At 35.9% G+C, this 72089-nt stretch overlaps 1 protein-coding gene across 2 annotated transcripts; it reads right to left on the bottom strand.

Annotated features, from left to right (window-relative positions):
* Positions 1-20881: 20881 nt before the first annotated feature.
* On the bottom strand, positions 20882-48877 carry MS3_00008795 (uncharacterized protein; the record flags this gene model as incomplete). Of its 2 annotated transcripts, none has more annotated exons than XM_051217142.1 (2): positions 20882-23542; positions 47114-48851. In XM_051217142.1, 2 exons carry the CDS (start codon positions 48455-48457, stop codon positions 22313-22315), a joined length of 2574 nt encoding a protein of 857 aa, XP_051065776.1. The 2 variants fall into 2 exon arrangements, with proteins under 2 accessions (XP_051065776.1, XP_035589855.1); XM_035733037.1 differs by lacking the exon at positions 20882-23542 and adding an exon at positions 44898-45632 and having other exon boundaries at positions 47114-48877.
* Between the last annotated feature and the right edge of the window lie 23212 nt (positions 48878-72089).

Here is a 72089-nt window from a genome sequence, read left to right as displayed (position 1 = left end):
GTCCTGGGCAATCCTTTCTAGCTCCGTCCAGTTGTAATTCATCGCTTTCATATCTGCTTCTATTATCCGACGCAATGTGTCCTTTGGTCTTCCTCTTTTTCGCTTCCCTTCAGGATTCCAAGTTAGGGCTTGCCTCGTGATGCAGTTTGACGATTTGCGTAATGTATGTCCTATCCATTTCCATCGTCTTTTCCTAATTTCTTCTTCAGCTGGAAGTTGGTTTGTTCTCTTCCACAGTAGGCTGTTGATGATAGTATCCAGTCAATGGATATTGAGTATTTTGCGTAGACAGCTATTAATAAATGCTTGTACCTTCGTGATGACGGTTGTTGCAGTTCTCCAAGTTTCAGCTCCTTACAGTAGAACTGCCTTCACGTTCGTATTGAAGATTCTCACTTTGATGTTTCGAGTTCCATATGTTCTTCAATTGAAGGAATGCTACCCTTGCTTTGCCAATCCTCACCTTTACGTCTGCATCTGAACCTCCTTGTTCATCGATGATGCTGCCCAGGTATGTGAAGGATTCTACATATTCTAGAGTTTCGCCATCAAGAGTGATTGGAATGCTGTTCTCCGTGTTGTATTTGAGTATCTTGGTTTTCCCCATGTGTATACTGAGGTCTACTGATAAACTGGAACAAAATAACTATGAAAAAAGATTTTTCACACTCTCATATTCAATTTTGTAGATCAAATAGAAAGATGAACTACTTATTACTATGACAAAGAACCAGAAATGTATATGATTTCTAAATAGATTAAGGGGAAAAAATTTAAGGGGGAGAGAGAGGGTATGAAGGAGATATGTAGGGAGGTAGGGAGATAGGAAAAGTTCATTTACATAAATCATTACATAACTGTAATTTATCATTCTCATTTTAATATGGATACTACTTTTTTTTTCTTTGTAACTAGTCATTTAAAATATTTACAATTTCAATAGTCCATATTTAATCGATTGATGAAAAAGAAACGTTATACTTTTTCTATATTCAATTCTGTATGGACAAAATATTTGCCATCAATTTTCCATACTTTACTTACTTACTAACGCCTGTTACCCCCCAATGGAGTATAGGCCGCCGACCAGTATTCTCCAACCCATTCTGTCGTAGACATTCTTTTCTAGTTCTATTCAATTGTCGTTCATTCTTCTCATAACTGTCTCCATTTCTCGGTGTAATGTGTTCTTTTGTCTTCCTCTTTTCCTGTGAGTATGTGACGCTTTACCATATTGCATAATATTTCAATGATCATTAATATTACTATCAACGTTAGTGTAATGATGAAGGTATTGTGATGTATGCTACTTATGTTTGTTGACACATATAAGTAGTATGTCACATTAAACAGAAGTGGAATGTTTAGCAGCAGAAGATTAAGCAGATTGAATTGGAGAGAATAGGAATGTAAATGGAGAGTAATTTTAATAAACCAATTCATAAGTCAGTTAAAGCTAGACCACCATAGAAAACCAAGAAGCACTGGACGACCGTTTCATCCAGCGGAATTCAACCGAGTCTGTTGTGAGATAGTAACTCACTAATGACAATGGTAGACGAGGGCGCAATTTCGTGGATTGGTTGAAGTTAGACATTACCATCGTTGGATGCGCACAGGCTTAGTGGTTTAAAGGTCAAGCGTTCACGCGTCCTGGGTTGAAATCTCGTGAGGCGGGATCGTGGATGGGCACTACTGAGGAGTCTCACAATTGGACGAAATGGTCGTCCAGTACTTTCAGTTGACTCGTGATCTCAACTATTGAAATTGCTATAATATCTACAAAACCCACATCTGATTATGACTTTAATAACAACAGGAATGAAGAAAAGATTAAGTTTGTACGAGATCTAAATGAAGTATTTAACATGTAAATTCACTTGGTATCGCACAAGCAAGTGGATATGAGGAGTTAGTAGCTAAGTGGATAACACGATGGCGTTTGAGGCGAACGGTACTGAGTTCGAGTCCATTTGTGTATAATCCAGTTTTATAGTTGTATTATTTCAGTTCTTCCCAACTTCATGTGAATCTTAATACTAGTAACCCACTGTTAGGTCGTTATATTTGATCGATATAAAGAACAAATGTGACTAAAAAATTTTAAAAAATCATTGAATTGTTACCCAGTATTGATTGATGTCTTCAATGGAGATGCCAGAACACTGACGTTAAATATTTATTCTTAGTTATGAAATCCCTATTCTCAGAACTGATGATCCATGAATCAACATAGATTAACGTTATACATCTTCAAGAAATGTGATAAATCCCATGTCATTCAATTACTGGACGAACATTCAATCAATTATATTTTTGAAAAACAATATCACTACTATCTATTACATAACCTGATTACTATGTGCAAGTTTATATAATCTGCTTTGAGCTACGCGGTGATCATTTTACTTCAAAATGATCTTAATTGTTTATCTCATGAGGGCACTACTGAAATCCTGGAAGTATTGAACGAACCTTTCGTCCTAGTATGGAACTCATCAGTAATGCGCATCCACGATCCCACACATGGGATTTAAACCGAGGACCTTCGGTCTCACGCGAGAACATTTAACTTCTAAACCACTAAACCGGTATACAACGATGTTAGAGTCTAACTTCAATCGATCCATGAAGATTCCCATACTAGGATGAAACAGTCATCTAGTGTTTCCAGGTCTAGCTTAGATGGGCTCAGGAATTCAATCATTAAACTTACTACAATCTTCACAAATCTTCATACGGATTAAAAATAATCAACAGATGTATAAAATTTGAAAATCATTCATGGAAAAACTAGATCATTACATTCAAATTCAGTAATAATCGAGTAACAACTTTATTCAGTCATATTTACCAAGAATGATCTGATAAAGTAACAAGGCATCGAGGACTGAATATTTGTTTTGTCGTTGTATGGGACACCTTAAAAGCACACTCATACAACTATACCAGAGATCTAATCCAGGACATATTGAGAGTGATTCTGAGTCATGTCATTTAAAGTCTCTATCAATTAGTTACAATAATCACACAGATCCTTACCAAGTAGTCTGCATCATACTACATACATCAGTTAAACGGTTGGCATTTTCACGAACTGATATCATGGGAGAACCTTTTCGAATAAGTATTGGACAAGTTACTTGCTAACTTGTCTTAATGATGCTGGTGAGTGATACTTTGACTTCCAAAGCCATATCGCGCGGACAGTTTGGTAATCGAGCGAGCGAGTTAGTGAACAGCTCTCTTCGTGGTCGCTAAAGGGTATGACCAAATCAACGCTCAGATCCGCTCCGTTATTGAAGATTCTGACTTTTATATTGACTAAAGTGTTTTGAGTCCCATGAGTTCTTACGTTGTAGGATGCTGTCCTTGCTTCGCCAGTCATCTGAATCAGATCCTCCTTGTTCATCGATAATGCTAACCAAATACGTGAAAGATTCCACATTTTCCAGAGTTTCCCCATCAAATGTGATTGGGTTGATATTCTCCGAGTTATATTTGAAAATCTTGCTTTTTCCCTCGTTTATGGTGACTCCTACTGATGCAGAAGCTGCTTCTGATGTGCATTGGATAGAAGAGCTAGGTCATTTGAGAAGTTCAAATCGTCTAGTTACATCCAACCGGTGCATTTTATTCCAAGCTTCCACTCAGATATCGAGGTCTTCATAATCCAGTGAACCACCAGATTAAAGAGCAAGGGTCAAAGTAAACAGACTTTTCTGATTCCGATCCTCACTTGGAGTGCATCTATCAGCTGTCCTCAATGCACAACATTTCAATGTAGTCCGCCGTTTGAATTCCTTATGATGCTGACAATTTTCTAAAGTAAACCATAATGTTGAAAAAGGTTCCATAAGCTTCTGCTATCCATACCGTCAAATGCCTTCTCATAATCAAGGAAGTTGACGTATATTGACGAGTTCCGTTCATCATAATAATTGTAATAAATCCTACATGTTCTAGAACTCAAAACAACTGTCAACCAACACCAAAGTCAGAATTTTAAATACAAATCTCAAGATAGTTCTACTTTATGTAGTGGAAACTTGTGAAACTACTAACAGTTGTCTACGCAAAATACTTCAGATCCAATGCCCCAGATACTATCAGTAACAACCCACTATATAAGAGAACAAACCAAATTCCAATGGAGGAAGAGATTGGGAAGAAGTGCTGGAAGTGGATAGGACACACAGATATTGAGGAAAGCATTCAACTGTGTCACAAGGCAAGCACTCACTTAGAATTCTCAATGCCAAAGCAGAAGAGGAAAACCGAAGAACATATTATACAAGAAATGTAGACAGAAATGAGAAGAATGAACAACAATTGAATAGAACTAGAAAGGAATGCCTAGTACAAAGTGAGTTGGAGAATGTTAATCGGTGGCCCATACTCCATTGGGGGGTAACAGGCATAAGTAAGTAAGTCTGTACGTGTTATGTAATACGATTGCATCAATTCAATCATACATTTATAAATTCTTTACATTGTACTTCATTTCAATATTCAGTATTATTAAATGGTGAATTATTCACTTACTTACGCCTGTTACTCCTAATGGAGCATAGGCCGCCGACCAGCATTCTCCAACCCACTCCGCCTGGAGTCCGTCTGGGGGCTACTGCCGGTCCTAAGCCCGAATAAAGGAGGAGGCTTGGGCATGGGGTTGGCAACCCTATCCCGTAGAAAACTAACTCTCTAAAAAACGCTAACCAGAAAAATTAACTAGTGAATAGTGCATACTTATTAAATGCTTGATTTCCTATACACATTTACGCACACACACACACACAAATCAGAAAAGGTCATGGTATTATTATGTAATCATACATACCCACACACATGGTCACTTATACTTCTATCAGTCTATTTATACCTTTAATAAGTTCATAATAATAATAATAATAATAATAATAATAATAATAATAATAATAACCATGTACCATCGTAAACTTTGTATATCGTTTCTGAAGAGATGAACTGAATTAAACTATATGCCAAGTTCACTTAAAGAATTCCACTCAAATAAGAAACACTGATTATACCCATATACATTATACATTATAGATGTATATGTATATATTTGTATCAGGTTATGTAAGTGATTAAACCGCTCACTTCTTTTGATGATCCATTCCAATTATCTTTATTTGATTGTTTATTTGTAGTTGTTCTACTTTAATGATGTAGTAAGAGGTATGTTTACTTTTTTTCAAATTGAATGAAATCATAAACTAGTTACAGAATATTTTGATTGAGATCATGAACCGATTGATGTTAGACCACCACCTTTGGAGACCTGGAAGCACTGGACGGCCATTTCGTTCTATTGTGGGACGCTTCAGCAGTGCGCATCCACGATCCCGCCCGCTGGATTCGAACTCAGGGCTTTTGGTCTTGCTCCAAACGCTTAATAAACTAAGCCACTGAGCCGGCATCCAATGGTGATAGTGTCTAACATCAACCAACCCACGAAACTGCACGACCAACTTCCGTTGTACTGAGGTAGATACCTGTCTCTACCCGACGTGGATCAGCTACAGATCAGTTACAGAATATATCATCTATTGAAAAGCTATATGGTTATGTAGAACTGAAGGTCTCATATGAGGCTGGAGGTTCGCCATTGTTATTGTGGATGGTTCGGCATTGATTTGGAAATTTTTGCTGGCTGTTCATGCAAAAAATTGGTTTGCTGGTTAACCGATTTCATTCATACTGGTGGTTGCTTTTCAGTGTTCCCGAGAGCCATTGTCATTGGGACATTGTAAGGCATGTCGCCATTGCTAACATTAACGAGTTTGACTGTCGTGTAAGCGGAATAGGTCAATTTTGGCTTGTTCATGATGTTCATAATTGATTTACGCGATTGTTGATCAGAATAATAATACATGTGATGTGAATGTGTATATGAATGGTGCTAATGGTCCATCAGAGTGATTGGTACCTGTGTGGTTGTGCCAGAATATTGAGCTGTACTATTCAGATTGTAGCGTTAAAGCCTATACGGTGTCTGGATCTCCTGTGAAGCGAGATTAAGCTGTACTTTTTGGGTTGTCACGTGAAAGTCTGGATGGTATCTGGTTCTCCTGTAGACCAATGTAAAATTACTCTGGCCCACAACGGTATATTATATTTCCTGGAATTCTAATGAGATTTAATGACTAATGGAGTTCAACAGGGTCTGTTGTGAGTTATTAACAACAACAGCAGTGCGCATCCACTATCCTACCTCGCAAAATTCAAACCCAAGACCTATCGGTCTCGCGTGCGAACGCTTCACCTCTAGATCACTGAGCCGGTATCAAACGTTGTTAATGTTTAACCTCAACCAATCCACGAGATTGCGCGACCATCTTCCATTGTTCTGAGTTAGATACCTTTCTCTACCCGACATGGTTTAGCTCAACTGGTCACGGCTTCTCACTAGAACTCCGAATATAAACTTATTAACTTAATGGTGATCAGTTATTTACAAATGTGTAGGCTTTGACATATAGTTACTGAATGCCAAACAGTTCATCGATCATGATCAAGGACAACCAGTGCACATTAGTTAATTGCATACCATACACTGATTCTTGTACCTACTTTTACTAATACATTTCTGTAACAACGTCCATTGTGTTATACGGTCTTCATAGCATTCATAGTACCTTGGTATGAAGAAAGGGTAATCCATGTTAGGTGCTGACCCCGAGGTGTAACTTCGAAGTTATTTGTTAGTCACACCATTCTCCTCTAACTCGAGTAGACCCCTTAATCATTCGTCATAGATTATCTACATTTGTGATTGACAGCCTATTATATTTCACCTGTTCACAAAATACACACCAGTTATCTACAATAACAACATCATGTCATCATTATGATTCATTTGAGTGAACATTAGGCATTCAAGTAGAATTCCTAAGATTCTAGAGAGAAACCGTAACTAGTAGTGTTCAAATATGTCTAATGTCAGATCATTCTATGATATTCGTTAATTATTGTATAATTATCACAAACTGATTAAAGTTGGAACTATGAACCATTACATTTCAACAAAGTTATCAATAATTTACAAGACTTGAAAACTACTAATTTCAATCCTGAATTAGAAGTGGAATCTAGGATGTGCGTTTCTTCCTATTTGAGACTCTTCAGACGGCTGTACCTACATCACAGAGTTGATGCTCACTGTGTGACTCAAACTCAGCATCATTCGCTTCAAACACCATCGCGTTACCAGCAAAGCTACTAAGTCCCGATAGTCGCTTACTTATGCAATGGGGTGCAGTTTAAATTCACTTAGTATTATTTACCTGAATCTTCCTATTGATGATTAGGAATGCAATTGGTTGGCATATGTGCATACTTTGCGTATTGCCTTCATATTTCCTGGAGTGGATGACATAATGGCGTTTTAAGCGAACGGTATTGGGTCCGAGTTTCAGAGCGAACATCAACAAATATGGGATACAGGTACATCCTACTGACGAGTCCCAAGTAGGACGAAACACTCATCCTAGATTCAACTGTTAGCAATTATCGATCTTTGCTTATGATGCTTGTGAATTAAAGTAATATCGAGGCAATCCGCACAGGATGTACATATGTCAATAAGAAAGGAATACTGATCAATTGCAGTTCTAACCATCAGTAACATGTGGAGTAAATTGAATTGTTGGTAAGATGTATTAATTAATAACTCACTAATAAAACAAATTATTTATTCAATACTAACTCCCATAATACTCGCTTTCAATATGCATATATATATATACATCATTGATATTTCTGACTGAGATCATGAACCGATTGATGTTAGACCACCTTTGGAATCTTGGAAGCACTGGACCGCCGTTTCGTCCTATTGTGGGATTTCACAACAGTGCGCATCTACAATCCCACCTCGCAAAATTCAAACCCAAGACCTATCGGTCTCTTGTTTGCGAACGCTTAACCTCTAAACCACTGAGTCGGTCAGCATCCAATGGTGTTAATGTTGAACTTCAACCATCTAAGAGATCTAGAAGTTAAGTGTTCATTCACGAAACCGAAGGCTTTAGGTTTGAATCTTGCTAAGATAAAACAGCCATCCATTACTTCCAAGTTTTTCCATGGTGATCTCACATCAACTCATTCATGATCTCAATCAAAAAAACTTAATCCTCTTCACAACTTTATTGATATGGAACTGAGACAAAAATCAATTTCCTTCTTTTTTCTTCCTCTTTCTCTCTCTCTATATATATATTGTTCCCTTTTTTTGTATTTTTTTACTTATATCAGATAAAGAAAAAATGGCCTCTTTTTCTTCTTTCCTTTTTTTCTTTTTTTTTTATCCGGTATATTCCATCCCAAGGAAATCTATATATCCAATATAATGTGAACTCATAAATTACTATGAAAGTTATTCAATGTAATATAAACTTCCTAATTTTGTTCTCTTCTTTTTGCATGGTTTCTGCATATTCGTTTCATTCATTTAGAATGTTCGTTTTTTTTTAATAATCAGACATATTATGTCTATTAATAAGAGTAAACAGATACCCTAGATACTGACCGATCTTATTCATAGATAAGTTATATAAAGTAATATAGAATAATCTTTTATTTTAGATGATACCATTTCATTGTTGTCATGAACTGAGAATATAGATTGTAGAGATTGTTAAGTTTTTGTTTTTGATTCAGATCATGAACCGAGTGATGTTAGACCATCGTTGGAAACTTGGAAGCATTGGATGGCTGTTTCGTCCTATTTGGAGACTCCTCAACAGTGTGCACCAACAACTCCGCTCACAGGATCCGAACCCAAGACTTCCAGTCTTGCGCGCGAACGCTTAACCTACTGAACCACTGCGCCGGTATCTAATGATATTAATGTCTAACCTCAAACAATCCACGAACTTGAGCGACCATCTGCCATTGTACCAAGGTAGACACCTGTTTCTACCCGACACGGATTAGCTCCACTGGTCACGGCTTTAGTAACTAAGATGTACTGGACAATTGTGTGATACATATAATTTTGATGAAGGAATTTAAAAAAATCAAGCCAAAAAAATATAACCAAAACAATGACAGGTTTATGGTCAACAAGAGGTGTACAGGACAAACTGTGAACCATATGTGGAGTAATTTAAACACTTCACTTTTACTGAGACCTATGAATGTTTAAAGAGTGACGGCTCATTAGTGACCTTGAGAATATCCATTTACTAGGGCTAAATGAAGTTTATAAACGTGTATGTGCGTGTGTGAAGAATGAGGATTATAATTTACTGTTGTAGGTTAGGGTTAGGAGTTAGAATTAGGGTTTTCATCATGAACAGATACCAGATAAAATGCTAAATTCCCCTTTAACCAAAGGGATGGATGAATTTTGCACTAAAATTCAAGACCTGTTATCTTAAATTTGATTGGTTCGCTCATAAATTATAGTTTTGCCTATAGTTGTTTTGTCCTCGTATAGAATGATAAAGATAACAAGGCAACAGGAATCGAGAACGTGACTTTCAAGATTTTGCTAAACATTCAAATATTATGCATTACGATAAGTGGAAATACCTTTGTATACTACTCAAAGAGTTTTAAATGGTCACGTGTATACAGCTACTGATAGGGAAGTCCTACTCAATGCCTTCAAGTGGCAGGGGTGTTGTTTACGAAATTGAGAGAACGAAAAGTTAATATTCGGCGCTTTAACCGGGTTGGTCGTTCTCGCGGTGGTTCATGCTCGCCGTGCGACATTCCTCGTTTCTGCAGTCTGTAATACGCTCTCCGTCAAAATGTCGAGTCTGCGGCGCTCTGACCTCCATGCCTCCGTCGACCTACAGGGGCAACAGCATCCGACATCCACGCGGCACCTGGGACGATTAACACTCGTGCTCGACCGGCCCGCTGAGCCACCTACATCCGATATCCGCCCTACAGCCTCACGTCCCACTTCTCCTCTCCGTCGACAGCACCTGCTACAACCAACACTGCCCCGCCAGAACACTCCACTCGGCGCCACCTCTCCGCACGAGACTGCCCCAACTGGCACCTCAGCTCCAGACCCTCAACGGCGTTCGCAGAACGTCATCGTTCCCCTCCTGGTCGGCAGTGACACCAGATTTAACGAACAAGAACACCAGTGGAAACAATTGAATGTATTTAACACAAAATTACAGGACTTGTTAATAAAATCTAACAATCATAAAGTGCTTAATTTGCAAAGTGTCCATCGATTGTCTCAAAATGACTCAGATTTCATCGTTCTTGCATTTTCATACGAATTGCATTTTGTTTTCATTCCATACTGTTAGATCCTCTTGTCTCTCTACTGCCAGACCTTCTGTTCACAACTAACATCATATACTACTTATGTCAATATAAGTAGCACACACCACACCGCTACACTTTCAAAATCAATCAACTAATTTCTCACTGAATGACGTGATTTCATTGATTTAAATTCATTGAACTTCAGTGACCAAAATTCTGTCTTTACAAATGAATTCAAGAAGAAGTTCCGTTTTTACTAACGGATTTTTCTTAGATTCTCTTGAAATTTAACCAACCTCCATAGTTGTTAGTTTAACAATGTTCTGAAACATAAGTCCATTTCTTTCCTCTATCTTTCCTCTTTCTTTCACAGTGTCTTTGGAAGGTTGTACTCGACGGAATGTGTCTGTTAGTGTATCTGACGGTAAGTTGCTTGTTGATTTTGTATTCTCCGATACTACAGCTCTTCGTAACTGATTGATATGATATATTCATGTGTTTTTTCTAAACACTATATCATATATTACATAATTCAGTCTTACTATCATTCACCTCTGTAACCACATGGCATATCTCAGCTTTTAATCTCGTACAAATACATGAGATCCAATTTCAAATCTTGAAACTTTCAGTTCTACCATTTTATTGAAAGTGATGTTTTAATTTAAAATTAGGTGATGATTTGTTACTAATTTACAACCTATGGAAACTCTATCCGATGATTTCTAATTCCATAGTGTATCATTTACCGTGTAGTCTGGTTCATTAGTGAAAAGTTGTTGCAATATATGTCGACGGTCATAAATATACCGACAATATTACCAACAATACCCATATGAGTTACATTATCACTTCATCATTTCGAGCTTATCGACATGTTTCCTGTTCACTTCTATTTTAATATAATCAATAAGTCATTTGGAAACTCTAAGATATCTATTTTGTAAGCAATCATGAATAGTGTCTAGTAGTGGAAACCAGGACACGCATTTCGATTGATCAATTGCAGTCTTAAACCTCATTAGGAAGATACAAACCAAACAATAAATGAATTAAAGATACCTAATTTATATTTACTGAATGTTCGAATTTTCCCAAGGATCAATCTTTTTTTTCAGCATCTCGATTAGAAGATTCAGGTAACCAAAACAAAACAAAAAAACTGAATTAGATATCATCTCATTACATAAACCATTGACTATTTGAACTCAACAGTTAAATGGATAATGTAGAAACGTTTGAAGCAAACAGCATTGGGTTCGATTCCCAAAATGAACATCAACTCTAAGATAAAGGCACATTTAACTGACGAATCTTAGATAAGACGAAGTTCGTGTTGTTGTTTTTTTTTAGTTTCCATCATTAGCCATCATCCATTTGTGTTGAAAAAAGTTTTTTATTCTTTCAATAGCTCCATGGAAAAAGGAAATTATAAATGAAATTTATCATAAAGTACTTCTCTGGAAATGTTTTTTTTTTCTTTTTTTTCTTCTAAATTTTGAATTGTATAGTTACCAAAGTGCTGTTGCACTAGTTGCTATGGTAACAATGTTTACCAGAAATATATATACTTTATAAAAAATAGTAGATTATATGATAAGATTTATAAGATTGACGTTTATACATAAACATTTTGAATAAACTACATTAGAAATTTACCTGTTGTTAATATCAGATAAGTAAAAGTGTATATCCTGTTAAGATATTTGACAATGTGTTATTTTACTTGTATCTTCCCATTGTTATTTAGGGCTACAATTGATCAGTCTCTTATGGAAAGATCTGCATCTTGTGTGGATTGCCTCGATATAGCCTTAAGTCATAAGCATTTCTAAGTGAAGATGGCTAGTAGCTAACAGTGTAATTCAGAACGTGAGTTTCGTCCCACTCGAGACCCGTCAATTGGATGTGCCTACATTCCAAACTTGTTGATGTTGACTCTTGGACTCGAACCCACTGGCAAATAGGACAAAACGCGCGTTCTAGATTCTACTGTTAGCCACTAGTCATCTTTGCTTAAATATTTAACAGTGATATACTTAAATACATAGAATTTTGTGAATTCTGTGAATAATAAAATTGTTCGAATAATCATATTTTAACTCGTCAAATATTCTTTACTAGGCCAGAACACACTGAGTTGATGTTTCATCCAAGTATGAGATTCTTCAGAAGTAAACATTAACAAAAACCGAAAACCGTTAATCTCATGCTCACACTTTTAACCTTTACACCAATTTGTCAATCAATCAGTCAGTCAGCTACAATGTAGGACCAGGCACATATGTGCATCGGCCCAAGTCGCCATACCTCATTAGCATAATAAGATGAACACCGGATTCATAGAAGGAGTTAATTCAATGGTGTTAATATATAAAAGAAAGATTGAATATAGGGATATAGTACAGGAAGAAAGAATTAGTTGGCAGCAAGAAAGGTATAAAGTAATTTTAATCTGGTGGCTTAAAGGAAGACAGAGAGTGTATACACCGACGCCATTGTGATCGATTCTGAGCCATGTCACCCAAATTCTCCAACTATTGGCTATGATAGTCACGTGGACCCCAACAGATTAGTCTGAATCTACCAACATGACTCAGACCACAAGTTAGTGAGTTTGTGAACTGATGCTACGTTTTGGTTTGGTCGCCCCTAACTTTCTTCTAACCATCCCCAATACTAGTCAGCATTACAAACCAATTTTTAGGTATCCATAATTGTATATATTTAGCTTTAAACAAGTTTATGATATTCAGTAATTGTCTTTCATTGTCTAGAGTAGATAACTGTCTTAAAACCGACATCCTTGAACTCTATCGGTCACACAGCTTCTCAATAAAACTCTAAGAATTCCATCTTGAAATTAGCCACTATTGGATAAGTAAAACTAAGTAGCGTTTAATTTCAATCAAACAACAAATTGATGTATGAACATTTCGTTTGATCTTTATTTCTTATATCTAAATACTTTAACAAGGTAATGTATGGTCGGATTCTTGTTTGAATGATAATGCATTAAGTTTTTGATTGAGATCATGAACCGATTGATGTTAGACCAACTTTGGAAAACTGGAAGTACTGGACGGCCGTTTCGTCCTATTGTGGGACGTCTCAGCAGTGAGCATCCATGATCCCGCTCGCGGGATTCTAACCTAGGGCCTTCGGTCTCGCGCGCGAACGCCTAACCTACTGAACCACTGAGCCGGCATCCAATGGTGATAGTGTTAGTTTATATTACATTACTTCTGAGATAAACTATGGATTATCTACATTTGTCTATAAAAATGACTTATATGTGAAAGTTTGTCACTTCTCATTGTTGATGTTACAAACTCTAATTGATCAACCTCTATTGTTGTTATGTGAGTCATATACTAGAACGAAACAACCGTCTAGTGCTCTCAGATTCTCAATGGATGTCCAAATTACATCGGTTCGTGATTTCAACGTAACTAGATTTTTCGATTATCCCAAACTTCCACGGCAGAGTTTAGATGGTTTTGTCTGGTTAATGTTCTTTCCAGCAAATTTGCTTTCTACAAGATGGATTTGCTAACCCCACGCTCAACACTCCCCCTTTATTTAAGATTGAGACTAGCAATAACCCTAGAAGGGCGCCAAGTGGAGTTAACAATACTAACTATGATTGTTAAGCTGATCAAACAGAATAATGATTAACAACGATTAAGGCAGAGTTTGGCATGACTATTAGACAGTTCGATATAATAAACAAATTTATTATAATTTCAATAGTTGAGATCATGAGTCGATTGAAGTTAAACAACCATAGAAAACCTGTAAACACTAGACAGTCGTTTCATCCTATCACGTGACTCTTCAACAGTGTACAACCACGATCCCGCCTCGCATGATTCAAACCCAAGATCTATCAATGTGTTCACTTATTACAGTCATACATCTTTACATACAAAAATGTAGTTGACTAGAATGTTAAAAACATCATTGTCTGTAGACAACATGTTCTTTTTTGTCATGACAAACAATGAACTGTAGATAAAATATAAGATTACTTTATGTCTTGTATGATGAATCACACCATAAATGTAATCTTTACAATTCATAATTGTCACAAATGTAGTTTGTTTAATTGAATAGTGAAAACAATTTAGAACAGAATAACAACGACTGATTCAATTGTGAAGTTTTATAAAACAGTTGTTTAAAGCTTTGTGTTTGTGCTTGTGTATATATGTATGTAGGTGTGAATGGAGTTAAGTTCATAAATAATTTCGGGCGACATTTTGTGCATACTGTGCGTATTGCTTCTATATTGCCTTCATTCACAACCATTATAAGTAAAGATGGATGGTGGCTCGCAGTGAAATCCGGCTGACGAGTCCCAAGTAGGACGAAACGTGTATCTTGGATTCCGCTACTAGTCACTATCTATCTTTACGTTTAATATGATAGTTTACACAAAACTTAAGATAATTTACGTTGAATATGAGCCAATAAGAACCAAGAAAACGAGTGACTTTCAATCGTACATTACATTAGAACTTCATAGGAAATACTTTTGTATAGTGCTAAAGAAGTTATAATATCTACAAGAAAGAGTATCTCTTTAAGCTTTCATGGAACGTAAACTACATTATGAAGCACTTCTGTAGTGAACGAGAACACTAGTGAACACAATCGAATGTATTTGAACACAAAATCACAGAAGCTCATAGCAAAACCTGAGAACCATACAGTAAATGCTTCATTCATAAAATATCAATCGCTTGTCTCAGATTTCATTGTTTCTTTTGTTTGCATACTAATCATTCTCTGTTATCATTCTCATCTCATCGATCGTCTTAACCATCTACCGCCAAGCGCTTCATTTCCGATTAATGTTATATACTACTTATATCTATCGACATCAGTAGTACATACTACACTTCCTTCTACTTAGATTCTACACAACTCATATATCAATGGAGTTTTGTTTGATTGCAAATTTGTTCAAAGGAAATTCAGTTAGACGTTGCTGTTGGCTTGTTTCTATTTGATGGTTATATTCGTTATTTGTATACGCTAAGGTACAATAAAAATTCCACCTGGAGTCCCTCCAGGGGCTACTGCCGGTCCCAAGCCCGGGTAAAAAAGGGTTGGACATGGAGTTAGCGACCCCATCCCATATAAAACTAACTCGCTAAAACAACGCTAACCAGAAAAAAATTACTCAAACCTTTTAAACTCTGCCCTGGGGGTTAGAAGGTCTTCATTTAGAAGAGTTAAGACATCTCATGATGAAAACCGAGTTCCTTCTGAAGTCACGAGGCTGATGCTCCTTCTGACAACCAGAGCAACCGATAATTTAGGTACATGGAATGCTCGTACAGTGTGGGAGACCGAGAGAGTCTTCTAAATTTCTGCTGCTGCAAGGTACAATAAAATAATTTTTTTAGTTTCATGTGTGCGCTGTCATGAAGTCATCAAAAATTCATTCGTACATATAAGAAGAAGTGATTGAAAGGGATGAGGTGTATTCCGGTCAAACAAAATCTTATACAAGTTAGCTTCTAAAGTGTTGAAATAGCTACTAAAACTGATCTTAGATTAAGGGTTCCATTGAAAAGAACTTATCCATTAATCGAATTAGCTTCACTATAACAAATAAACTATTATCAGTCAAAAAAACGTAACAATCTCCACAACCGCTCAAACTGATAATTATCATGTGTTCACTGGTAACTAGCTTCGTGAGAGAATTCTCGGAGTCCTAGTGACAAGCCGTAACCAGTGGAGCTAATCAGTGTCCGGTAGAAACAGGTGTCTACCTCAGTACAATGGAAGATGGTCACGCAACTTCGTGGATTGGTTGAAGTTAGACTATAACACCATTAGATGCCGGCTCAGTGGTCCAGTAGGTTAAGCGTTCGCACGCAAGACTGAAGGCTCTGAGTTCTAATCCCACGAGCGGGATCGTGGATGCGTACTGTCAAGTAGGAGTCTCCAGATAGGACGAAACGTCCGTCCAGTGTTTCCAGGTTTTCAATGATGGTCTGACATCAATCGGTTCATGATCTCAATCAAAAAAAAAATAAACTGTTCATTGAAACAATCAAAAGTGCACAAATGCTCATTTCATCTTATCTCTAACTTCACTAAACAGTTTATATGCATGTACTAAAGAATCGTTAATAAATGAGTATAATCTGAATGTCCGTTGATTTCTCCGAGAAGATTCTCGAAAAATCGAGACTAAAAGATCAATGTGTTTTCCCCAGTACAACTGTTCGTCATTCTTGATGGAGATCATGAACCGATTGATGTTAGACCACCATTGAAAACCTGGAAGTACTGGACGGCCGTTTCGTCCTATTGTGGTAGTTGAAAGTTATTCAAATACTTTTAAAACCACTCTTGGAATACTGCTGGTCCCATGTTCAGATGAACAAGAAAGGTTGTGTTTGAAGTGATCATCCCACTTTCTTAAAATTTGCGTCGCTAAAAATACGCCAAATTGGAAATACAACATTAAGGTCATTTCATCCTTGTCGCATACTGGGGTACTATTTATTGAAATAGTTCGAAATAGTGTTTTTCAAACTATACAGTACTTCTAAAAATTAAATTAATGTATTCATTTTCTCCTCATGAACAGAACAATATGCAAAATTGCATCAGCATGGAGCTTAACAAAGTAGTGTAGTGATGCTAAAAATGGCAGCTGGATCTTAACACAGCTAATTGTAGATGGATATGCTTCGGCGACACATCACTCTTATCATAAAGGGAGAAGTGTTATCTAGGTTACATACAATAGTAAACTTAGGACTTAGGTACTCCTACGACTTGTCGTCTACAGAATAGGTATGGAAACAAACCTCCAAGTCTTAACATCTTATAGATTGCATAACTTCAAACCTTTATAACAACAAGTCACATATTTTGATGTATAAAGTTTGTGTTTGACCAGTCCTAGAATACGGCACATTTATCCTTAGTTGTGTGTGAATAAAGAATAAATTAAGGTTGGAATCAGTACAGAGACGATTTACACTTTGGATTCTTGGAACTGATTGTACCTTAACTTATAATTCTAGATATAATGAACTTGGGCTAGACCCTTTATAGAAAAGGAAACTCAAAATAAATCAATTCTTTGCTCCTCTGAAAATGCATTAAATGTCCTAGTCACCTGTGAATGCGTCTCATTCCACAAGTTAGGTTATAAGAACTTTAAATACTTAACCATTCTTAGCAGTGAATTCCCTAAGTAAAGTCACCTACCTGCTGATACTTTACATTAACACCGTCTCTGGCAACCTTAAGTAATCTGAGTAATATCTGACATGAACAGTATATCACTGAGTCATATGACATATACATTATGGTAGAGTTGATTGACGTATTTTAGTAAGTATTGCTTTGTTGTTCCATACTCTCTGTTTCCATTTTACTTTCTCTAGTTGTAGATGATTATCATTCATTTGATCTGGCACAGGAAATGATCTTAATTACATCGTTCATAAATCAACAGGCTGTCCATTTAAGAAGAATTGAAAGTTCCCGACTGATACATTGGATTGCTGTAATATACATGTACTACCTAAACAATTACTGAACTAGTATACTTAAAACCTTCTTCCATCACATGTTTGTTCTGTACATCTAATGTTACTATTTATATCAAACTGATCAGGATATACACTTGAGAAGAATTAAAAGTTTCCGACTGATACATTACATTGCTGCAAAATACATGTTATAAATGGATTAGTTGAAGTTAGACATTAACACCGTTGAATGCCGGCTCAGTGATCTAGAGATTAAACGTTCTCACGCAATACTGATAGATCTTAGGTTCGAATCTCACGAGGCGGGATTGTGGAAGTGAATTGCCAAGGAGGAATCCCGTAATAAAACGAAACAGCCATCTAATGCTTCCAGGTTGTCTAGCCTTAATTTAATCATGATCTCAACCATTAAACTTACTATAATATCCACAAAACCCCTTCTGATAAATGTACTACTCAAATAAGTTTTAAACTAGTTAACTTAAGACATTCTTATATTACATGCTTGTTCTTCATAATTATTGTTCGTTTTATATCGAATATTACTGATGAATGCACTACTGACATGTTGTCCACTTAATTAATTTGATAAGTCGAATAAAATGAATTCAAAACTTTTGATCGGCTATATTATGTTCGTTAACTTGAATGCTACTACTGATTCATCTTACTCGGAACGGAACGAAGAATCAAGGATTCAGAGACTCGATAGGCTATACTGATCCGTTTTCCCCGACTCAGCTAACTTGATCCAGAAGTTTTGGTAAGATGTAGAAAGTGTATTCTACTGACAACCAGAAGATACCAGGTCCATCAAGCCTACAAATCAAGCGTATTTATACAAAATACATATAATCGATATTGCCATGGAAGTTTTTAAACATTTAATCAATAAGTTCGTCGATCGACTATGTGCGTGGATGGTAAGAAATGCCCAAGCATACATCTACATACAAGCTCCACAAAGATAAAATTACAAAATATGAGTTTTGGGGATCTAAAGTCCCCAACACTCCTCCCCTTTTTAGTAGCGCGAGTTCCTGGGGTCGACCTGCATCTTGACTGTTGCTCGCCGCTGTCGGAGAGGACACCGTCTGGAACGTGTTTCAGCTTGTTGTTGAGGTTTTTCTTGTGGTGGAGATACCTGTAGATTAAATGTGTCTCGCAGGATGTCAAGGGGAATATTTGCTTCGGTTGATGGGTGGTCTGGCGCTAGACATTTGCGCAACTGATTCCGATGACGTTGCCACCTGTCGCTGCATACCTCAACTTCGTACATGCCTTGGCCAACTCTTCTGACCACTCGCGCTTCCGTCCATGGACCATGGGTTGGTCTGTAGTCACAGGCAAACACAGGACATCCCACTTCGTACGTGGGGATCTAACGTCCCCAACAGGCTACTTTTAAAAATTGAGTCTATTTGCATATGATAAAAAACTTTCAAATAGAATGGTCAGATTTCTGCTAACACAATATAAGGTATATGTTTTCAAAAGGAGATTTTGTGGAGATTGTAGCAACTTTAATGGTTGAACTCATGAGCCAATCGAAGCTAGACAACCATGGAAAACTTGGAATTATTGGACGGCCGTTTCGTCCTATTGTGGGACTCCTCAGCAGTGGGCATCCATGATCCCGCTCGCGGAATCCGAACTCAGAGTCTTCAGTTTTGTATTAGTATAAGATATCTCAGCAATACTGATCTATCATCCAACTATATGGTTTCGAACTTAGGATCTTCGTAATCACAACCACTTCACATTATACTACTTAGCTGAAATTCAACGTTGTATATGTTTGAATTAAATCGATTCACAATATTGCGCAACCAACTATCTCACACCCGAACTGATTGGAGTCCGATGGTTAAAATTTTATTATGTTTAACCATTAACCTTTAGAATGACCTCGGTTTTTAATAATTTGTCTGTTTAACCAAATTTTACCAAAGTTTCTGTATTTCATTTCAACGATATGAATAACAATCCTGGTTGTGAGTATTTTTATCAGTCTAACTAACTTACCCAATATACTTTATATATGTACATAATGGTAGGTAATAAAGAAACTGATACATTGGATCTGGCAAATAACAAATGCGCATGACTGATCAGGAAATGGTATGCATATCTAATGGATGGCACATACTTTAGTGATGGCTTGATTATATGTAGATATATGTTTTTTCATTCGGTTGGTCAATAAGCATTCTTTCTCACTTGAATATCCGATTGCACTCGTCAGTCAGTCAGTAACAACATGGAACTTCGTACGTTCGAATTGTCATATCACATTAGCACAGAGTTACAAATATCGATTCAAATCCCATAGTGGTAGAGATAGTAAGAGTATAAGCAGTAATCAGAAAAATTTGGGTTTGAAGATGTTATTCAACGAGTATAATCCAGTGAAATAAATTTAGAAAGAGACAAAAAGAAAGGGACATGAAGAGTTCTCAAGATTAGAATTTGTGAGAACACAAAGAGTGGATGCACCTTCATCATTATAAACAATTTTGAGCCATGTCGTCCAAGGTCTCTAACCATCAGTTGCCATAGTCTCGCCGATCCCAACCAGGTAGTATACACCTACCAACATGGCTTAGTCCACTTCTCAGTGACTTCATAGATCTGTGCCATGTTTTGATATGGTCGCCCCTAGCTTTCTTCCAACCTACTCTTTCTCCATAAAACATCGCACGTCGGGGCAGTCGATGGTTGAGCATACGTAACATGTGCCCCGGTCATCTCAACTGACGACGTTTCACTACATCATCGATTGATTTACCATCCTTAGCTAATACCCGTTTCCTAACAACTGGATTACTTACTCGATGGTCCCTAGGATATATGAGCAATGTTTCGAAGACACCTATGGTCGGATACTAGTAACCTATGAATCTCCTCTACTCTTACCAACCATGCCTCACTGCCATAAAGCAGGACGGAACAATGTACTGCACAATAAACTTGTAAAGAGTATCAATGAGTATCAGTATTGTCACTTAGTTACCATGTGTCACAAAAAGAAATAAATGATCAGTATCATCACAAAAATATACATAATTATATAAATTCTTAGTTATTTTTTAGGGGTGGGGTGGGGCGCAAATTCACTTTGAAAATTATGTGGTTAATTTAAAAATTTGCTCAAATCAATTTTCATATTACACTTTTACTCAATTTCTTTCCTCTCTCTTTTTTTCTTTCTTCCTTTCTTTTCTTTTCTTTTCGTAACAAGTTGAACATAACCATAAACAGAACAGTAAATAAAACATTATCAATCAACTAATCAATGTATTTTGACTTTAATAAAGAAATGTGAAAAAGAAAAGAAAAAGAAAAACAAAAGAGAGAAAAGTGACAAAAAGGAAAAAAATCGACATGACCTTTTCATTTATATTCAACAATATATACCTCAGTGTCTATTCTCTGGCTTGTAATAACAGTAATAGTAATAATAAGAATGATATATGTAACTTTAGAAATTGTACTATATTGTGAAATTTCGCAGTATAATGACTAGTTACAAACGTGTGTTTATGGGTGTGTGTGTGTGTGTGTGTGTGTGAAAGAGGGAGAGGGACGGGTTGATGAAAGAGACAAAGAAGATATTATAAAGAATGAATTAGTTGATAATAGATAATGATAGATGTTTACATATATTTATGAATCAGTTAATCAGTTAGTAACAATGTAGAACTTTGTATGTACGTACATCGGTTTGAGTTGTCATACCATATTAATACAGAGATACAATTGTCAATTCAAATCTCATAATGATAGAGATAGTAAAAGTATAAACAGTCATCGGAAAGATTAAGGTGTGAAGATATTATTCAGAGAGTATAATCTAATGAAATAAATATAGAAAAAAGAAAAACAACTTTCTGTCAACCAATATCAAAGTCACAATCTTCAATACCAACGTCATGGCAGTTCTACTGTAAAGAGCTGAAACCTGGAGAACTACAACAACCATCATCAAGAAGGTGAAAGTATTCATAACTAGTTTTCTACGCAAGATACTCAACATCCATTGACCGGATACCATCAGTAACAGCCTTCTCTGGGAGAGAACAAACCAACTTCCAGCTGAAGAAGAAATTAGGAAAAGACGATGGAAATGGATAAGACATACATTACACAAATCACTAAACTGCATCACGATACAAACACTAATTTGGAATCCTGAAATGGAAGAGGAAAAAAGGAATGCCAAAGAACACATTACATCGAGAAATAGAATCAGATATGAAAAAGATGAATAACAATTGAAAAGAGCTAGGAAGGATTTCTCAGAATAGATTTAGATGAAGAATATTGATGAGAGGCTTATGCTCCTTCACGAGAAAAAAAAAACCAGGCGTTATGTAATCAATCAAGACAGGATTGAATGACAAGTGCTAGTAGGCGACCTATTCAAACATCTTTATGAATAATATTTTTTTCTTTATAAAATAGAATAAACAATAGAAAAGATCAATATGTAATCATTTCCTTAATGATTACATAATCAATTTTTATTGATTAATACAACATTTATATAAGGCACAATGTGTATATAAATGTTTAATATATAATCGATAAATACGATTACCCCAAAATCCATATAGAATTGTATCTAATATTGCACTAGAATAAGAAAATATACTTGTATATTGTAACCATGTATATAAATAAGATTGATATTGATTTTTATAATAAGTATAATATTGTAACCATTGTATAATTAATATAAATGATCTTGGTCCACGACATATAATAAATAATAATAATAATATAATTAATATACGTAATGTACGTTTATGTTGTCGTCTTAATACTTGTATTAATATAGATTCATCAGTAGTAGATTTTGTATTCATCATATCTGTTGTACGTGATTGAAATAATAAATTCAATATATCATTACTACTTTTACGACGTTTTTGTATTGTATACATTGTAGATAATTTAATATTTGATTCATTGAATCGATAGGATGATGATGATGATGTTGTTGTTGTTGTTGTTGTTGTGGATGATGAGGATGATGATGATGATGGTGGTGGTGGTGGTGGTGGTGAAGTTGCTGTTGATGTTGTCAGTTGACAATTATTATGAGTAGTATTATTAGTAGTATTAGTAGTAGTAGTAGTCAGTAATCGTTTAGATGTTAATGTTATATTAGAATTATTCTCATACAATTGATTATAGGATTGAATAACTGAAATACTATTTCTTCGTTCATTAAATAAATATTTTTGATTATTATCAATACTACTATTATTTCTATGATATAATGATGAATTAGTTGTCATGGTAGTAGTAGGAGGAGGAGGAGGAGGAAGAGGGGGAGGAGGACTATTCGATAAATTTTTAATCGATGAATATTGAAAACTATTCTCATTTAAATCAATAAAAGGAACTAAAAGTGTATTTTGTTTTTGATTTTTTAAATTCGATATTGATTGTTTAGTTTCTAAGTGATCATTTAAAGGTTTATTGATTATTGTACTATACTCTTCAGATGTATTATCATTATTATTAGTAGTAGTAGTAGTATTGTTGTCGTCGTCAAAATTAATTCGAATATCTTGATTACTACTTTCAAGTACACGTAATAATGGTATTGGAAAATTAATAGTTGTTGTAGTTAATTTTCTTTGACTTGGTGAATTAATTGATGAAATCGATGTACCAGATATAAATGATGATTTACTAGTATTACTTGATTGTCTAGAGAAAAATCGTTTATCTCTTGATGATACCTATAGATGAAAAAAAAACCTCAAGTGAAATCCTTTGAAAATATTGATAGTAACGATTGAATCAGTTAGTTAATTACTTAGTTAGTCAGTTAGCTAGTTGCTTAGTTACTTAGTTAGTTAGTTACTTAGTTACTTACTTGGTTACTTTCTTACTTAGTTACTTACTTACTTAGTTACTTACTTACTTAGTCATTTACTTAGTTACTTGGTTACTTAGTTAGTTAGTTATTTAGTTTAACGAGGACAAACCTAAAGTAACAGGACGAAAAACAAATGTCTGGCGCTTTAACCAGGTTAGTGGATACGGAAAGTCTACCTAGGTGAGTTAGAAAACCGTCATTCCAAAACAATGGTATACATGACCTCCAGTATCCTGAAGGGACAAATGGCGTATGAACGAATCGTTAGTCATCGGTTACTATGGGACTCGATATGTGGCCCTCTAAAAAAACCCACCTGTTTTGGTTTAGTTATATTTTATACTCATTGGTAATAGAATGAAATGAACTATTATGCAATATCAGTATAGGGTTTTTTATTGAGATCATGAACGGATTAATGTTAGATCACTGTTGGAAACTTGGAAGTATTGGACAGCCGTTTCGTCCTATTGTGAAACTCCTCAACAGTATGTATCCATGATCCCATTCACGGGATTCGAACCCAGAGCTTTCAGTCTCGCACATGTAAATACTTAATCAATTAATTCTTTTAGTTGGCAAATAGTTATTTCACTTATATTTTTTTTGATTATTTACATTATAAATGAATTAATTAAATAAATAAAGAGGAATAATAAAATACCGAATACAAAATGTACTTTATAAAGTTCATAATGAAAAATAATAAGATAAGATAAATGTGTACATCCCCATATTGACTTATAATAAAGAAAAAGACGAAGAAGGAGAATAGGAGGAGGAAGAAGAAGAAGAAGAAGAAGAATAGAACAATTTATATGTATATCAGATTATTCGTGTTATTTTCATTTTGGATGATAGAAGATTGTTGTTTTTCATTTGATTATAATATGACCTTATTAGAAATAAGTACTTATATTTATCAAGTTATTATTATTATCATTATTATTGCAAGCAAGTGGCTATCAGGACTCAGTAGTTAAGTGGATAGTGCGATGATATTTGAAGTGAAGGGTACAAGGTTCAAGTTTTAGAGTGAACATCAACTGTGAGATGCAGGCCTGTGCAGTTGACCAGTGCCAAATAGGTGAAAACGCGCCTCCTGCATTCCACTGTTAACCACTATCTATGTTTGCTTCGAATGCTTGTGAATTATTGTGATCTTGAGGCAATACGCACAGTATACACATATGTCAATAAGCGACTGATCAATTGCAGTGCAAATATCAATGGAAAGATTCAAAGGAACAATGCCAAGTGAATTTCAACTTCGTCCCACTGCACAAACAAGTGGCTATGAGGACTCAGTAATTAAGTGGATAACGTGATGACGTTTGAAGTGAAGGGTACAGGGTTCAAGTCTTAGAGTGAACATCAATAAGTCTGGAATAAAGGTATATCCAACTGACGAGTCCTAAATAAGGCGAAATGCACTTCCTAGATTTTACTACCAACCACTATCCATCTTTACATATAATGCTAGTGAGTTAAGGCGAAATCAAGGCAATATAAACAGTATGTACGTATTATTAGAAGGGGTTTTATGTAGATTTTAGAAATTTCACTGATTGAAATCATGAGTCAATTGAAGCTAGACAACCATGGAAAACTTGGAAGCAGTGGACGGCCGTTTCATCCTAGTATGATTTCAATCAGTACGTACATATTTCAACAAGAGATTAATCAATTGCAGTCCAACAAATCAATAGGAAGATTCAGGTAAGCAACAATACCGAGTGGATTACTGTTATTGATTGAAGTGTAATTTAAAATTGTTATATATAGAGCTTCAGTCAGTTAATCAGTCAGCCAGCTACAAGGTAGGATCAGGCAGCTCATACATTATACTCATAACAAAAGAGTCAAAGATCCTATTACTCTATACGTACTCTTATTTTGTTTTATGACCTATTATGCAATCTGTAACCTTTGCGAAAAATTGGTTAATTTTGAGTTGTAATCAAATATTTTTTTTTAATTTTAAAACAAATAAACACAAGTCTCTATGAAATCATGAACTAATCAATGTTAGACCACGATTCTGTACGTGGATGGGATTTGAACTCAGCACCCTAGGTCTCATCTATGAACACTTAATATCTAGACAGATGAACCGGTGTCAATGTCAAACTTCAACCAATCCACGATGTCACACAACTGAGGTATCCCATACTAAAACAAACTGGTTGTCCAGTGCCTTCAAGTCTTCAATGGTGGTCTAACATTGATCGGTTCATGATTTTCATGAAATTCAACAATCTTTACAACACAAAACTGTTATCTCTTAATTGATAGATATTATTTCACGAGTAACAATATAACTTCTATATTTATCCCAATTATTATTTTCGCAAATTAATGTAACACACATTTCTAATTTTAGCAGTGATTTTCAGTGATTGTAGACAGTTGACAAGGAACCCTGTTCTCCCTAAGCATTGGACTAGTTGGCTTTAATTAGCAAGGCATAATTATAATATTGAAGGAACAATCAGTCCCCATAGGTTTGGAGATCATTTCACTTAGTTCTACAGTCTGGTACATTATAATTGAGCTACTCGGGTATATAACTAATATTCTCTAAGATAGAGATACCTATGTTAACTGGTCGTTAAGTAATGGACAATGTCGTGTCCGTCTAGCCACTAGTGATGTGCGTTCAAATTCTACTGAAAGCTGCAATCGCCCTAAGAATGTCGACAAAACTTTGTATGAAGCTTAGATTCAGCGGGATTTCCTGAAAACTACCTTCAACCGTCTAACATAGAAGCATAGTGCTTGTGATATCGAATCATTTTGAATCATCAAACAAAATAGAAATATTCCAGTACAGATAATCTTCTTTTCGAAGTTATCATTAACGAGAATTATACAATCGTTGAGATGAGATGATGGTTGAAAGTAGTCAACAAGAAACCCTGGACATTTAATCTTGAGGGAACTGACCGTCCATGACGGACTCGATTCCATGTCACAATCAGAGATGTTCACACTGGGCTATCAGGGCCGCGACCAACCTTCTGTAGGACTGAGATGTATTCACAATTGGTTGGTCACTGGATGGCGATCAATGTCATGCTGAACAGATCCTTCATAGTGCGGATCGAATACTATCGACCAAGTTGTGATATGGCTACCAGTTTAGGTGACTTGGTTGATAGTAGTCGATCTGCACTAAGAAGGACCCGACAGATATGACATTGATCACCACTCAGTGATCAATCAGTTGTGTTATACAATCGTATTTATAGTTATCTTTTAACATAGAGTGGTCGATAATAAAAATAGAGAACTATTGAGTCATTAACAGAGGTGCTAAAGGTCAAACAGAACTGAGAGTTACGTAATCGCTAGAGAGTAATTAGTATGAAATAAGATATAACAATAAGATAAGAGTATTTTCCATTTAATGGTTATAAAGAAGATAAATATGTATGAACATGTGTCGAAATAGGGTATAGAATGGAGATATGAAAGATAAGTGTATTTTTTATTAATATAGGAGACAATAAACATGTATTAAATAACCACTAACAAAATAAGAAGGGGTGTTAGGACATTAGTAGACTAAGTGACTGAATATAACGCTACTGAACAGGAAATTGAAGCTCTAATAGATGAATCATGAAAAACTTCTCTATGTACGATTTCCTTTACTGAAGTTTGATACTTCTTATTTACAATTTTTATGATTTTAATCATCATCAACAAGGACAGAGTGGGTTGGAGAATTCTGGCCGGTGGTCTATACTCCACTGGGAGTAGCAGGCATAAGTAAGTAACCATAATCAAGGTGAGTGGATCGATTTCTTTGAGTCTATCAGTATAGGGGTTGTGGAGATTATTGAGTTTTTAATTGAGATCATGAACCGACTGAAGTTAGACCACCATTGATAACTTGAAAGCACTGGACGGCCGTTTCGTCCTATTGTGGGACTCCTCAGAAATGCTCATCCACAAACCCGCTCTCTTGATTCGAACTCAGGGCCTTCAGTCTTGCGTGCGAACGCTTAACCTACTGGACCACTGATCAGGCATCCAATGGTGTTAATATCTAATTTCAACTCATCCACGAAATTGAGCGACACGTTCAGCAGTGTCTTTTGTGAGTTACTATCTCACAACGGACTCGGTTGAACTCTACTGTTCACTACTTCTCACTAGAACTCCAGGATATACCTCTTGAAGCCAGTCACTAGTAAGCATATGTTGATTAATATCAGATGGGTTTTGTGGATATTATAGTAATTTCAATGGTCGTGGATGCGCACAGCTGAGGAGTCCGGCAATAGGATGAAACGGCCGTCTTGTGCTTCCAGGTTTTCCACTGTGGTCTAGCTTCAACTGACTCATGATCTTAACCATTGAAATTACCATAATATCTAGAAAACGTATCTGATATTTTAAATGTTTCAAATAGTGTAAAGAGGCATTTCTACTGCTTGTAACATATATTGTTTGAATTTCACTCAAAAGCCTCAAGGTCATGTTTCAGATTTTGATTGGCTCAGAAGTACATAAACCTTGTGAAGGAACAACACTCGAACACTACCATTCGAGTCAGAGCTTGTGGAGAACTGTCATCTGATTCGGCAACTCCAAGTGGTGTCCGTCAAGGATGTCAACTATCTCCATTTTCGTTCAACTTCATCATAGACATACTGATGGAAATAACGCTCTCATCGACTGAATTTTCTTGCATTGATCTCATTCCAGGAACTACACTTATCGACTTAGAATACACAGATAACATAGTCCTGTTTGGTGAAGACGCCGATAAAATACACAGACTTTTGATGGCATGGAGCAACAATGCTAGGATGTTTGAAATGCGTTTCTCCCCCTCTAAATGTAAGATGCCACTTCAGGAATGGCCTGCATCAACATCTAAATTAAGGAAAGGGGATGAAGTAGTCGAATGCGTCGATGACTTCACATATCTTTGAAGTCTGATCAGCCTCAATGTGTTGGTGTCTGATGAAATCTCTACACGGATTCGGTAACCTCGTCTGGATTTTGCCAATTTACGTCACCTATGGCGAACGTGAGCTATTCGTCTATCAATTAAAGAACGAGTATACTGCACACCAGTTCATTCTGTTCTACTTTACGGCAGCGAAACGTGACCATTGAGAGTAGAAGATACTCGTAAGTAACTCGTATTTGATGACGGATGTCTTAGAAATATTGCTCGCATATGCTAGGATCATCGGATAAGTAATAGTGAGGTTTGACGCAAGGTATTAAAGAATGATGGTAAATCAGTTTATGAAGTTGTGAATCTTCATCGACTGAGATGGTTGGACCATGTTTTACATATGCTTGAACACAGATTATTACGACGCGCAATGCTGACTAACGTTGGGCATGGTTGGATGAAAGTTAAGAACATCCAAACCAAAACTTAGCATCAACACATAAGGTCCCTAACTTCTAGTCTAAGCCATGTTGATAGATATATATTATTTGGTTGGGGTCCGCATGACTATCGTAACCAATGGTTGAAGACTTTGTGTGATATGGCTCATAATCGATCACAATGGTATCGATGTATACACTCTTTACGTTCCTTAAACCGTGAGATTAAAATTCCTTTATATCTTTCTAATTCTTTCTTCCTGTATTATCCTCATATACAATTGTTCTTTTATGCATTACTATCATTGAAGTAATTCCTTCTATAAATTCGGTATTCATCTTGCTGTTCTAATGAGTTATGCCAGCTTGGACCGATGCACATATATGCCTGATCCTAAGTTGTAGCTAACTGACTGGCTGACTGACTGACTGACTAATTGACTCTTCTCTATACTCTACTTTGACCATGTTTAAATTTACATTACTATGTAATTCATATAAATAAAATTTATGTTGCCCTTTTTTTTGCTCTCCATAAAATCTGTCTGTTATCCAACTTCCTTAGTATTATTACCATAGTTTTTTTTCTTTTATTACTATCATCCATGATCACAATTTACTGGAATGATCATCCCAATTAGATTGTCAATTAACTTTTATAAATTTCTCCCCACCACCACCACCACCAAAAAAAAAAAGTAAATAAATAAACTTGTCATGCAGTCATCGTTTTTTTTCTTTTCCTAATCTTTTCTATCACTTTAAACATTTACCAAAAAAACTGAAAAAAAAAGATAAAGAAAAAGAAAAAACTTATTTCATTGGTCAGTATCCTAGGTGGTTAAATGATAAAGGTATTTCATGAACTAATTGCAGACAATTTACTGTAAAAAAACGTGCGCACGCGAGAGCGAGAGAGTGAGTGAATGAGAGGGGAGGGAGGGAGGTAGGGTGGTAACAATCTCCATGTGCTTTAATTCATTCATAAATTTAATAAAAAAAAATTTCTAATTTGTGAATGACATAATTTATTGATGGGGAAATTAAAAGAAGTAATCATGGGTATAAATCATTTTATTCATAATCTCTAAATAATAAAGTAAGATATTGTAGTAATTTTAATAGTTGAATTCATGAGGTGATCTAAGCTAGATCATCATTGAAAACCTGGAAGTATTCCATGGATGTTTCGTTCTATTATGGAACTGATTAGTAGTACGCATCCATAATTCTGTATACGGGACTTAAAACAAAGACCTGTAGTTTCGCTTGTGAACACTTAACCTTAAGATTACTGAGCTGGTATTCAACCGTGTTAATGTGTAACATTAATCGATCTGTGATCTTGCGCAACCATTCATCTATTGTTTGAGGTAGATAGTTGTATCTATCCGAAATGGATTGAACTTCACTAGTCATGGCTAACTGAATTAACTTTCAATTATCCAAAAGTTTACTTCATTTTATCAATTATAAATTATAATCTTGGATATTAATTACTAGAGGATGATCAACTATTTCATTGATACTCTTAAGTGATAAGGCTTCCAAATGAACACTTGGATCTGTTTTCTATGTTCTTCTAATAACCTCTAGGTTAAATCTACTACACAACAACGTGAACGCGAAAGAAAAGGCGCGAGGTGTGAAAAGAACGCTTTACCTCAAGGTTGGTTTATGTACACGACCTTGGGCTTCTGGAGGGTTCTGGAACCATACTAAACAGTAATAGGATGTGTAATCATCCAGTCAGAAGTGTAGCAAATGACTCTTCACTTTCTAAATGTTTCTGAGAAACTCATGTTCGATGTTGATTGGATAAGATATTTCCCAGTGTTTTCAAGGATTCTCTGGACGTTTTCGAGGAATACATTGCATCTGCTCAACATCAAGCCTGTTGAATAAATGAATGGTTATTTTGATTCAGTAGTGTAGTTGTCAGTATGTTAGCGTTTGAAGTGATATTTACTAAGTTTAAATTTCAATTTAAGTATCAAAAGTGAAGTGCAGTCACATCCGGCTGAAGAGTCCCAAATAGGATGAAACATACAATCTGGATTCCATTACTAGGATACTAGCCAGTTTTGCTAAAAACTTATCACTAAATAGCGATATTGAATTAATCATCTTATGATGCGCGTATGACAATAAAGATTGACTAAGGATTCTTAACATCAGCGACAGGAAATTACAAACGTTTACTGATGAAAGTTTTTATGAAACTACGTTAATTACTACTGCATAATTAGCCACAGAGAAGAATTCTCAGAACAAAGTACACAGTCATATAATTTGTTTCCTAACGGTTTGAATCTTTCTTTTGTTGATAGTGAGACTTAGAGTTGATCAGTCTGGTCATGAGCAGATTGCCTCAATATTGCCATCAGTCACAAGCATTGTTAAGAATAAGTGCCTGGTGGTAAACAGGGGAATCCAGGACAGGTGTTTTGTCTTAGTAGGGACTCATGAGCTGGATGTACCAGTATTTTAGTGTTGATGTTCACTGCGCGACTCTAATTCAATGCCTTTCGCTCCTAATGCCGAATGCCTTAGCCATTCTAGTTCCCCACTTCCAAAAGACACCACAGTAATGAGAATCTCGAACTACTGAAGGACAAACAGTAGTTTACAAATATGTGTAAAAATTCGGTTTGGTGTTCTGTTTATATATATGTTAAAATGCTTCAACTCAGGAATAACTCAAACATTAACCAAATGAATACATTACATGACACAAACTTATATTATTAATAAGCTTCATTTTAGTCACTTCAGAATACCCCCAAAACATTTCCAAGAAAATACAAGAAGGTAATGAACTTTGACTGAGGAACTGGATAATTAAAAGTCATGGTAATAATAAAAATAATACTTGCTGTATTCAGTAGAATATGTTTGATTGAAATAAGGGGTTTTAGCACGAAACATGCCAAATTACAACCAAATCCTTATTTCATAAGTATTTAACTGATGAATACTTCAAAGAATCAATAAACATCACACTATTGCAAAAGCCATTGACTGTCTGGACTCAGTAGCTAGGTAGATAGCGTGATGAGGTTTAAGGTGAACGGCGCTAGTTCCGCCTCCTGGAATGAACACCAACTCTGAGATTAAGGCATATCCTCCTGACAAGTCCCAAATAAGATAAAACGCTGTCTTAGAATTCACTGTTAATTACTATCTTACTCCGCTTATAATCCTTATGACTTAATGGCACTACGGAGACAATTCACACAGAATGCACATGTAACAACAAAAAGATACTGATAAGTGTATTCCTAAATACTAATGTGAAGATTCAAAGAACCAATACAAGATGAATTTCAAGCAACATGATTATAAAGCATTCTAAACCTTCATATTCGTTCATATATATCTACAATCAGTCATAAAACCGTGATATGTCATTTTATTATTGAAAACATATTTCATTTATAAATTTTGGAGTGATCATTCCTATACTTTTCCAAAAAAAATGGAAGACGAAAAGATATGAACCATAATGGTAGTGTGGTGTGAGCTACTTAAGGGGAAGGAAATAAGTAGTATGTGTCATGATTGGTAGTAAAATGCTTACCAGCAAAAGAGTGAAATAAAAAGATGAAGAAAAAAGGAGAACAATCGGATCAACAGGATCCAAAGAATCGAACCGCATACACGTATTTTACATGGTTTAAAAACTTGTCAAAGTTAGAAAGAGGTTCAAAGGTTCTAAAATCATAATGCATACTGTAGAGGAAATCATTCATATGGCTCCATAATAGTCGGCCTCTGGAGCCATGATCAGTTCGCAAAAACTCTTTCAGCCTCAACCACACGGCTGCAATATTGTTTGTGTGCACTCCAGTTGTCGGATCCACAAAATGCCACTAGCGGATAACGATACGATGCATATAACCAAGTCTATGTAGGCATCTGTATGCTCACTAGTGTTACTGGTGTTTTTATTATCCAATTCCCAACAATTGTCACAATTTGGCTTAGTCTGTACAAGGTCCACAAGTCATTTGGTTACCACAATCACAAATAAAGGAACTTCTTATTAGTCCGCTCAATTATCACGTTTTCTCTAAAATCTGCTGTGGACCGATCTTACGTTAGCATCGGATACTGTAATTAGCGTCATGACCTTGAGACCCCTCAAATGCTTCTGATTGGCTCATCCATAAGTTATAGTCTCGCTACTTACTACTTTAAAGCTTAAAGTTTTAAGTGTTAGGCTCCTGACCCATCTGATGGGAAACATATTATCAAGGCATATACGTATAGTACATAAAAGATGTGTAACCTTAAATGTATGTCGCAAATTAATTGACCTGTACTCAACTAGTTCCTAGCTCATTAGTTTAAAGATTAGGCATCCACGAGAAAGACTGAACGTCTTATATTCGATCTACAGAATCAAGGTTATAGATATACATTGATGAAGAGCCTCATAATAAAGCAAAACATCAGTTCAAGGTTTCCATGTTTTCAATGGTTATTTTCTTAATAAAATGTTATTTTCAATAGTTGAGATCATGAGTCAATTGTAGCTAGACCAGCATGGAAAACTTGGAAGCACTGGATGGTCATTTCGTGCCTATTGTGAGACTCATCAGCAATGCGCATTCACGATCCCATCTAGCAAGATTCACACCCAAGACCTATTAGTCGTTTAAACTTTAGACCACTGAGCCGGCCGACATCCAACGGTGTTAATGTCTAACATTAACCAATCTAATTCTATAACTTGATTACTTACATTACATTAGTTACACACTTAATTCTAATTTATAAAAAGAACTTAAGTGAAGAATAGCTTTTTATTTGTTACAAAATCAATTAGTTTCAGACAATTAGTCTTTTGCTTCTATCAATATTCCAATGTATTCTTTCATATATAATAAATAAATGTAACATTCTATTCAATTATTTCTTTAGAAATTACATTTAAATCTTTCCTATATATTATGTAGTGGTTGGGTTTACCTATTGTGATAAACCAATCGAGCTATACTGGCTGTAATAATCGTTCTTCAAGGTTTTAACATGCCAGACAGATCGGTTGAAGAACGGTAAGACTAAAATCAGCGAACTCAAGGTCCGAAGGTGAAGTCGAACTACTGACTGTAAAGAGCTGTGATAGCAGTAGGGTGATTCCTTCAGACAACTAGCATAACAGCGATGCTCCCTTCTCACAAGAAGGAGTTAAGTTAGAAAAGGTTGACCCTAGAAATGCACATCTCGCCTTATCCCATAGATATCCGTCTCCGGCGGTAAGGTCTCAACAAGTAAGGAGCTAACACGAAAATTACTCACAAAAAATGTCATATGTAACCGACCATAAGCAGTTGCTCTTTGGGCACTGACGTCACGCTCTCAGATCACTAAGACTATCTCTAATCCAATATACTTTTCAGATACCTCCAGAAGAACCCTTCCATGGTGTGGGCAACTGAAAAGTGATAACCATCATCATACCTCTAACAGCACTCAAGACTGTATATTACTTTTGAACCAAATTCATTGTTTTGAAATTGCAAAAGTTTTCAATTTATCCCGTTTCTGATATTCATGTAATTCAGGACGTAAGTTTCATGAAGCTAATTATATCGAGACAATCCATGTAAGGTGAATATATATCAACTAAAAGATTGATTAAAATTTAATCAAAAATATCTACAAATGGGATAACTCAAAAATCCTCACAAACTAAGTTAAGTTCATAACGACTACACAAGTGAGTCACTACTTGAATTCAGTAATCAAATGAACATCAACTCTAGGAGTTACGTAAAATCGGCTGATGAGTCCTGACTAGAGTGAAACGCGAATCCTGGACTTAACAGTCAGTTATGATCCATCTCTCTTATTTCAGTTTAAGGAGTTGGAAATATTTTTTCTCTTTTTATAGTTTAACATCATGGAGTGACATTAGTTACACAACTATTGAAAACAAGAAAACACTAGATTGTTGTTGTTTCATCTCTTTTTCTCACAAAAACTTGAGCATTACTTCTTAAAGTGTTGATCAAGTAAAAATGCAGTTCAAGACAGTCAAACATAAGAAGAAATATCATAAATGTCACTCAAAAATTCCGACTCTACGCATATCATCCAGAGGTATTCCATGATCCCTACTCTATAAACCAAATATTTTAAACGTGACAATGTAAATCATTGGATAGAAATGCAATGATCCGCAGGCTGTGTTCACCGCAAAGCCCTAGCGTCCTAAGTGCCCCCAAACACCCTGGTACGGCTAAGAGTGGAAAGAGTCAGCTATCCCTTTTCAAATGCTCTCACATGGCCACGCGTATATAGCCTCTACCAGGGAAGTCCTACTCACTGCCTTCTAGTGGCGGGGGTGTTGTTTACAAAAATGGGAGGAAGAAAAGCGAATATCCGGCGCTTTAACCGGATTCCAAACCAATGGTGTACATGGGATCCAGTATCCTGAATGAACAAATGACGTATGAACCAATTGTTGGTCACCGGTTTCCATGGGACTGCATCTCCTAACGATGCTCCACTGCCTTGTGGATCAGACCTTCATGTCGAAGGCTCCATTTGTGGCCCCCTAAGAAACCACCTGCTTCGGTTTGGGCACCCGGGCAGTATCACAGCCCTCACACATATCGAATGAGATTTGTGTGGCGCATATGTATTTGGTGCCTCCTTGTACCAATATCTATGTGTTAATATAAATAAATAAACAGACGTCCTAAGTTTGATCACTGGTTAGTTTTATGCAAAATATTTTGTTTACAAATACCGAATCACATATAGATTGTTTCAAAATATTTGGAATACCACATCATTGACTAACATGTAGTTAGACAAACATTGAACAGGTTTTCTTCTTAGTTTAGAGTTCCTCAGCGGTATTGATCCAAAACCTCATCACGAATCGAACCCAATGCGTTCGTACCACTAGTTTGATATTCAATGGTTATGATTTGCAACTCTAATTAGTTGGCAGAATTATACAATCAAAATCGGACATCATTAGTTTATAATAGTTTAACATTAACAACAGACCTAATAAGCTACTAATTGGAATGATTAAATTCAGTAAGCAATAAATACCGAAACACAGCATGGTACTTGTTACTAATTATAAAATCTGAATAAATCATACAAGGTTTTAATCAATCATCGGTAACTATTTTATCTGTTACAGTTTATGTAAAGTCCATTATAACTGGGAACCAAAAATAAAAGAGTCGTATGTGAGATGGAATATTGTTTGGGTATTAAATTGTTGCAGATAGTTTCCATAAAGAGCCATTCCCAAAACGTTTAATCTAATGATATAATCTATATTGGAAAAAGGATCAGGGTCAGAAGTTTCCATCTTATAGTATATCATTTGTCTCATCGAGGTATTTGGGCCCATGTACATTAGTAGTTTGAAACTAGAGTTTTCCAACTCCTGTAAGTGAACCCTCCATACGCACTAAACCGGTTTAATAGAAAAGCATTTCCTTCTAGTGTTTTGTAAAAACGCACGCCAATGCATGATGTTACTGAGTTGGAATTGCTTGACAAAGGCTGTAAAGGCGTGACCGTATGAAAGTGATGTGAGAAGGAGAGTAGACTCTTCTCAAATTCGACTGTACCAGTTCATTTGAGGAGGGGGGGGCTATTAAATGAAAGTAATGGTTCATTTATTTAAAATTTTCTAACGAAAACTATTCGGCAATCGAAATTTCACCTGCTTATCAACTAATTCTTCAGTAATGTGTACATTCATCAATGAGTGAATAGTAATTGTTCTAACAATGTTATCTGAAACATTCCGTTCATTGAAACGAACTCTCTTAATAATACATGGATAGCAATCATTACAAATTGGTGCTAGTAAATGTATCATTGAAAACCAGATGGTGCTAGACAACTGTTCCAATCTGAGGTAGAACTCCGAAGAAATGCGCATCTACAACCTCGTCAGGGATCACACCCAAGATCAAGTTTAGCGATGACCCTTTAACCACTGAGTTAATATTCAGTATTACACATTGATTAGTAATTATTATTATTGTACCACTGTTGATATTGAGGGCCGAGTTTTCATTATTTCTCGTTGGAGTATTTGAATACTGTGCGGAACGCCTTAATACAACCATTTTCGTTACAAATTTTTTAAGACAGGTCGACTGTAGCTAACAGCGGAGGCCAAGGCATGTGTTTAGTCCTATTTGGGACTCGTTAGTTAGTTCTCCCTTAATCCTACCTCCAATCTTTACCTATACAAATAGCTGTTCAACTATTGATGTGTCTGATTGTAAAATATCGGAAACAAAAGAGTGTGGCATAAATTTAGCACCGATATCCAACGTCTTGTTTAACGAATACCCTATTTATGATGATTCAAGATAATTTATCTATTTCAATAACTTAACAGATCAAGCACTAACTCTTGAAGAGATTAGTATAAATTTTCATGTGAAGTCCAAGTCTAGGAATCTATCCATTCAGTTATCAGTACATAAAAAGATATATTGAAACGTGTAAATGAAAAAATAGGTGACAAAGTGCTTCCCCAAAACAATCATTTACTCCATAAACCATATGTTTCTAACAAAACTAACAGTGGTAATAATACCTGAAACGAAAGTATAATTAATTATTGTAAGTGCCCTGATACGGCCGAGAGTGAGAACAGTCAGCTCCATCCCTCTAAATGCTCGAACATGGCCACGTGCATACAACCACTGACAGGGGACTCCTACTCACATTCATCTTGCGGCGGGAGTGTCTTCAACGAAAATGAGAGGACGAAGAGCGAACATCTGACTCTTTAACCATGTTGGTGGACACGAAGGACCCACCTAGGGAAGTTGGAAAACCCTCATTCCAAAACAATAGTCACATGGGATCCAGTATTCTGAAGGAATAAATAGCGTATGAAGCAATTATTGGTCACCGGCTACCATGGGACTGCATCTCCAGACGTTTTTCCACTACCTTGTGGATTAGACTTTTAGGTCAAAGGCCCTGAGTGTGGACCCCTGAGAAAACCACCTATTTCAGTTTAGGCACCCGAATAGTATCCCAGACCTCACACAAATCGAATGATTTATGTGTCGCATATCTATTTGGTGCCTCTTTGTACCAATATTTTATGTGTTTAAATGAATAGAAATAAAATTTAAGTGAAATTTTCCCATTTAATTGTCTCCTTCTCTAATCTATTTTCCCCATATTTTTTATATACAAACATAAAATTGGTGTTATACAGAGAGAGAGATAGAGATTTTCCTTACTATGATTTACTGTTCATACTGTCTACTATGTTTATTACACAATTTATTTATATGACTAATTATAAGTGTCAGTTTTATTCCTAATTCATACATATATATGTCTAGATTATATAAGGTATAATTAAATAATTATCTTGAAACGATACTTAAATGACTCTAAAAGATTAGATAGATTAGGAGGCGAAACCCGACTCACACGTCCACGTCTTACCTCCTGGATAGTGGGACGATAATCCGGATGGTAGAGATCAGGCTAATCACCCACTTGATCGATACTCTCAAACCGATTACGAGATCCACAAAGAATAACAGCACAATTACTCTTGGATCAAAAAACGACAAAAATTCAAAAAAGTGATGCATGTAATGTGCGGGGTTGCTCATTACGGGGCAAGTTCCAACCGGTTGCAAAAACCGCTATTCTAGTTGTGTCGTACTTCGATGTCGCCTGTTTCTCTCGAGAAGGGCCTACTAAGCTTCACCAACTTGTTTGGTTGGAAGGGGCAAGCAATAGATTTTGACCCTGTCCTATTCATTTCAGTGCAAGCAAGTGAGTAAGTAATTGTGGATAGGACACACATTAAGGAAAGCATTCAACTTCATCAAAAAGCAAGCCCCCACATGGAATCCTCGAGGCCATAGGAGAAGAGGAAGACCAAAGAACACATTATGCCAAGAAATGGAGACAGACATGAGAAAAATGACCAAAAATGGGATAGAATTGGAAAGGAAGGCCCAGGACAGAGTGGGTTGGAGAATGCTGGTCGGCGGCCTATTCTCCACTGGGAGTGACAGGCGTAAGTAAGTGAGTAAGTAAGTAAGCGAATGACTGTATCATAAGCTATCATATAAAATAGTATAACTCAAACATGAGTATATAAACCTAAGTTTGATAAGTGAACTATCAAACTGGGATGTAGTATCAATTCATGAAGTCATCAATTGCTGATGTGATTCATGTTGTTTGTTCAAATTGTCTGATTACAGTCCTTGTGATTATCTTGTTCAATAGTTAAAGATCAGAATTGGTTGTAATGATACTTGCAATGAATTTACTTCCATATACTATAAGATCCTATTTCTTTCTTCTTGAATCACATTCTTTATGTCTAATCATCTTCACTGTCACTAATAATACTTCTTTTAAGGTTGAATGATTGCTAGCAGTAGAATCTAGAACGTGTAGTTCGTCTTATTTGGGACTCGTCAGCTAAGAGTACCTACATCCCAAAGGTGATATTCACTCTGGGATTTAAGCCTAGTACTTATTGCTTCAAACTCCTTCACATTATCCAATTAGCTATTGAGTCTACGTAGTCATTAACTCTTGCAAAAAGGTGAAAACACTTTGTTTAATTAGAATCCAGTGGAGACTATCCAGAAATTCCAGGAAAAACAATCGACTACACATTGTAACCTGAATGGAATAATTACCTACTTTGTTGTTAATTTCTTCCATATTTTGAGATGTTAAACTATCAAGGTTAATCATGACCTTGAGAAGTAAAAGTTTAGGTTATCTAACTATTCTATGTAAATACTAGTATCGGGGTTGTGGAGATTATTAAGTTTTTGATTAAGATCATGAACCGATTGATGTTAGACCGCCTTTGGAAACCTGAAAGCACTGGACGGCCGTTTCGTCCTATTGTGGGACTCCTCCTTGGCAGTGCGCATCCACGATCCCGCTCGCAAGATTCGAACCCAGGACCTTCAGTCTCGCGCGTGAACGCTTAAGCTACTGGATCACTGAGCCGGTATCCAATGGTGATAGTGTCTAACATCAACCTATGTAAACTTGTTACATAATGGCTTCATTGAGACAATCTGCATAAGGTGCATATATTGCAACTAAGAAACTAATAAATACTCAGTTGAGAATATTAACAATGAAATAATTCAAAAATCCTTATCAAATCAAATGAAAATTCATATACTTTAAACAAATGAGAGGCTTTTTGTAATCAATGATAGATAGTGGCTAGCAGTGGAATCCAGGACGCGCGTTTCGTCCTGTTTGTAACTCGTCGGCTGGATGTACCTGAATCTCAGAGTTGATGTTCGCCCTGGGACTCGAACCCAGTACGATTCGCGATGACGTTTGAAGCGAGGCATACGTACAGTATTCACATATGCCAATAACAGACTGATCAATTGCAGTCTTAAACCTCAATGGGAGGATACAAGCCAAACAATACCAAGTGAAATGAGAGGCTATCTCAACTAAATAATTAAATAAATAACATGTTTAGAGTTTGAAGCTAAAGGGACTTAGTTCGAATCCCAGAGTAGATATGAACATTATGATGAAAATATATTCTGATGACGAGTTCAAAACATGATATAAGAGATATTTTTGAGAACTAGAAAATGATTGAAAGTCATTGTCAAGTGTTCAAGTAAGAGACATATCACTAAAATCACAAAATTCTACTTCAATAGATATCTTTTAGTAGAACTTGACAATTGCCAAGCTAAATTGTAAAATCAATTAAATCTGGACATATAAACGTCATTATGCTATGATCCAGTGGTTTAGGGATTAAATGTTCGTGCACGAGATTGAAGGTCATGGGTTCGATTCTTCTTGGTATAGTCATGGATGCATATCTCAGTGGAGTCTCAAGCTAGGGTGAAACGGCCATTCAGTGCTTCTTGATTTACAGAGATTATCTAATTATAATCTATTATCAGAAGGGGTTTTGTGCAGATTGTAGTAATTTCAACAGTTGAGATCATGAGTCAACTGAAGCTAGATCACCATAGAAAACCTGGAAGCACTGGACAGCCGTTTCGTCCTATTGTGAAACTTCTCAGCAGTGCGCATCCACGACCCCGCCTCACGGGATTCGAACCCAGGACCTATCAGTCTCGCGCAACAACAGAGGAGTCCCACAATAGGACGAAACAGCCGTTCAATGCTTCTAGGTTTTCCATAGTGATCTAGCTCCAACTGATCCATGATCTCAACTGTTTAAATTACTAAAATCTTCACAAAACCCCTTCTGATACTAATAAAGGTCAATTAAATGAAAGTTCAAGTAAAGAAGTAACAAACGGGAGAGAAAGAATAAGAAATTGTCGCGTTATCTTAGGCCATAGAATGACTTAAGGATTACCAAGGTAAATTCAAGGTTATGACAAATTGTTTTTGTACACATAAGTGAGGAGGGGTTTCAATTTACGAATAGCCAAGGCTTCAATAAACTTAAGGATTCGTCCCTAACAATTTCTATGCACGTTGACCGGATCATCTGACACACATTGATTTTGAAGCCATCTAGGCACATGTTCAATGACCCTTGATTGCATTGTTCAATTACTACTCCCTATGTATGTGTGTCCATACAAACATGTAAATTGATAAATACAATCGGATGTGATGTAATCATTAGTGCACTGTCTGGGTCTATTTGGAACCATGGGCTTAGACTTTTCAACCACAACCAATTTAGCAGCATAATAGGTTTTCTCGATAACTGCTTTCAATCTCTTTCTTAAAACTATACTGTTGAATTCACCTCTATATGGAACTGAATAAACAAGAGGTCTTGTCACTAACTGACTTTTACACCTATTAATAAACTTTAGTGGATAACCATTTGCTATTAATGTGTCACTCAGTAACTTTTCATCTTTTACCACCGTGTCAGAAGTACAAATTCTTTGAGTCCTCTTAAAGAGACACTTAACTGACTATAAGATCTGATGATGTTTGGTTGGATTCCTGATAAAGTTGTGGATAAACACTACTATTAAGGTATTGAGGTATAGCAACTTGAACCGATGCACATATATGCCTGGTCCAACCTTGTAGCTGACTGACTGACGGACTAATAACCACGAATATACACCGAATATTGTAAGATAAACATTGTTGGTTATGTACTGAATGATATTTCAAAAATGGATAATCATCAAACAGTCTTGTGATTGCCTAATTTGATTGAATCAAGTACTAAATCAAAATTACAAAGTACTTTTAACTTTTCTACATCTTTATTCAAGGACAATCTTTCATAGTGTACAAGACACATGAAAACAATATTAACACAGATGAATTATCTATTGCCTTTTTTTATGAAAAGAAACATCTTAATATCACTAATTGATCAGGTTGTAAATTATTTTGGTGAATAGCAGTACACCTAAATGCTCTGGTACGGCCTACAGTGGGGAAAGACAGCTCTCACTCTCGAAATGCTTTCATATGGCCACGCGTATACAACTACTGCCTTCTCACACCACGGGTGTTGTTTACGAAATTGAGAGGATGAAAAGCGAATGTCCGGTGCTTTAACCGGGTTGGTGGACACGGAGATTTCACCTAGGGGAGTTGTAAAACCCTCATTCCAAAACAATAGTCACATGGGATCCAGTATTCTGAAGGAATAAATAGCGTATGAAGCAATTATTGGTCACCGGCTACCATGGGACTGCATCTCCAGACGTTTTTCCACTACCTTGTGGATTAGACTTTTAGGTCAAAGGCCCTGAGTGTGGACCCCTGAGAAAACCACCTATTTCAGTTTAGGCACCCGAATAGTATCCCAGACCTCACACAAATCGAATGATTTATGTGTCGCATATCTATTTGGTGCCTCTTTGTACCAATATTTTATGTGTTTAAGTAAATAAATAAATAGAGATAGAAACAGTACGTGGAGTACAATAAGAGGAAACTACCTGAAGTAATTAATAATAAACTTTTCAAGAAATTGTCTAGCTTTGATTCAATTATAGACATGCCTAATGGAGTTATGATAGCTTATTGTTGTACACTAAACTTTGACAGCCTGCAGGCTACATATTCCTGACATCTAAATATTTCAACAAGATATCTGTTTCTATTGTTAATTTTAACACATCATTATATCACAGATTGAAATCATGAGTCAATTGACGGTAGACCACCATGGGAAACGTGAATGCATTGGACGGCCGTTTCATCCTATTGTGGAACTCCTCAGCAGTACAGAGCCACGATCCCACCTCTCTGAACCCAAACACAGGACCCACCGGTCTCGCGCGCGAGCAATTAACCACTAGACTACTGAGCCGGCTGGTATCCAACGGTTTTAATGTCTAATTTCAACTCATCCAAGAAATTGAGCGACACATCCACCATTTTCATCAGCTAGTTATTATCTCACAACAGACCCATTTGAACTCCACTGGTCATTACTTCTCACTAGAACTCCAAGATATACATCTTGAAGAATGTACATCTGCTGAGGAGTCCCACAATAGCACGAAACGGCCGTTCAGTGCTTCCAGGTTTTTCATGGTGATCTAGTTTCAATTGACTCATGATCTCAACAACTGAAATTACTACAATCTCCATAAAATCCCTTCTGATATTAAGTCATATTACTATAAAATGATTTTAGTGATTACATTGTGTATTGATTTTTCGATAGACAATCAAATAGATAATCAATATTCAACAGGTTAAAAGCTAACACGCAATACTTAAATGTATCAGATTCAATTATTGATAAAGGTAGGGGATACACTCGATTAAAGTCTCCTATGATAGAAAAAAAAAACAATTGTCTAGTGATTCCAGGGTTTCAACAGTTATTTGAATACTTTCAATGCGTGTTATAATCTAGAACAAAAAAAACGGGAATAATAGTTCAGTTTATTCTCTTACAATGTTTAAAAGAAGAGAACAAAATTGACCAAAAAAGATAGAAGTTTACATCTACCCAACTGAGAGTTAATATGGATGATGGATTAATTTATTACGTAAAATAGAGATTATGAGAATACAATCAGTCGGATACAACGTAAGACCAGGTTCAAGTTACCATACCACATTAACACAATAAGATGAACACCAAATTCATAGGAGAAGTTAATTCAATGGTAGTAATATATAAAAGAAAGATTGCATATAAGGATATAGTACAGGAAGAAAGAATTAGTTTGTAGAAACAAAGATATGAAGCGACTTTAATCGCACAGTTTTAAGGTAGACAGAGAGTGTATAAACCGACGCCACTGTGATCGATTCTGAGCCATGTCACCCATAGTCTCCAATCACTACTGGTTACGATGGTCGCATGGACCCCAATCAAGTAGTCTGCATCTACCAACATGACTAAGACCAGAATTTGATGGCTTCAAGGACTGATGAGATATTTTAGTTTGTCTGCCCCTAACTTTCTTCCAACCGTCTCCAACACTAGTCAACATTGCGCGCCGTAGTATTCGGTAGTTGAACATGCGTTATACGCGGCCCAACCATCTCAGTCGATGAAGATTCACAACTTCATAAACTGATTTACCATCATTCTTTAATACCTTGCGTCAAACCTCACTATTACTTATCCGATGATCCTAGCATATGCGAGCAATATTTCTAAGACATCCGTCATCAAATACGAGTTACTTACGAGTATTTTGTACTCTTAATGGTCACGTTTCGCTGCCGTAAAGTAGAACAGAATGAACTGGTGTGCAGTATACTCGTTCTTTAATTGATAGACGAATAGCTCACGTTCGCCATAGGTGACGTAAATTGGCAAAATCCAGACGAGGTTACCGAATCCGTGTAGAGATTTCATCAGACACCAACACATTGAGGCTGATCAGACTTCAAAGATATGTGAAGTCATCGACGCATTCGACTACTTCATCCCCTTTCCTTAATTTAGATGTTGATGCAGGCCATTCCTGAAGTGGCATCTTACATTTAGAGGGGGAGAAACGCATTTCAAACATCCTAGCATTGTTGCTCCATGCCATCAAAAGTCTGTGTATTTTATCGGCGTCTTCACCAAACAGGACTATGTTATCTGTGTATTCTAAGTCGATAAGTGTAGTTCCTGGAATGAGATCAATGCAAGAAAATTCAGTCGATGAGAGCGTTATTTCCATCAGTATGTCTATGATGAAGTTGAACGAAAATGGAGATAGTTGACATCCTTGACGGACACCACTTGGAGTTGCCGAATCAGATGACAGTTCTCCACAAGCTCTGACTCGAATGGTAGTGTTCGAGTGTTGTTCCTTCACAAGGTTTATGTACTTCTGAGGTACACCTTTCAATGACAGACTTTGCCACAGAACCTCTCGGTCCACAGAGTTAAATGCCACTTTTAATTCGAGAAAAACTATCATTATCGGATGCCGATACACATAACTGTATTCTAGAACCTGACGAATGGTGAACATGTGGTCGATGCAGCCACGACTAGGTTTGATCTCATCCTGGTTTTCTCGTGTCTTCAGTCCATGAGTCTTTGTTAAGCGTCCGATAATTATTGAGGCTAGTAATTTAGATGCTAAACCACAATGGAAAATCTGGAAGCTTCGAGCGGCTGTTTCGTCCTATTATAGGACTCTTCACCAGTTCTCATTCACGATCCTACACATTGGACTGGAACCCAGGACATTTAGTATTGTGTGTGTGAACTCTTAACCTCTAGACCACCAACGGTGTAAACGTCTAACTTCAACTAATCCACGAAATTTCACCACCGTCTATCATTGTCTTCAGTGAGTCACTGCCTCACAAAAGACACGGTTGAACTCCACTGGTTAAGGGTTAGCGCGCGAGACCGGAGGTTCTGGGTTTGAATCCCGTGAGCCGGATCGTGGATGTGCACTACTGAGGAGTCCTATAATAGGACGAGACCGTCTTCCAGTACTTCCAGATTTTCCATGGTGGTCTAACTTTAATCAGCCCACGAATTTAACTTTTCTATCACTATAATCTTCACAAACCCTCCATTCTGATAAAAAATATGTAAATTTAGTTTTAATTAGTCATTAACAAGACCCGGTTCATTTGTACATCGACTAGAGTTGTTACTTATTATCAGTCACCTAAATAAAGTGAAATTATCAAGACAAATCCCAGATTGATAGATTTAGTATCGATGATTATAATTAAACATAGATGATATACTTCGTAAAGAATTAGTCAATATCCCAAATGATATAACTGAAAACAGAAGAAGATAATATCAATGTTAATATCAACAACTACTAATTATATTTATTGTCTGAATTTGAAACGCGCATTTCGTTCTATTTGGGACTCATCAGCTGAATGTACCTGCATCCTAGACTTGTTGATGTTCGCTCTGTTCTGGACTCCATTGCTAGCTGTTATCCGTTTTTGCTTAAAAAGCTTATGACTTAAGGCTATGTAGAGGCAATTCGCATAGGATGCACATATATTGCTAACATGAGACGGATCAATTACATTCCTATATAACAATGGGAAGATACAAGTAAAACAACCATAAGTAAATAGTGGTTGGAGGTAGTCAACAGGAAACTCTGGAGTCGGGTTTCGTGCTATTTGGCACTTGCCAGCAAGGTGTACCTGTAATCTTGAGGGAACTGGTGCTCTCTGACGGATTCGAAGGACTTGACACACATGACATTGATCACCACCCAGTGATCAATCAATTATGAATACATCTCAGTCCTACAGAAGGTCAGTCGCGGCTCGGATAGCTCAGTGGTAACATCTCTAACTGTGAAGCTGGGTGATATAGGATCAAATCTCTCAGGGAGCATCAGTTCCCTCAAGATTACAGGTACACATCACACAGGATTTCTTGCTGACTACTTCTAACTACCATTCTATCTCAACATAATGCACACAATATCAAGTCATCTAGATTAGTAGCCACATTACAACTTGGTCAATAGCATTCGATTTACACTGAGAACGATTTGACACATATGAAATTACTCACCCACCACCCATCCAGTGACCAATCAAATGTGAACACCAAGTATATGAAATAGTTCAACACAATTCAACAATAATAAAGTAAAACAAAAAGAAAACTTACTTTTTGATAAATCAATAAATTTGTTGTAATTAAAATCGCTAATGGTGCTAAAAATTGTCCAATGATTAATGCTGGTATAATAGATTTAGTATAATACATATAAGTTTGATATTTAATATGAATTTTATGTAAGAATAAGTATGTATGCTTTTTAGTAAAGAAATTATTAGTAACATAGATATAATAATTATATACTACTAATGAATTAAAATATTGTATATAACTATTATTATGATGATGATCATTATTTATACTACTATTATGTGTAATATAAGTAGTTTTCAGTTTTGATATAATATCAATTTGATATTGTTGTTGTTGGGGTTGGGTTTGGGGTTGGGGTTGTTGTATTTCATGTTGTAATTGTTGATGATATAATAATTTATGTTTTTTAATTTGTTGTATTATATTCATTAAACTATAAATTGATGCTAATATAAATAAAATTAATGGTAATAAACATAAAATAACACGAAGAAACCAAATTATTGATTTTTGTTTTTCACGATATTTTTTATTTGTTGTTGTTGCTAAGGGTGATGTTGTTGCTGAGACTGATGATGATGATGATAGATTCATGAATAAAGGTGTACAACGACAACAAGAAGGAGAAGAAGAAGAAGAAGAAGAATTAAAATGATTATGTAATCTACATTTTTTAAGAATATTTTTTAACAATGAAAATTTACATTGGATTAGATTACATTTCATTGAAAGTTTTGTATTATTATTATTATTATTATTATTATTATTGTTATTCATAGTTTGTATTTCACTAGGCCAATGTATACCAAGTGTACGTTCTAATGCAATCCATAAAATGGCACCAATTTCTAATGTTTGTGCAATATCTATAGTCCATATATTAATTAATGATATAATTGTTAACCATGCATTTAATATATAATATTGTTCATTAATATTATATATAATAATTTGACATATACACCAACTAAGTAAACATATAGATAAACTTAAATTACTTATAGATAAACCAAGTAAACCTCTTAAATAACGACGTTGTCTACGACTACGTGGTGTATGATAATGAATTGAACCATGATGATAAGGATGATGATTAAATTTCAATAAACTAATTGATGATGGATATTTATTTAATGGAGGATTTGATACAGAAAATGAACGTTTTGTTGATGATGATATTGTTGTAGTTGTATTTGGAATGGTCATTTTATTCATTGTCTCATTTGGTATTGTTATTATTGGTGACTGATTAGATAGTAAACCATTAGATCCATGAGAATTTCTTTTATGTGACCATTTTTTATATAGAAAGTTGAATGATGAACATTTTAGATTATTATTACTAGCGATATTATGCATAGGAAAATTAGTACTACTATTATTACTATTAGTAGTATTGTTATTAGTAGTATTAATTGTTATGAAATTATTAGAAAAACTTGAATTATTTGTTGTACATGATGGTTTAGCTCGTCTATCTAAATATAATAAACCAATATTTGCACAAAATGAACTAAAACCTAAAAATGTAATAATAAACATATCAAAATGAAAATACCATTGTTCATTATGATTATGATCAGGATCCGGATCAGGATCAGGTTCATTAGATTTATGATTGAATTGATCTAATATAAAAGATTCATTTTGTAAATGATCATTATGTAATAATAATGTATCATTATGAATCATATAAATAGTAGACATATTATTTTGATTATGATTATGTAATATCATATTAGACTTGACAATTTCACCATAAGTTATCATCATCATCATTCCATAGAATTGAATGAATAAAATGAATGAAAATAAATATTCACCAATATGAATGAATGTCATCATCATTTTATTCAAGATATATATGAAATAGAAATCATAGTAACTAGGGAATTGTCATGGCAACAAAACAACAGCAAAAAAAATCTCATTTCTTTTCAATTATTCATAATAAATTAAAACAAGAATAAATGATTCCCAAATTGTTTTATTATTATTATCATCATCATCATCCATTACGATGTAACACTTTTCTCATGATGATAATATCAATGAAGAAAGAACGAAAGAAAGAATAAACAACCGACGACAACAACAACAAAAAAAAGTAAAGAATAAAACCGGTAGTTCGTTCAACATTATTGACACATAAAATCAGTCAGTCAATCAACAACAACAACAATAAAAAAAAATATGTAAATAACCAATCAGCATAAACTTGATCTGTTTATCAATCTATCTTTTTTTGGAGGGGAGATGTCTGTCTATCCATCAACACACACACATTTATAGAAAGAACATTCCAATCTTATGACTAATGTATCTGGTTTTAAAAATATGACAAGGTCACAGGATTATGATTGGTTGAAATATGATATCTATATATTAGGATGAAAGAGCCGTCTACCCTTGGTAGGCTTCCTATGATGGTCTAGATTCAATTGTGGTCCATCAGGGTGCTGAGTACCTGTGTGATTGCACTACAGGATTGAGCTGTACTATTCAGATTGTAGCATTAAAGCCTATAAGGTGTCTGGTTCTCCTGCTAAACAAGATTAAGCTGTACTGTTTAGGTTGTCACGTGAAAGTCCGGATGGAGTCTGGTTCTAATGAAAACCAATGTAAAATTACCCTGGCCCACATGGGTATATTATATAACTGTGAAAAAAAGTGTGTGCCCCCCCCTAAGAAGGCCAACTGCTTCGGTCTGGACACCCGGGCAGTATCACAGCCCTCACACAAATCGAATGATTTATGTGGCGCATATCTATTTGGTGCCTCCTTGTACCAATGTTTATGTGTTTAAATAAATAAATAAATAAAATTCATTTTACTCAATTACTATAATATCCATAAAAACCCTTCTCTGATTATAATCATCATATGCTCACTAGTGGTTGGCTTCAAGAGATATTTCTTGGAGTTCTAGTGTGAAGCTGTGATCAGTGGAATTCAACCTGGGTTTGTTGTGAAATAGTAACTCACTGATGACAATGGTGAACGTGTCGCTGAATTTTGTGGATAAATTGAAATTAGACATTGACAATATTGGATGCCGGCTGGCTCAGTGATCTAGAGGTTAAGAGTTCATGCGCGAGACTGATAAGTCCTGGGTTCGAATCTTGCGAGGCGGGAACATAGATGCGCATTGTTGTCGAGTCCCATACTAGGATGTTTGTCTAGCTTCAGTTAACTCATAAATTCAACTATTAAATGTGTATCCACTATGATGAATATATTTTACGATGGCGCAACTTCGTGGATTGGTTGAAGTTAGACATTAACACCGTTGGATACCAGTCGGCTCAGTGGTCTAGTTGCTTAAGCGCCTGGTACGAGACTGATAGGTCCTGGGTTCAAATCTCGTGGGGGGCGGGATCGTGGATGCGCGCCACTGAGGAGTCCCATACTAGGACGAAACGGCCGTTCAGTACTTCCAGGTTTTCCATGGTGGTCTAGCTTCAATTGACACATGAATTCAATCAGTGAAATGCAGAACTAAATGATAACCGTCCAGTTTCTTTGTAAGAAACAAAGAACGAAAAAAGTAAAGTAAAAGAATGATGTTGTTTATACACTAGATATTTTGTTGTTTTTCTATTGATTAGTGAATTAAATTGTGTAAAATAAAAACAAATACATATTTCTTCCTCTTTATATTTGTAGTCATCAAGTTCCATAAATTAGGTTAAATTCCATAATCCTAGTCATTAGCTTCTTTTTTTTCCTCCTCCCAGTAATAACAATGAAAAATCTGTTAAACAAGATATGAAATTACTATTGAATTTTATTGAATTCATGAATTGATCGATGTTAGAACATCATGGAGAACCTGAAAACAATGAACGACCGTTTCGTTCTAGTATGCTATATGTCAACAGCGTGAATCCAAATTCTGGTAGAAAGCCTTAACTAGTCAAGTTCAACCACGTTGGATGTAAAGCAGTTGTCAACCGAAATAATAGGAAATGATTGAAGTTAGATATGGTTCGGCTTAATGGTGTCTAATAGTTAAGCGTTCACGTGAAACCGAAGGTCCTAAGTTTGGTTTCTGCGTACCGAATCGTTTATGCGTACTGTAATGAAGTCTCAACATAGGACAAGATGGCCATCTACAGCTTTCAGGTTTTCAATGGCGGTATAATATTGATCGGTTCATGATGATAATGAAATTAAAATTGATTGAAACAAACTAATTAAAGAGATTTTTGACGATTATTTTAATGGTGCTTCAAATGAGATGGGTTCCTGAAAATTTCAACTCAAATCATTTCCCTAAACACTCTTTTAACTAAACTATAATGATCATTTCGTAAGTGGTTTACTTTGAAATGCCCCTAAAATTCTAATTAGAAATTGTGACTGTTGGGAATCAGTCATGCTGGGAGTGAAACAGTTGAACAGGATGATCGTCACATCATATCTTAAATTCACCAAGGTTGAAACTGTACCACTGTATGCCGACCCAGTCATTCAAATTATTAATCGTTCTGCGTCAAATGTGAGAGCTTGAAATCAATCCCTGGAGAAGTCTTTAGAGTGAACTTTTGAGGATTTTCAGACTATAGAGAAATAACTGTTCATTTCTTCTTGATCTTCAACAGCATCTGAACTTAGACGAATGACAACCACATAGTTACGAAACTTTTTGAAATGGCCAATGAGATGTGTAGCATCACTCTCCTTCAAGACTATTAGGATACCGTATTGATAAGTGCAAATATCATGAAACTCAGGCCTAGAGTTTCCTGTTATTCATCATCAACCAACGCCTTATATGAAAGTTAGTTATGACAGAAGCTGCTTTGAAAATGTATTATAATCATATAGTACTTCTACCAGTGTCCTACTGTGATTTCGGAGAAGTTAGTGAAATAGAATGAAAAGTTATACACTAAATAAAATAGACTATGGAAAGAGAAAGCTAGAAATATAAATAGCTCCTTAATGTAAACAATTAGATCTTAGAAACTAACACCAAGTTTACCAGGAGATCTGTGATGATGACGTGATATTTTACTGTGAACAGATTTACGCACTTGGCTGTGAGCCATATTATTTAAGTTTGAAGGCTACTGATAATTTCTGAATGACAAAATTCAAAGAGTTGAACTTGAGTCCCAGTGACAAGCTGTGACCTATGGGCTTCATCAGTATCCAGTGTGAGGAATATATCAATCGAAGACATTGAATGCTTACTCAAAGGTCTAGACGTTATATGTTCATGCAGGAGATCGAAGCTTGCGGGTTCGATCATTTTTATTTGGATCATGAAATGCTCACTGCTGAGGGGTCTCATACTAGGACAAAATAGTTTTTCAGTGCCTCCTGGTTTTCAATGGTTGTCTAAGTCAGATCGGTTCGCGGTTTTAATAAAATCCAACGATCTCTACAACCCCATACAGATAGCTGATTTAAATTTTGAACATGTGATTTACTGGGTAAAAGTCAGTTGACGTAACCAAAGAAATCAAAGCTATCAAATCTCATAGTATTTGTTCAAGATTGTAATTATACCAAAATATTATGTATAACCTGTTGATCTCGAAGTTGGGCGTCTACTGCGTCTTTCATCCGGTTCAGCAACACTCTGTTGAAGATTTTCCCTGGTACTGACATTAGTTTGATGCCTCTGTAGTTTTCACATTTGCTCAGATCTGAAGTGGTTTTTATAACAGAAACTGGAAATGAATCTCCTTAATCAGTCAGACAGCGGCTCATGAGCAATATAGAGCTTAACACATGTATAGCAATACAAGTTGCCCTTTTACTACATCAACATATAGAGATAAACAAGTGTAAGAGTATAGAAATAATCCGTGGTAAGAGAAAAGATTAGGCAGAGATAATATGTGATATGAAGGGGAGCAATAAATTTTCAGAATAAAACGATGAGTTTATTTGAAAATTCGAGATCTAAAAACAACAAATAATAGAAATAACCACAATTGATTGATCACCACCCAGTGATCAATCAATTGTGATTACATCTATGTCCTACAGGAGGTCAGTCGCGGCCCGGATAGCTCAGTGGTAACGTTTCTGACTGTGAAGCTGGGTACACGGGATCGAATCTGCCAGGGAGTATCAGTTCCCCCAAGATTACAGATACATCTTGCTGATGCGTGCCAAGTAGGACGAAACCCGGGTCCAGGGTTTCCTGTCGACTACCTCCAACCACCATCTAATTTTAATGGAAATAACCGCACCACTATGACTAACTCCAAGTTATGTCATTCAGAATCTGCAACCATGGATTACATTATTCATCCTAACCTCAACTAGATAATCTTCATCTGCTAGCAAACCTGAGGTCAACAGTCAATGAGTTCATGGTATGATCAACGAAACTATCACTTATGAACGAACCAATCAGATTTAAGATAATAGATCTTGGATTTTAATCCAAAATTCATTCACCTTCTTTGATTAAAAAAAAGCATTTTGGCATTGTAGTTTATGTCACTCTTCATGATAAAAATCCTAAATCTAATTCTTAACCTTAAATAATCAATTGTTAATATTAATCCTTATTCTTCACACATATTTATAACTCTCTTTTACCCTTAGTAATTAGGTGAACATTGTCAAAGTCACTAAGACATCTCCACTCATTGTATGATCTAATATCTTGGTTCAATTATCTTAAATTTTCTTTCAACTTACTCTTAAACACAACTATTCTCTATCCAATTTGATTTATAATAGATATATCTATCTATTTTCAAACTGATCCTTTAAAAGAAACATCAGCTTATATTATTCATTGATAAGAATAATATTGATATTATCCCAGGAATATACAAAACAACAAACGAATGGAATTGACCTTCACCTTAGAAGAAAAGAAACACATTCAAAACATGATGATGAACAATGTGTAAGAATGTAATTTTTTGTTGAACCCCTTAGTTCCATTGAAATTCGTATGATGAATATGATGATTTAACTATAACTAATGGTTACATTCACAAGATATAGAGATTGGATACTAAGAGGTCAGTCTGTGTCTATAATGTATAATGTATGTTGAATAGATAGATACATAGAAAGATAAATGTGTATGTGTGTGTGTGTGGTGGTGGTGAACTGATCTAACTTGGTTACATACCCATTAATTTTCTTGTCAATTTAACAACAACAAAAAGTAAAGGGATAAACAAAGAATAAAAAGGGGTGGGAGTGGAGAAAAATGAAAGTCATCAATTTAATTTGATGTCAGTTACTTAACATTTAAAAAAAGTACTTCTTATCCTGTAATATGAAAACATACATTTTATCAGAATGGGTTGGACATTAACACTATTGGATACAAGCCGGCTCAGTGGTCTAGTTGGTTTAGCGCCTGGTGCGAGACTGATAGGTCCTGGGTTCGAATCTCGTGGGGGGCGGGATCGGGGATGCGCATTGATGAGGAGTCCCATACTAGGACGAAACGGACGTCCAGTGCTCCCAGGTTCTCCATGGTGGTCTAGCTTCAATTGACTCATGATTTCAACCGGTGAAATACAGTTTATGTTTTATATCAAATTATCACTGAATTATTCTATAAACTTGGAACTGAATAATATAAACAATGAATATTATAAGCAGAGATGGATGGTGGCTAGCAGTGCCCTAGTATGACGGAGAGTGTTGAGAGTTAGCTCTCCCCTTCACAAAATGCTCTCATATTGGCCACGTGTATACAACCACTTTCAGGAAAGTCCTACTCACTACCTTCTCGCGGCATTACTGTTGTTTACGAAATTAAGAGGATGAAAAGCGAATGTCCGATGCTTTAACCGGATTGGTGTATATGGAGGATCCATCTAGAACAGTTGGGGAACCTCCATTCCAAACTAATGATGCATACGAGCCCTACGATCCTGAAAGAACAAATGGCGTATGAATCAACCGACTACCATGGAACTGCATCTCCTTACGTTGCTCCACTACCTTGTGGATCAGACCTTTAGGTCAAAAGCTACTGGTGGGGCTCCCCAGGTAAACCATGTGTTTCGGTATGGGCATCCGGGCAGTATCCCAGCCCTCACATAAATCGAATGATTTATATGGCGCATATGTATTTGGTACCTCCTTGTATCAATTTTTATGTGTTTTAATAAATAAAATAGTAGTGGCATACATGATGTGCGTTTCGTCCATCTCTACTTACAATGCTCATGACTTAAGTCAATATACAGGCAATCCTCATAGGATGTACATATGCCGATAAGCGAGAGACTGATCAATTTCAGTCCTAAACATCAATGGGAAGATTCAAACAACCAATACAACAGTGAATTAACAACAAATTTCGTTTTATGAAAATTATTATTCATCGTAAGTATGTAGAAGCTATAAACCAGTACATTTAAGATTGAAGACAATCAAATATCAGCTACCTTTATAGGATGACACGTTGACTACCATCAACTATCTATCTCTATGACCAGTGTATAACAGAGATATCAACAATATCCCTAAATCCTTGAATCATGAAACAAACCACAACCTGGTATCACTTCATTCATTATGGATGAGCTGATCGGATAACATCTCTCGCATTTCAGGCTGAAATCCATTTACTTATTACAGGTGATATTAGTTCTTGATGAAGATCTTAATCCTAACCTGAACTATGAAAAAATTAGGGGTTATTAAGAATTTAATTGGATCATTTTAAGTTTTGTGGAAGATATTAATATCAAGATCTGAATTAATAATTTAACATACATGGTTACCACTTCCTTCGAACGTATTTGCTACATATGGCTGTCTCTCACGCATTTCATAAATATCACTTGTACATAGACTTTCACCCATCCACTTCATGACATATACCGGAGCATAAGCATTCCCCAGGAGGGTTGTTAGTTACCTCTCCCTTTACACAACGTACCTTCTGACTAAACCTTAAACTTCTACAAGCCTAAGTGATTCATAATCATCACTTTTCAACAAATGAACATCTTACCTGTAATAACTGAGATGTGAAGAGTCGAATTATCAAAGTGTACTGATATTACAAAATGAAATTGAATGAACGATAATTATTCATTCATTAATATCAGTATTCATACTACAGAGGACTCCTACACTATAGAGAAACAATTGTGATGTATTCCAAGATTACAATCATGATCAATCTATGATCAGTTCGTGAATTCACTATGACAATGTACTGTGTAAATAAAAAAAGAATATTAAGTTTTACTAACTGATATATGGTCACAGCAGAATAAGTTTGAAGAGGTTACTTCTTGATACTTAGATCAATTTACTTAATTTATGACAGTCATAATCCTCTTTGGATCCTGGCAAAAATGTACACTTCCTCAAGATTCCATGTAGATATGCAAACAATTACCTGTGAAAGTGGTAGGAATGTAATTTGAACTTTTTTGTTTTCGCGCCAAAAGCGCTCATTTCCACCTTCATATTGTATTTCCCACTTCGGAGGATCTTAAACGTTATTGGTTCGTTGTATCATTTTAGTATGCTATTTTGTAACACTTCTCAAGGATAATTTTATGCTGAGTGTATGTACGTTTGATTTATGCCTGTTATTATTGCTTGTGTTTTTGGCTGCTTGTGGTATATATTTCCCTCTTCTGAATTTGGACTTCTCTCACTGGTTAGCGTGGTTGGGACACGTCGATATAGCTAGTTTGTCTGTCATTGTCTCAGAGAGTCTTCGTTTCGGTTTTCAGATTAGATGAACTCGTAATCACTGTAACACACATAAGAAAGGATAGCTTTTCATAATGAATTTAGAAATGAAAACGAGTTATTATTGATCTTGTTGACCTAGAAGCAAGATCTCAGATATCATGGGACAACTGCTTAAATTTCTTGATATAAAACCTTCCTGTGAGTAGTCTCTTCTAATTAGGAATTTTATACTTTTTCAAAATCTATTTCGGACAATCAGAATTCATGAAGGAAGATAAGGTGAGCTTTGATTATACGAGTAATCATTATGCTATTGCATTTTTGATAGTGTAAGTTTACTTTCGTTTAAGATATATACACGATGAGACTATAATTTATGAACGACCTTAGAGTGATGTTAAAGTGACCTTCAGAGTACCCACCTGTTGAATCGGCTTTCGGAGAACTTCGACGGAGCCTCCAGAGGCCCAAAAGGAGCCGAAGAGTCCTAGTCAATCAGAGCATGATGGAGCATTCTAGAATTCCATCGTGGCGTGCTACTATTGGTCAGTGGCATAATATGTCGTTAATGGATTAACCGAAATATGATGTTGGTTTAGCAAAAGTTAACATCTATAAATACCCATGTTTTCTGTACATAAACGAACCTTGGAGTAAAGTATTTCCCTCATACTTTGCGTCTTCTTTTTGGTGTTCAGGTCGCTGTATAGTTCTAGCGTGCGGGTTATCAAAATAGCCTAGGAAGGAATCAGCAAAACTTAACACCACCTAATAACTAGGACTAAATGAATGATATAAACCAGTGTGAGGAATTAGAATTATAATATATAGTTGATAGTTATAGGGTTAGGAACTAGATTTACGGTTTCCATCATAAAATGGCATCAACCAAAATGTTTTTTTCGCCAAATAGATGAATGAAGTTCGCGCCAAAATCCAAGATCTATTCTCTTAAATCTGATTGGCTCGTTTATAAATTATAATCTCACTGCAGTAATTCCTAAATTGTGAACATCTGTAATCAACACAACACATTTCTTATCATTGCCATATGTTGAAAAAATATGTTGCTAAGTCTACTTTACAATATGTTGCTATTCTTCTTTTACTTTCGGCTATCCCTTTACCTCACCGATGGTTATATCATAAATACATAGTGAATTTGTTAGTTTAATTAGTCTTCCTCTTTCAAAAAGGGAAATTGTTTTTTTTCCAAGGTAAAATAAACATTATAATCAGAGAGGGGTTTCGCTGGAGATTATGGTCATTTTAATAATTGAATTCATGAATCGATCAAAGCTAGACCATCATGGAGAACCTGGAAGCATTGGATGACCGTTTCCATTTAGTATAAAACTCTTCAGCAGTACGTACTCATGATCTCGCTCACGGGACTCGAACTGAGGACCTATCGGTTCCATGCGCGAACGCATAGGCTCTAGATCAGTGAGCCAGCTGGCATCTAACGGTATTAATGTCTAACTTCAATAAATCCACAATTTTCAACACCGTCCACCATTGTCTACCGTGAATTATTATCTCACAACAGACCTGGTCGAACTCCACTGGTCACTGTTTCTGACAATAATGGACAGATGGCACTACTTCGTGGAGTGTTTGAAGTTATACATTAACACTGTTGAATGCCGGCTGGCTCAGTAGTCCAGAAGTTATGTGCTCACACGCGAGACCAACGGGTCCTCGATTCGAATCTCGCGAGATGGGAACGTGAATGCGTATTGCTGAGGAGTCCCACAACAGGACGAAACGGCCATCTAGTGCTTCCAAGTTTTCAATGATAGTCTAACATCAATCAATTCACGATCTCAATTAAAAAACTCACCAATCTTCGTAATCTATTTAATTGTAACAAATGAAAACTGTTTACTTTTTCATATCAACTTTTGAATAAATCAAATGTATTTTTGTTGTTGCTTAGATTTACAGATTTGTACTGATTATAGAAAAGAGGAAAAACGCCCAACATTCAATGTACAGACATATACTGTTCCCATTATTTAAATAATTAGGATAATATAAATCCGATTACATAAACAATACCAACATTACTTTGGTTACAGTTCAGAACTCCGGCTGGAGTCCCTCCGGGGGCTACTACCGGTCCCAAGACCGGGTAAAGGAGAAGGGCCAGGCATGGGGTTAGCGACCCCATCCCGTAGAGAACTAACTCGCTAAAAAAACACTAGCCAGTTTATTAGTTACTAAATGAATATAAATATAATATAAGCATAGATAAAATTAAATGTAGAAAAACGATTTTCTCTACTTCTTTTCCTAAATTAAAGATTGTTTGCTATGAAAATGTTGGGGACGTTAAATCCTTAGAACTCATTTGGGAAAGGACCTAATTTTGTCATTTTATTTAGAAAATTTGAATTTCTTTGTTTTCGCGCCAAAGGTGCTCTTATCACCTTCATGTCGTATTTCCCACTGGGAAATATCTTAAATGCTATTGGTGCGTTGTGTTTCTTAGTATGCTATTTGGTAACTCTCCCCAAGGACAGTTTTGCATCGTATATATACATTTTGAATTGTGTTTGTTGTTATCGCACGTTTCTGGCTTTTTTTATGCAGAATATATTTCCCATTCCAAGTTTGGACTTCTCCCTTTCAGTTAGCGAGGCTTGGACGCATCAAAAAGCTAGCTTACTGGTCTTCGGTCACTGGGTCTTGTTCTCGTCCGTAGATTAAGTGAACTTGTGATAGTTTTAAATCTAGCAGAAAAAAGAAAAGCGAAAAAACAAAAAAATGAAGAAAAAACAGAAAAAAGAAAAGGGAGGAAAAACAGAAAAATGAAGAAAAAACAGAAAAAAGAGAAAAAGGAAGAATACCATATACAACACATGTAAAAGTTGAATCGTTCAACATTTTCTTTTTGTTTTTGTTGTTGTTGTTGTTTTCGTTGTTGTGGTTGTCATATTTTAAACGTATCAAATCAGATAGGAATTTAACCTTCTTTTTTTTCATATGTAAATATCCTAAATTCTTTTCTTCTTATGAAAATATCATCATCATCATCATCATCATCATTGAATTGAATGAAGAGTGTTATAAGGTTATACATTATTATTACATTTTAAACTAATGACAGATGGAATGTGGATGCATTTTTCTTTTTTTTCTTTCTCTTTTTTCTCTTTTTTTCTTTTTATTCTTTTTAAGGTGAATGTTGTTTTGAAATATTATGTAATATGTAATATTGAAATGATCATAGCTTAATTACTTACTTACTAACGCCTGGTACTCCTCGTGAAGGAGCATAGGCCACTCACCAGCATTTGCCATCCAACCCTGTCCTGGGGCAATCGTTTCCAGCTCTTTCCAGTTCTTATTCATCTTTTTCATATCTGATTCTATTTCCCAATGTAATGTGTTTTTTGGCCTTCCTCGTTTCCGCTTCCTTCCAGGATTCATAGAAATTATGAAATTTATCTTAATGATATCATCAATCTAGTAAAGGTTATAAAGATGATTGAATATAAGTATTGTGTTGACTTTCTTAGTAGTTAAGGGTATTAGATCCTTTAGAACTTATTTAGTAAATACCTTATTTTTTTGTAATTTTATTTTAAAGATTTGAACTGTTTTGTTTTCGCGCCAAAAGCGCTCATTTTCACCTTCATGTTGTATTTCCCACTTCGGAGGATTTTAAACGTTATTGGTTCGTTGTATCAATGAACAAGAATTGGATGGAACTAGAAAAGAAGGCCCAGGACAGAGTGGGTTGGAGAATGCTGGTCAGCGGCCTATGCTTCATTAGAAGTAACAAGGGAAAGTAAGTAAGTAAGTAAGGTTCGTTGTATCTTTTTAGTATGCTATTTTGTAATGCTTCTCAAAGACAATTTTATGCTGTATGTATATGTACGTTTGATTTGTGCTTATTATTGTTATTGTTGTTCATGCTTCTGGCTGCTTGTGGAATATATTTCCCCATTACGAACTTGAACTTCTCTCACTAGTTAGTGGAGTTGGTACGCATCGAGATAGCTAGCTTATGTGTCTTTGTGTCACAAAGTCTTTGTTTCCGTTCTCAGATTAGATGAACTTGTAATCACTTCAAACATCAGAGAATGAATTTCTAGCCTAATGAACCGGAATTCAATAGTCATATATATCTATTTATTACTTAAGCTTGTTACTCTTTATGGAGGAGTATAGGCTGTCCACCAGTACTCTTCATTCAATCCTGTCATGGGTAATGCTTTCCAGTTGCTATTCATCCTTTTTATTTCTGCTTCCAATTCTCGATGTAGTGTGTTCTTTATCTTACCTCTTTTCCGTTTCCCTTCAGGATGCCAAGTTAGCGCTTGCTTTGTGATGTAGTTTCAATTTACAATAATGTATTACTATCTGTTTTTGGTTTCTTTATTTTTAAAGAATGTTTAGATTAATTAACTTCATGATATTTCAAACATTAATACTTTGATAAAATATTTGTGAATAGATCAATTTCGATTTTTAAAGAAATTCAAAAAACTAATTCACGTAACTCTCCGTAAAATCTACATTTCTTAGACTCACTCCTTATCGAGGATCTATGATAATGGATTGTTGCTTAATTCCATAGTAAGACGAAACAACTGTCTAGTCCAGAACTGTATGGTTTTGAGCGGTATCCAATGATAAATACCATATACAGATATATTAGTTGTTCTCATCTACAAGCTTAAGAGATGGCAACAATGTCGGTCCTTAATGACGTTGTCACTTGACGGAGAAGATTTGGAAGATGTAAAATCCTTCACATATCTGGGCAACATCGTTGACGAACACGGTGGATCTGATGCAGATGTGATAGCGCGGATCGGCAAAGCAAGAGCAGAACATCTACGACTGAAGAACATCTGGAACTCAAAACAACTGTCTGTCAACCAACACCAAAGTGAGAATTTTCTATACAAATGTCAAGGCAGTTCTACTGTATGGGGCGCAAACTTGGGCAACTACGAAAGCCATCATCCAGGAGATACAAGTGTTTATTGACATTTGTCTACGCAAAATACTTCAGATCCGTTGACCAGACACTATTAGAAACAACCTATTGTGAGAGAGAACAAACCAGATTATAACGGAGGAATAAATCAGGAAGAAGTGGTGGAACTGGATAGGATACACATTGAGGAAAGCACCCAACTGCGTCACAAGACAAGCCCTCACATGGAATCCTCAAGGTCAAAGGAAAAAAGGAAGACCAAAGAACACATTATGCCGGGGAATGGAGATAGACATGAGAAAAATGAACGAAAAATGGATAGAACTAGAAAGAAATGCCCAGTATAGAGTGAGTTTGAGAACGCTGATCGGTGGTCTATGGTCCATTGGGGGTAACAGGAGTAAGTAAGTAGTATATTTATATATAGGTAGATAGATGTGTGGATAGATTGACTGATAGTAATAGTTTCTATTTTCATTTGTTATGTTTCAGTATGATAGCTAGATCAGCTGACAGTATTTATCGTTGCTCTAATTGTTATTCTATGTCTGTTTCCTCTATCTTCATTTCACTCTTTTCTAATTAACGTTCATAACTATTTTCTTCAAGTAGTTCAATCTATAAACGAACCAATTAATTTAGTATAAATCGATTGTTTACTTTATATAAAAAAGAGGATCAATAAGAAGAGAATAACAATCTGTTTATGGGATAACAATCAATTTGAATGGGGGGGGATTTGTGGTTGGATTCACGAGTCAATCTAAGCTGGACCATCATTGAGAACTTTGAAGAACTGGATAGTCGTTTGATCATAATATGCAGTGCTCAACCAAGACTTGAACCGACATTTGTGTTGAAAATCCTGACCTTGGTGTTGGTTGACAGAGTTGTTTTGAGTTCCAGATGTTCTTCAGTTGTAGATATTCTGCTTTTACTTTGCCGATCCGCAACTTCACATCTGCATCAGATCCACCTTCCCCATCAATGATGTTGCCCAGATATGTAAAGGTTTTTACATCTGCCAAAGCTTTTCCGTCAAGTGTGATTTGACTGGTGCATGTTGTGTTGTATTAGAGAATCTTGCATTTCCCTTTGTATATGTTGAGAACTACTGGTGCTGAGGCTGCTGCTACACTGGTCGTTTTTTCGTGCATTTGTTGTTACATCACATATCTGTAACTTATTTTTGTCCGACTATAAACATCGAGTCACGCTTTATCAAGAGGAGTTGCTCAGTCACATCCACCGCGTGTCATTTTGTTTTGCTTCATTTTCTGATCAATGATTGTATGAAATATATTTATTCAGAAATCCATTCCCATATTTGACTTACTTAATTCCGTTATACATTGGCGCGATCTAAGTCGATGATTATATACGACGGTAGCCAGCATGTACATTTCCATAACAATCATTCATATAATCTAAATGGAGTCAGATATAGGGCCACTAGAGTTTCTTCATAAACTGATCTCAGTTTTGATGCAATTTAAAAGCCGAGGTCAGTAAACATCTGTTTTGTTCCAGTAGGATACTTCACTGAAGTATTCATCCAATCATCTTATCAGATATTGCACCGAAGACCTTGAGGTCTCACAGCTAATTCTAGATTATTAGAACCATGGGGTTTTTATCAAATGGTGTAAATTTAATGCCAATGAACCTGAGGTACGACTTGATGATCATTCAATGTCATTATTGACATTTTTTTCAACTTTCAACATGTTTAAATTCCATCAAACATAACTTTCCTTTTGAGCCTTAGAAACATCTTTAAATAAAGCAATTATAATCCATGATATGATTTGCTGAAATTACTATGATAACAGATGACTAATGAGTTTTAATCAAATCAAACATTTCTAGTGCATCTTGATTCACAATAAGTCTTTAGTGACTATCAATCCATGATGTTCTCAATTGCTTTGGTACAGCCGAGAGTGGAGAGAGTTAGCTCTTTCTCTAGAAATGTTCTCACATGGCCACGTGCATACAATCACTGACAGGGAAGTCCTACTCACTGACTTCTCGCCACTGGGCTGTTGTTTACGAAATTAACAGAACGAAAAGTGAATGTCTAGCGCCTTAACCGAGTTGGTGGTCACAGAGGGTTCACCTAGGTGAGTTGGAAAACCCTGATTCCAAACCATTGGTGCAGATAGGCTCAAGGATCCTGGAGGGACAAATGGTGTATGGCCTAATTATTGGTCAATATCTACGATGGGACTGCATTTCCTGACGTTACTCAAATGCCTTGTGGATTAGACCTTCAGGTTGAAGGCTCCGAGTGTAGCCCCTAAGAAAAGTACCCGTTTCGGTTTGGGCATCCGGGCAGTATCCTAGTCCTCACACAAATCGAATGCGTTATGTGTCTCATATCTACCTATGTTTATTTGTTTAAATAAATAAACCCATGATAGACAGTCCCATGTACCTATAGGCTAATCATCACAAAACTCTCAATCTATTGTTGTGTAAAATGATTAGTAAACATTGACATGTGATCAATAAATCGGTCTAGACTAAACAATAGTGTCGACCTTTAACAATGTTTTAGTTAACTAGGAAATAACATTTAGTGACATTATGAATTCATAATAGGTGAATGATAGAATTACAACGACTATAAAGTTTTAACATTGATTAAGGCATATTTCCAAGATGAAAACTACTTCAAAGAATATTCAATAAGGAATATTCTTCTTCAAGAGGTTATATACAACTGTAAATAATAGTTTCGAAGTAAATTCCAAATAAAAGATGAACAGTGACTATCAGTGGAATCCAGGATGCGCGTGTCGTCCTATTTGAGACTCGTCAGCTGGATGTACTTACATCTAACGAACGGTACTGGGTTCGAATCCCAGAGTGAACATCAACCGTGAGATGCAGGTACATTCAGTCGATGAGTCTCAAATAGGACGCAGTGCGCGTCAAACTGGATTCCACTACTAGTCACTATCCATCTTTGTTTAAAAAGTTTGTGACTTAAGGCTATATCGAGGCAATCCCCACAGCAAGCACATATGCCAAGAAGAGACTGATCAATTACAGTCCTAAACAACTATGAGAAAATACAAGTGAATTTGAATTCTGAATAGTTTTCATAGTGGTATTTTTACTCCATTGTTAGTACATCATAATAGATGAATAATTTGTTTTAGAAAACTGACGAAATTTTTTTTTAATCTAAGGTCAATATCAGTGAAGTTAGGATCTTGTGAGATACCACAAACACTGTTGGTTATACTTTGAATAGTTGGTGTTTCAAATAATATCTGATCCGGAAGTTTTCGATTGAGATCATGAATCGATGGATGTTAGACCATCATTGAAAACCTGGAAGCACTGGACGGCCGTTTTGTCCTATTATAGGACTCCTCAGTAGTGCGCAGCTTCGTGGATTGTTTGAGTTTAGATATTAGCACCATTGGATGCCGGCCACCTCAGTGGTCCAGTAGGTTAAGCGTTCGCGCGCGAGACTGAAGGCCCTGGGTTCGAGTCCCGCGAGCGGGATTGTGGATGCGCATTGCTGAGGAGTCTCACAATAGGACGAAATGGCCGTCTAGTGCTTCCAGGTTTTCAATGATGATCTATCATCAATCGATTCATGATCTCAATCAAAAACTTAACAATCTCCACAACCCCTAAACTGAAAATATACAAATAATATAAATACAATAGGGATCATAATGTAAACTACATTACAAGTAACATCTATTTTATACACCAAACAAAGGAAACATTTCATAGTTAACATTACAAAATGATCTTCGACAATCCAATCACCGAAAACTAAGAAACAGTAAATAGCACTTTGGTCCTCGTATGGAACATCTGAGCATTTCAGTCATATCCTCGTTAATTATTAACTTTGAGAGGTAATTATGAAGTTTCAATGAGAACCCGTAACCAATCGAATTCAACAATGTTAAGTGTAAAATATACCTTAGAATATGGTTGTACGATATTAAGCATTGATTGAAATTTTATATGTACACTTTTGTATGTTCACTTATTGGTTCAGAGCTCAAATGTTCACAGGTAAAACCGAAGGTCATGCGTTCGATCCCTATTAATAACATTGTGGATGCACACTTTTAAAGAATCCCAAACTACGACCAAATTACTTTCTAGTATTTTTCTAGCTTTCAGTGACAGTTTAACTAAGATCGTTCCGTGATATTAAGTATGGATTGGGAAACTAATCTCCATAAACCCTTATAACAAAGAAAAAAAAATTGTTGACCTTGACTGATTAATAAACTTTGTTAGGTCACCATAACCATGAGATCGAAGGTTCTGGGTTCGAATCCCGTGGGAGGAATCGTGGATGTGCATTACTGAGGAGTCCCATATTAGGACGAAACGGTCGTCCAAGGTTTCCAGGTTATCCTTGGTGGTCTAAATTTACCCGATTCATGAATTCAACTATTAAAATGATAAAATAGTTTAAATGAATAATGAATATCTTGTTTAATACTTGAATTTATGAGGCAATTGAAGCTAGACAACCATGGAAAACCTGGAAGGTTTGGATGGCCGTTTCATCCTTGTATGTGACTCCTCAGCAGTGTATAGCCACGACCCCGCCCCGCGAGATTCGAACCCAGGACCTGTTGGTCTCGCGCGCGAACACGCGTTCACTAGTAACTGTCCCCAAGAGTTATTTCCTACAGTGAACAATGGATTCCAACCGTCTCTGTTATGAGATATTGACTTACTGTAGACAATGGTGGCTCACTTTTGTGGATTGGTTGAAGTTAAACATCAATTCCTTTAGGTACTGGCCGGCTCAGTGGTCTAGAGCTTAAGAGTTCGCGGATGAGACCGATAGGTCCTCGGTTCGAATCCCGTGTGCGAAGTCGAGGATGTGCACCACTGAGTAGTCTCATACTAAGACGAAACGATCTTCCAATTCTTGCAGATTTTCCATGATTGTCTAACTTTAATCGATCCATGAATTCAACTATGAATAATGAATTCTAATCATATCTGATAATGTTTATTGAACATTATAGAAATCAATCTTAACACGATCATCTAGAATGTTTTAAGCTAAATTAAACTGAATGAATTTCATTCTGTTGTAAGCTTGTGTAAATCCGAATGATTGACCTATAAATTTTAAAAAAAATTATATTTTTTGTAGACATTAATAAACATATTTTTGTTTAGTCGTCATGTTACCATAGTGACAGTGACAAATTTGAGATACACATATGACTTTTATAAATGTATGTAATGATGAAAACAACTTTGTTTTATTGAATGAAATGATCAAATGTCATAAGTAATTATAATCTGAATAATATAATGGATTGAAATGTTGAAATATGAATAGTATAGAGGTATTATTATCTTATACGTTTGATTGTCTACAACGCAGAGAACAGCAATCCAATCACACTTGATGGAGAAATTCTGGAAGATGTGGAATCCTTCACATATCTGGGAAGCATCATCGATGAACAAGTAGGTTCAGATGCAGATGTAAATGCAAGGATTGGCAAAGCAAGGGCCTCATTCATACAATTGAACAACATATGGAACTCAAAACAACTGTCTGTCAACTAATATCAATGTTAAAATCTTCAATACGAACATCAATACGATTCCACTGTACGGAGCTAAGACTTGGAGAACTACAACAACTATCATCAAGAAGGTGAAAGTACTCATAAATAGTTGTCTACGCAAGATACTCAACATCCATTGGCCGGATACCATCAGTAACAGCCTTCTGTGGAGGAGAACAAACCAGCTGAAGAGGAAATTCGGAAAAGAAGATGGAAATGGATAAGACATACATTACGGAAATCACTAAAATGCATCACGAGACAAGCGCTAACCTGGAATCCTGAAGGGAAACAGAAAAGAGGCTAACATTTAATGAAAGTATTTATCTCCTCTAAAGGTAGATGGTAATATTAAGATATTATTTCTTAAATGATGAAACTACTTTACTACTAATAAAAAAGTCGAATTGTTCCATGTCAATATCTCAATTACCATATTAACGTTGGAAGTGGATAGGACATACATTACGGAAATCACCAAACTGAATCACGAGACAAACACTAACTTGGAATCCTGAAGGGAAGAGGGAAAGAGGAAGACCAAAGAACACATTACGTTGAGAAATAGAAGCAGATATGAAAAGGATGAATTACAACTGGAAGGAGCTGGAAATGATTGCCCAGGACAGAGTTAGATGGCGAGTGTTGATGGGTCGCCTATGCCCCTTCACGATGAGTAACAGGTGTAAGCAAGTAATTAAGTAATTAAGCGTTTGATTGTTTAATGGGAGAATTGATGAACCTGATATTATTGTGGGGTATGTTATTTATGGTACCATATGAGTAGTATATAATGATAATCAGGACTAAGATTTCTGACAGCAGAAGGTTGCGGTGGAATGAACGAGAACAGAAAGTAATTGGTATGGAAATACAGGAACAATGAAATGTGAGATGATGTTTGTAAAAGGAACAATCAGGTCTGAGATAATTGAATGACATTTAGCAAATAAAGTATTTGCTGTAAGGTTCCTAGATTTTACTAAGATATCCTGTAGTTTTGTGTTCAAATACATTCAACTATCCCCATTTGTGTTCTCGTTCGGTACATTTGATGTTTCTACCAACCAGCAGGGGGAAAGGTTGCTGTTCTACGGACACCGATGACGGATTCGAACTGAAGTGCTAGTTGGTGTGGCGTATGCTACTTATATCGATGTGAGTAGTGTATAACGATAGTCAGGATCAGAATATCTGACAGCAGAAAGTTGAGAAGGAATGAACGTGAACAGAAAGCAATTGGTATGGAAATGTAGGAGCATGAAGTCTGAGACGATTGACTGATGTTTTGTAAATGAATTATTTACTGTATGGTTCTCAGATTTTACTAAGATGTTCTGTACTTTTACGTTGAAGTACACTTGATTGTCTCAACTTGTGTCCTCGTTCACTACACTAAAAATGCTTATTATTACTGACTACTTATTCGCTTCTTGTAACTGTAGATTGATTGTTTAAATCAACTTGAACAATAGAGAAAAGGAGTGAAGTGTAAGAACAGTTTTACTTTAGGGTTAGGTTATACACAGAAAATCGACCATATTACTGTAGTGGAGCTGTGCGGTGTGTTGGAGATGGCGGCTTCGCATGCGTGCCTAGACCTTCGGGCTTTGTTGAGTCTGGTCGGCTCGTTACTAGCTTCGGCTGGTCGGCTGATGGCTTGATTTTGTCACGTTGGCGGTTGCGTGTGTGGTTTGCGTTGGGCCAATAGTCTGTGGTGTAGTGGTAGACGATCTACCTGACCAGTCTTGAAACACGGACCAAGGAGTTCAACATGTGCGCGAGTCATTGGGTGTTACGAAACCCAAAGGCAAAGTGAAGGTAAAGGTTCGGCTTGTCCGGACTAAGGTGAGATCCTGTTGTCTTGCTCATACTTTCCAAGTTGCGAGCAGCGGGTTTTGTAGGATGTTCTGAATACAGACTAATTATAGTAATAGTATGGATGATATTTCTGAGAAACCCTTATTCAACGCTGGTTGGATTGAACACTTTCTGGAGTTTCTTGGGCTTCTATAGATCTTGACGAGTAATACTTATGGACCCCTCAACTTTGACTCATCACATCATATTCATTAAGTCATTTGGTACTAATTGAATCGTAACGATCAATTTGCATTGTTACGGACATTAATCTTAGTGACTTGACATCTCGTGCACTACATTGCGATGTTAGATGGTTGGAGGTAGTTGTGAGAAAACCTTTCTTGATCTTGGTTCCGTACTAGTTTGAACTCATTAGCGAACAATACCTATAACATAGTGATAACTCGTAAATTAAAACCGAGGTCACAGTATCAAAGACTACCACTGAACTAGTCAAGATCCAACTGACCTTCTGTACGACCGAGATATTGATGATTACTAAGTGTTGACAAATGTCACATTTGTCTAGTTCTTTATGCTAATTCTCATTTGACGATTAGTCTAAGTAATACGACATGACGGGAAATAGTTTGGATGTTGCATATTCGTTGAAATTCTTTAGGAAAACTTATCTGTAATTTTAAGCCAAATAACCATTGAAAATTACAGAATACAGCTTGAACTACTTAGTAATTCTTACCAATAACTTTGTCAAAGATCTATCCTAGTACTTTAAATACCATATTTAGACCGTTGACCCCGGTATTGAAAAGGTCATGTTTTAAACTTCAATTAACAAACTATCATCCATCATAAGTGTCTCTGGTCACTGGTCACTACATCTCACTAGAACTCTAAGATATACCTTTTGAAGCCAGTCACTAATGAGTATATGTTAATTAGTATCAGAAGGAGGTTTTTGTGGAGATTGTAATAATTTCATTAGTTGAAATCATGAATCAATTGAACCTAGACCACCATAGAAAAACTGGAAGCACTAAATGGCCATTTCATCCTATTGTATGACTCTTCAACAGTATGCATCTACAATGGTGGATATATTATCCAATATAAGTATCTCCTTTCTCAAACATTATTAAACTTCACAAGTTACATTCACTTACTATTGTTTGACTTGTATCTTCCCAATGAGATTTAAGACTACAATTGATCAGTCTGTTATTGGCATATGTGCATACTGTTCGTATGCCTTGATATTGCCTTAATTCACAAGCTTTTTTTGTAAGCAATGATGGATAGTGGCTAGCAGTGGAATCCAGGATACGTCACACTTGGTTCTATTTAGGACTCGTCAGCTGGATGTACCTGCATCTCAGAGTTGATGTTCACTCTGGGACTCGAATCCAGTAGTACTATTCGCTTCAAACGCCATCACGTTATTCACTCAGCTACTGAGTCCTGATTAGCCACCTGCATGTACAATGGGGTGAATTTAAATTCACTTGTTATTGTTTGGTTTGTATCTTCCCATTAAGGTTCAAGACTACATACTGTGCGTATGTCTCGATATTCACAAGCTTTTTTATAAGCAAAGATGGTTAGTGGATGGATAGTCCCAGAGTGAACATCAACTCTCTGAAATGCAAGTACATCCAACTGACGAGTCCCAAATAGGACGAAACACGCCTCGTGGATTCCACTACTAGTCACTATCCATCATTCACAAATTACAGTTTCTAACTCTTATTATACATTATACAATCTTTTTTTTAGTATTTTATCGTCATAATGATAAATATGGCATAAATTGAATCAAAATTTTATCCTCAATTCATGACATTAATTGTTACTTCATCGAAGTGCAATTTTGATTCATCAAAATCTTAGTTTTCTTTTTAACTATTCACATGTTATACATATAGTACAGTATAGGCACAAATGTGCGCGCCCACATACACACACGCACACACACTCACACACATATATATACACACTATAAACTTATGTACGCATAGTATGTTTATGGATAAAATACACCAAATAATAATATTTCCCCTATACATGTGAATAGATATGTAAAAAGCACTTGTTTCGTTTAACTTGTTGTGTCAGGTGATTGTTGACCTCCTCTCTCTCTCTCCCGCACACACACATACACATGTACATGCACACATACACATTTGTATATAATAAGGTCTATTTGAATACTATAGTACTATATGATTATATCTAATTACTGAATTATTGTCAGTAATATTGTATTGTAGTGATGATGTCAATTATTCAGTTACCTGTCAATAGATGTGTATACATCAATTTATGTATAAACAATTGAAGAAATGATAATTAGTTACTATTTTATTTGTTATTCTTTTCTCTATTTTTTTCTTTCCTTCTTTCTGTTCTTTTCTTTTTTTTTTTAACTTCGGAACCTATCTCATGTCAATTTTATTTCAACAGGTGTTTATTATTAGTTGTATGCTTATAGTGTACAATTTCATTCATGTACAGATATATCTTTAACTAGGTTGACAAAAAATGTCAATAGTTGGAATTTCTAATAAGAAAAAAGATCTCACCCCTGAAGAGTCCCATACTAGGACGAAACGACCATCTAGTGCTTCCAGGTTTTTCATGGTTGTCTAGCTTCAATTGACTCATGATTTCAACCAGTAAAATGTAGTATCAAATTGTATTTAGATTGATAGATAGTACTTTGATTCATCGTTCAAACTGTTTAGGATTGATAAAAAGAAGTGTTTCTAATGTTGTCGATGTTCTTACAATAACTTGAATCTATTTCTTTAAACCATAATGTTCTATCTATTGAGCTGGTTTGCGTTCTTTTAGTGAGTTAGTTTTTTACGGGATAGGGTCGTCAACCCCATACTCAACCCTTCTCCTTTATCTGGGCTTGGGACCTGTAGTAGCCCTTTAGGTGGAGTTATCTATTGAGCTATTAAGTTCAAATAGT

The sequence above is a fragment of the Schistosoma haematobium genome, chromosome 6, assembly GCF_000699445.3.
Source record: "Schistosoma haematobium chromosome 6, whole genome shotgun sequence".
Taxonomy (NCBI): Eukaryota; Metazoa; Platyhelminthes; class Trematoda; order Strigeidida; family Schistosomatidae; genus Schistosoma; species Schistosoma haematobium.
The sequence above is the reverse complement of the archived record's forward strand: the minus strand, read 5'-3'. Positions and strand labels throughout refer to the sequence as shown.